We start from the raw sequence: 60,948 nt of genomic DNA, 5'->3' as shown, positions 1-60,948 counted from the left end.
TGACGGAGAGATGGTGTGTCACCTTAAAGAAGCTAAAAAGAAAAAACAGAGAGAGAGTAAACATTTATCTCTGCAGTGAGACCTATGGGCAGACCTGCCGTTGTCTAATCTAAATATTCTGCAAAACCAAATGTGCACTTTGTTAAGGAATACTATACATAGATTTTCACATTGCAGAGAACATGCAACTGCACAACGGAAATACAGTTGTTAAAGTTCATCTGTGGACATAAGTAATCATAAACCTATGGATTCAGGCAATTACTCCTAAATCAAGATATATATGTGATTCCCAGATGGGAATAATGACCTAAAGACATTATGGAAAAATAAATTAATTTTCATATTTAGGTTGGACATTGCAGTCGTCATTATGGAATCTGAGGAGAGTACGACAGCACTGTCCACAGCTGCGTTGGTGGCCATTGCCTGCAACACATTTGTTGCCATTCTTCTCCTTCTCCTCTGTCTAATCCTGTTCCGAGCTTGTCGGATCCCCTCCAGCCCAGAGAGGCTGCCGGTGCTGGCCCCCAGTGAAGGAGAAACCCAGCAGATAAACGAGCACAAGTACCTATTGACCTCCTGACTGTAGATGGATGAGTCAACTGTAGCAATGAGTGATGGCCTTGGTGCTCTCCTCCACAGGAGAGGGGACTGAGGGAGCACTGGGACTGACTGCAAGCAATAATCTGGTTTGTCCTTAGTAGATTTTAGAAGTCTGCTAATGGCAGAAGTGACTGTGCCTCACAAACATGACAAGGATGAACTGCGGTGGAATGAGGACACTCTTTTTAAGCAGTGATCACTTTTCAGATCTTGTCCTTGGGTTGACAAAGAGCATGGAGGAATGCCAATGTGAATGCATATGTTTAATACACAGTGAAGAAAAAGGACACAACCACAAGGATGAATACAGGTCACACTAGACTGAGAGAAAGAAATGTGCAGTACACAAAGAGTGACTGGCCTGTTGTTGGAGGATTCTAAAAATATCCCCTTTTTTCATACTCTCTCCTGAAAAAAAAAAAAAAGAACAGAGAAACAGTCTATTGCTGAAAACAGGGACTTGAGCATGTGTGGAGTGTGTGTGTCATTGTCACTCATAAATACCAGTGATCTGTGTGGCACAGTGCCTTGCTGAGGGCGTTACATAAGAACTAGAGAGGCTTACTTTAGATTTGTGTCCTCTTCAATATGGCCCTCGCATCACCTGACATTTGCTTGTTGCTCTGCACGATGGCACACTTACTCTGGACTGAATCACAGATCACAAACAGAAACTGCCCATGTTCCCCCACATTCCACAAACTGTCATTACTTTAGCATTTAACCTGTATTGCTGGTGCAGTGGTGTGATGTGGTGGTGCTGCTGCATATTAACTGATGCAGAGTAAAGATCGCAAAGAATGAAAATGTGTAGAATTAGAAAGTGTCCTTTGGAATATCATGTTATAGTATGAAAAATTTACTGTGACAGCAGTGAACATTACAACATCCAACCCAACTACCACAAGCATTAACCAGTTTTCAAAAAATGACACACTGCACCATTTTGCATCAGGATCAATTCTACATACAATTGATCAATTCTTCTACATACAAAAATGTTTGTCTCCACAGTTATTTCAAATATGATGTGATTGAGATTAATTTTCTACACATAACGATGAAAGAAATCATCAACTGTCACACAGGATAAACAAAATCTGAACAGTAGAACAAACAGCTCTTTGGCCAACCCTACAGGACGCTTCCTATTACAACTGTAACTGTCACAGCTGTATTCTCATTACTAGCCCATGGTCACAATCATTTCTCTCTATTGTCTCTAAAAATTAGGTGATTGAGCAGTCCTATTCTAACTAAACCTGTGAAAATGAAGTAGTGAATCACACTTATGGGGAGCTAGTGCTGCATATGTTTGTACATAGACGTGAAGGAGGGAAGCACTCTGTAGCAGAGACAGACAAAAAGACAGCTTGGGCCTTTAAAGCGAAATTAAATTCCAGTTCAGCATCTGACCACTGAGTGGTACTTTACCGAGGGAAAAGATCATTAAGGTGGAGATATTAAGAAAAAAGGCAAAAAAGATGGACACTTAATGACTCAAAGCAAAGTTCTCTCATAGATGGGATATTAAAAGGCTCCTTGCTCGTCCCTGGACAGGTTCCCAGGAAGGCGTATGCCGACCAAGATATGTCATCTATTACACTAATGTACCTCCCCGTTCTCTTGCACTAACTCTTTCAGCTCACTTTTTAGCTTAATCAGCTTGTAGAATGTATATGAAGCCAATTCTAATGTTGCCTGCTGAATACGCATCACATATTGCAGTTTAAATAAATGCACTGTTAACTGAATATTACTAATTTATTTACATCTTGGAAGAGATCAGAAAAAAACATGGATAGATATACAGATATACAAAAAGTTTTCTTCTTATGTTGATGTTGTTTACACAGCTTTGAGACTTGTTTGAATGAGAATAAAAGATTGTACCATGTTAAGGAGAGAAACCACTTTGGCATTGTTAGAGTGTGCTTGGCTCTGGTTCTCTCAATAGACTGAGGAGCTTCTCCATCTTGGCTATTTCCACTTCTGGACCCTTAGGCAGCTCCTGACCCTTCTTAGCCTGCACATGCACACACATAGAAAGAGAGAGAGCGAGAGAGAATGACAAATGACTTGACCTAATCATTACCAAACACAGAGGGAGACCACAAACCCAGCAGACAGTTAGTTAGCAAGAGGAGAACACAACACAATCAGACGGAAATTTAAATGGATACGGGGAACAGTAAGACTACGGTTATATTGCTTCAAAAAAATTATTTTCGCCATTTTGTGAAATGTGCTTTGAAGGCATTGGGTCACTGCCCACAGGGAACCATTGCAAAGGGAAAATTCAAAGAGATCTTCCAGGATTTGTGGTCTGAGCATGCTATTATCATTATTGGCACATTAAAAACTCCTGACCGTAGATAAGCACAGCCACTTAAAAATGATATATTAAGACTCATCTTGTGTCCTTTGTTGCTGCAGGAGTTCATTTCGCCATCACTGTGAAACACTTATCAGGGCTCTCTTTATTAAGGCTCCTTAACCTTTGTTAAAATGTTTCATACTGAATCAGACTGTAATTTAAAAAGACAGATCTAATAATCTTAAAAGACGCTGGATGTCCTATAAAATATGATGGACTTTTATTTTCAAGACTATGTTTTACTGTTTTGTTTTCACCCAAGAATCCTAGGAACACTGGCTCAACAATGGAAAAGAAATCAGTTATACATTTGTTCCAAGAACACTGAGGAGAGATTTTGACTTGTTAGAAAAGGAAAGCAGAAGCACTGGTAGAACTACAACCACAATAACATTAATAGAAGCTCATACAGTAACACTGAAGTGTCCCTTTAGATCACGTTAGTGATGCACAATACCAGAACAATGCAATGTACGGTGGGAATACACAGCAGGAAAACACTGACCAGACAATTTAGTGAATGCTATATCTTTGATGACTAAAACACTTTTGTCATGTACTTTAAATGTAAAAAAAAAAAGAGAAATACACTGAAATATAGTAAACTAACAAAAACAGCAGTGTTAACAATAGTAGTATAATAATAAGTAATAAGTATAATAATGTACAAAATATGATGCACTTCTTATAGTATTGAAGTGTAAGTGAAATACTACTAAACATTCACATTTGTCAGCTGTGGGTGACTGGTGTTTTAATTTAGCTTTTTGGAAGTCTGAACACAGTGAGGGGGCTGAACCACACACAGAGCTGTGTTCCTTTAACAACTGAACATCAAATGTAGATATATATAGAGATAACAAAATAACTCATTGGTCTTGAATAGCTTAATAAAGCTTCCTCCACAATGTAGAGGAGACTTACTCAGCAGAAATCAGTACAATTTACACAAACTTCAAAATTCATCAAAATCACAAGTTACTTTCTCTCAAGATGTCAGCCTGTATTCTGGGGTAATTTCTAATTTCCCTGTTGTCCATTGCTGGTTTGTTTACTTACGTGCTATAACTGTAGGACTTTCCTAAATGCAGTACATAAAATTTCTAACCTGGCACTCTACATTAATGTAAATTGAAGAAATTAAAATAGAAATCATATTCAGCGAGGTGATAAACAGACTATCATAGACTATTGCATAATGCTGCTTTTATATTGCCACTTATGATTTGTGTTTAACAAAGAATGGGGCACTAAAAACAGAGCAGATGAAATGAACACATTCACTTTGCACACATTTGAGTGTGGACTTAATATGCATTATATGAATACTGACACTTTCAGGCCAGAACCAACCAAAATGTGGTGACTGCACAAAATACATCTACTGCAGAACACTCTTGTTTCTCAAATCCTCAGACTTTCAAACATATGAAGTACAACACTGATGAACAATAGGGGACTTGGGTACTTGGGCCCACACACAGACCCTCCATAATGACATCAGATACCCACAAGCCTGCACAAGCACATAAAAGCATGTACACCGAACATCATTAGTGACTGTATGCCTTAGGCTTACAACTGGGACGTGAATTTTAGAACAAACAGGTACATCCTGCAGTAAAGTTATGATTTTCAGCATTTATGATCAGAGCATTTTACCTCTCATTTTAGAGTATTAAAGCAATCCATTAAAACTATTTATGAAATACATAACACACACAAAAGAGAGGCCAACTGGAATGGCTTAAGAGATTGTCTGCCTTGCCAGCCTTTCTCATTGTCCTTCAAATAAGTGAGTACAACACACTTTTATTGTTACAGTTGGATTGGTAGAACACTGTGCCGATGTTTGGGGTATATTAATAGACCACCATGCCCATTGTGCTAGTTTTTGTAGGCTGCCAATTATATAAGGCATATTATTGATAGTATTTGCAGTGGGTGTTTGTGCCCAATGATTTTTTGGCATACTGGATTCCAAAATGCTATGAGTGCTGTCAATGGTGCTGAACTGTGCAATTATTTTCCAATTGTAAGCTTTAGGCCTATAGTCTGAGGTCGCTAATGAGGTAGCACTGTGTGTGTATTGTTATGCTGTGTGTCTAAAAACTGTGTTTACTGTGCGGATTGAAGGACAACTGTTTATGTGTCCTCACTCAGGCATGGCAATGTTATGTATAAAGCACAAAAATGTGTATAAATAAATACATATCACTTTGGCTATTAGGATTTCTTCCACTTTACATGCAGCAGCATAAGTGCAGAGGAAAACTGGAGAGCCTGTAGAATTGATGGGGCCCTGATTAAAAGTGTTGCAACTCAGTGTGTCATTTGGTTCCCTCCTGTGTTTAGCAGGGCCACTGTGATTACTCCACATCTCATTAACCACTGTCATTAGTGGCAACAGAGTTTTCAGTGAATCATCACTTGTGAATGGACTTAAGTGGAATTTTGCTTTGCAGTTATAACTTGATTTGAATACCAAATTTAGCTTTTGTTTTTTTAAAGAATATTTTACAGGTTATGTCTTCACATTTATTGCTCATTTAACAGTATTAGTGACAGGCAATATTTAAGATCAAGAAGAAGATGATTTGTGAAAAACATTAAAGCCCCTACCTCAAAGACCTTTAGACACAGGACACCTTGGTTATGTTAAGATGGGCTGACACTGAGCGACATTTATTAATTGTGTGTGATGTGTTGTGATGTTAACGCACATTACATGTTTTATTTAGTTTTACTGCTTGGCCAAAACCTTGACACTGTGGGGGTCAGCGAATTGGCTGCAGTATAGAGGTCATGCAGGACACTGGTATGGTGCCTCTGGACAGATTTGTGCAGTGATAATTCCAACAAAACAAGATGTCTGTATCTTACCTGTGCTAACGTACTATAACCTTAGTGTTGGCAAGAACACAGAATATGTCTTTTACTTTGTTTGTTGCCACAATAAAAGGACAATCAGAATGGGAAAAGAATAACATGGAGCCACAAATGGCTGGAAAATCCAAACATCTATTTTCATTTTAAACTAGCTTACTCTCTTATGATGATTAGGATTGTAGGTCCTTCAGATAATTAATGGTGTAGTGGGAGCCTGCTCACACTGAACATCAAACAACAATCAATTGGGCCAGGTGCAACCAAATCAGGGCTAAACTCATGGTACTAAAGCCTTTGGGCAGAATATTTGTCTACGTTAGTACCTTAAACTACTGATCCACCAGAAGATCTTTCATCTGATTTTGAATAAAAGATCCAATACATAATTTTTGTTCTTCTCTTTCCAGTGTTGTGGATTGAACAAGCTTAATCAATCATGAAGGATACTTGATTTCTTGGAGGCTAATTGTTAACTGACCTTAATGGGCAAGGGAGAAAGAAACACAGGTAATTAATGATGCTGACAATGACTTGCTGAGGAGAGGGGTGAGAGCTGCCTTCATCTAACTGTTATTTAGCAAATTTGCTTGAGGTCAGGACTATGCAAAGAATGAATCATCTGATCTGCTTTCAGTAAGTGGCAGTCATGAATAATGCAAAAGGAAAGACATGCATCCACACTGTTTACAGATTAGATGGTATATACAAACCTTTTGGAATTTCATGGTTTTCTGCATTAATTTGTCATAAAATTATGATCTGATCTTTATATAAGTCAAGAGTATTAAGAAATATTAGCTTAACTTAACTATTAACACAAAAAATACTGATCTTTCATGTTTTTTTTGAGAACAAATAAAAACCTCATAGTGCCAGCGGAAAAAGTATATGAACCCTTGGAATAATAAGCTCCAAAAATCTAATTGGAGTCAGGTGTTAGCATACCTGGAAGAAAATTATTTTGAGGGTGTGGACTAGAGCTACTTTGACAAAAAACACTCAAATGTTTTGAGTTCTCTAGTACTCCGTACAAGAAGAATAGGCTTATGTGAACTATATCACGCCAAAATAAGCCTTAAAGGATCTAAAATCAATAATTGTTGATTGAACTAAAGCTGTAAAGTTTCACAAAGTGATGTCAAAGACTTTAGAAATTCACCAGTCTACAGTTAGGCAAACAATCTACAAATGGAGACACTTTGGGACTCTGACCAAGAAGTGGGTGGCCAGTTAAATTAACCCCAAGAGTACAACAAACACTCATCAATGAGGTAAAGAAACAACCCAGAGTGACAGCCAAAGATTTGAAGGCATCATTTGAACTGGCTGACCTCTGTGTTCACAAGTCTACAGTAGGTAAAACACTGAACAAGCAGGGTGTCTATGGCAGGACACCATGAAGGAAGGTGCTGCTTATTAAAAAGAGCATTTCTGCACATCTGAAGTTTGCCAAAGAGCACATTGACTGGCCAGCTTGCAGTGATTAAGGAGAAAATTCCCAAGTGTATCAAAAAAATCTTCAGGATAATGTGAAAATGTCTGTATGGGGTTTATGGTTGTTCTCAACACAGACATGAGAGATCGGAATTTCTTTTATGTTATTATTTTATGCACATTATATTTATTACCTACTTGTGACTTAGATGCAGCTCAGATCAGATTTTATGAGAAATGTATGCAGAAAACTATACTTTTTCTAGCCACTTTACAGTAAAACAACTATTTCATAAAGCTAAAATTAGTTTGGTTTGGTTTGGTACCTAATTTGTGATGTGGACTAGCTCCACGTGTATGTGGAGAAAATTGAAGTGGCAATGCAGCTTCATCTTTAAAGGCAGATTTATCTTACCACTTACAGGCAGACTGAGTGCAGCTTTGTAGTAAATTAGCTTATAAGATATAATATAATTAGAGTCTCTTACCTTAGGTTTCTTGCGGAGGTTCGGGGAAAGTTTGAAGCTGGTAACATAGCCTCTGTCATTGCCCACTATGATGATAGGATAAATGGGATTAAACTCAATGTGAGTCAGCTTCGTCTTCTTTTTGGACACCACTTGCTGCTCGCAGACTGCCTCATATTTGTTGATGTTTAGGTCAAAAACATGAACCTGGAAGATATTATGGATCAGTTTTAAATATTTAAAACTTTTTTTTTTACATGTTCTGAACCTCTAATTGACATTTCAGCTGTACAGTATTACTGCAGCAACACAGTTTCAGGCTGACCCACCTTACTGAATACCATATTTAGGCAGATTTTGCCCTAAGTATAAATAAGTAAAGCTAAACCTGTTGATACAGACTGCCTTGTCATATCTTGTGTTTTGATAAGAGGACTGGAGGAGCCAAATCCTCTGCAGGGATGCAAGCCTTACCATCTGGTGCAAGGAAGAGTGTTTCCATTAATTCAGTCAGTGTGCACTCCTGTCTCTATGTGTGTTTGTGTGTGTGCTGGCAGTATTAATACAAAACCATAGGTAGTTTTTATCGAGGAGAACCCAGATCACAGATATTCTCCTTTGAGGCTAAGTGCATTTTGGCATTTTGTCTGTCTACAACAATTTATCCAGCTGAAAAGCAGAGCCCACTCCTTTGACCAGAAAGATGACTATGCTTAGGCTGCTAGGGCTGACAGTGTAACAGCACCAGCACCACACAAAGCAATGCAGTCATCACATGCAAACAATCATTGTATTCCACTAGGGTGTAAAGTTTCTAAATGCAACCACTATCGACACTGTGTCTATTGATATATAAGCACTAATGTAACATTTTTTGTGACTGAGTATGCATTGACATAAATATTTTATATAATTATTATATTATATTTATATAATATAAAATAACTCATGGGAATTAAACAAAGGCTTTTGTCACAAAGTCTGATTACAACGTGTCTCAGCTAAGTTACCGTAAGTTGAGTTACAAAGCAAAGGCATTTTTACACTACATCTGAATTACTGACTTTTTACATGTTGTTATTGCTTTAGGTTCATAATGTTTAAATAATCACATCGAAAAAACTCATACATGGATGTAGATACACTAAAGGAAATATGTGGCAATCCATGTGCACATACTGCAAATATAGATTTTGAGACTAATCAGTGGTGGATATGTCTGTGTCTTCCATTATTTCATCTTGACACTTCAACAGTCAGCTCAGATGGAGAGGCAAGAACAGAGAGAACGAAAAGATATTTGTTTGTACTGCACAACTCAGTGTCATTCTTACACCTCAGCCTGCCAGGCGAGTCATTATCCTTATGAACTCACACGCACACACACACAGACACACACACACAGACACACACACACACGCACACGCACACGCAGACACACACACACACACACACACACACAGACACACACACACACACACACACACACACACGTCATTGTGCCTCTGACATTTTGCACTGTGGCAGCGGCAGTAGGCCAGGTTGTCATTGACAGTAAATACATGTCAAGGAGCTCACAGCGCATACTGAGTCACTCAAGCTCTATAAGACACTTGTCACAGAAAACGACAAATGTACTCCAAAGAATCTGCTATCCTGGGGACAATTATGCCAATTAACATCATGCACTGTGAATATACCACCGAATGTAGGAATTCTGACAATATTCTCTCACTCCTCCAAATTTGACAGCAAGCAAACATTAATCAGACATTAGCCTTGCCTTATAGTGAATATAAAAAGAGAAAGAAGTTACAATATTTATGGTATCCAGCTATTTCAGTACAAGTACAATATATACTAGCAAGCTTTAATGATTTAACCACTGTCTCTGTCACCAAAGTTAAAGCTCCTTTCGTCCATGCACATCCTTGTAAAAAATGTACCAGCTACACTGACCTTGATTAACTCCAATTCAATATTTTTGTCCTTCCTGCTTCATAGAAAATAGAAGATATTGTGCTATTAAATATATGCCAACTGATAAGCTTTTAATGACATTTTAATAACTGCTGAAAACTACATTTGATCCAGTTTCTGAAAATAAATTGGAATACATATTAGACTTAATGTGTTTTCCAGAAAATTATTTATTTAGTTTTTCTGTGGTGGTGATTACAGTTAAAATAAACTGCTACTTTTTCTGGGATTAAACTTCAGCCAGTTATTTATTTGCAAGTATAATATAATGAAGGGGACATTCCCTTTCACTCTCTCAAATTGCACAGCTCTTATTTCCTCTGTATCATTCACACTTGACTTCACTTGGCACACTGGACAGGAAATGTGTCAGACACAACACTCTGGACTTTTATAGTGTGGCACAGACTGCTGCGAAAAGAAACAGATGGGTACAGCTTGCAGCCATACTAAGAAAATATGTGGAGATAAGCAACACGGCATCCACTGAAATTATTTTTGGCTGAAATCAATAACCACTGGCATGGCAAGAAGATGCCTTTGTTACAAGAAACTGAGTTTAAACAAACTTAATAGCCTGAAGCTGTTTTGAATTGATCTGAATATAGTTGGTGTTTAGTCTCCTTAAGCTTTAACAATTTTTTAATTAAGAAGATGAAAGGTGCAAGTTAAGCTTGTGTTATTTTATGTACATAAATGTGCAGGACTCGTAATGTGTCCCTTATTCTAATTGTAAATAATGTTCATGTGACAGTTTTGCTATTTAACAGATACTGTATTTGCTCAGCCTTACATTTAGTATCAAATGTTGACAGTGTATTCTTAAAATATAAATGTAGAACAGTTAAATGTACAAGAAAATATTATATTCCTGATAAATCCAAGCATAAATAATACACTGTAGCATGAACCAGGACATTGTGTACTAAAGAAACACAAAAAAGTAAAGAAAAAGTTACAGATAAATAAACTCTCAAGTTGGGTTACAAAATTTAGGTTAAGTTTAAATTAGGATCACTTACTGTTCCATCTGTTGTGATAGCAGCAAACACAGTGGAGGAGTATGGAGACCAGGCAACATCTCCAACTGCTGCATTAAGGTCAAAGGTGAACATTGGGGTGCTGGAAAAGGTGTAGAAATACAAGGTCAAATAATGTTAATTCTCATTATCCTGCATAAAATGTTCTGTAAATTTGAAACACAATGCCATTCAGAACAAACTCTGCCTGCACAATCTGTCTTAATTATTGTCTGTTTCTGAATATAAAACAGTACACCTTATTTGTATGGCCTAGGTATTGATGCATCTGTGATTTCCCCCACATTCCCAGTGGTAGAATACCAGCTTTTGACCAATGCCTCATTGTAGCAAAGGAAATGTGTGCAGATCAAACAGAAGCCCCTGCACACTGTTTCCTCATGTTATTAACTTGTGAAACACCACTGGAAGCGAGATGAAGAAATGAATTATTTCTAAGAGCTGGAACCGGGCACAGACAGGTCTTGATATAATGTTATGGGGGCAGTCTGTGTATGAGCGAGACAGATCTTTCAATAGGTTGTAATTTGCTCTTGCAGTCTGCAGGTATTTGGAAGTTGATTTACTAAAGCAGCAACCAACATCTGAGACAATGTCTCTTCAAGTAAAGCAGAGTTCAAACATTCCTGTGTGTTTTAATTTTTTCTATCCCATCATTTCTTTTAAATGATGGTAAGAATGATGATGACATTTCTTATAATCACAAATCTGGACAAGAGGTGGGGTTTTTGCAGTACAAAATTGACCCTCACAACTTCTTGAACCTCAGAAAACAAACCACAATTATCAAAACATTATTTTGTGTATGACACACTGGAGATCAACACTGCACATGCTGTAAATCTATTGACAGCACTATGACTAGGAGTCATAAATTGTGTTCATCATTAGACCGAGGTGCAACTTTATCAAGCTGATCTTTTGTTTAATTAATGCACTTTAGGCAATACACAATTCTCTTCTGCTGTCACCCCCTTCGGTACATTCAGGACTGTCTAACATCATCTGACAGTTGTACAAGATATACTGTATAAGTCACACCTGTGAAACAAAAGGAGCAATTCTCAACATTGAGGTAAAGAGTTGAGAAAAGTTATTTGATCCAGTCTGACCTTCTCCTACAAACAAAATGTCTTGTGTCTATGGGATGTTACAGATCATTATTAAAAACCCCATCTCTCATAATGGGCAGATGATTACTATCATTATTCAGTCAAGCTGCCTGTGCTGACAAGAAGTGGGAGGCACTGCGGGTTAGTCAAATAAGGCAAGGAAATTATGCAAGGTTCATGGCAGATATAAGAAGGTAATAACGACTAATATGCTGTACTTCAATATTACTGGAAGATTACAGGAATAATGATATTTTGTTCCTGCTTCACTGAAGCACACATAGATTTACCAAAGTTGTTAAGCATAGAGATAATAAATACAATATAATATTGTACTGTATTTGCTATAGTATAACTAACCATACCATTCACTTTCCATTAGCAGTAAAAACAAATGTATCTTCCGTTTTGTTTCATAAAAACATTTATTAACACTCCACTAAATGGAATGATTCAGTAAATTATATATAATATAATATATAAATAATAATATATTATAAATTTTAATTATTATTATATTTTCCCTATTGCTCCTAATTTGATTAATAGTAGCCTCACATCATCCAAATTTTATTGACCATTTCCAATATGTAGCACATTTGCACTTCTTGAGGCCTGGAATAAAACAACGTCCGATCAAATCAATCAAAAATAATAACTAATCTACCCAGAAATTAAAAACAAATTTATTACTGTATATGATGAGCTTCTACTAAAAACTATACAAAATGTAGATAAAACAGATCATGATTATAGCACTGATACATATCAGAGTCCAGTCCGATCCCATGTAAAAAAGCTGCATAAGTTAACTTACTTTATGGTATGATCCCAGATCTTGACAGTCCAGTCTGAACTGCACGAGATGAAAACCTTTGGGTGGAAGTGGTTCCACTTTACAGTATCCACTGCCATGCTGTGGGCATCATAGGTCTCCAGGAACTGGCTTGAATAAGTCTTGGAGCACTAAGGAGCAAAGGGCAATGCTTTATTTGGACCAAGAAGGAAGGTAGAAACATGTTTTATAAAAATTTCATTTTAATAGTTTAGTAATAAATAAAGTGTTTAGTAACAAACCATCTTCATTATTATTGATTAAGTGCTGGTGGCACAAAAAATAAATACATTTAGACAGCCTCTATGGAGTAACTGTTCTGACTAGACTGAAATGGTTTGTTTTAGCGCCTAATTTTAATTTCTTCTATTTTTTTGTATTTATAGGGTATTGTTATATTTAGACTTTTACACGTATTTATCCACTGTCACAATGTCCCTCACATAGCATTTTTAAAATATTTTGTATATAATGGTGGATATAGGTGGAATCTAAGGGTGTAGTGCCTCTTTAAGTGTTATCCCTAGTTTCTATTGGAAATGGTATTTGCACAGTGCAAAATTAAATTAAAGAGTTTCCGGTGATGTGCTATTGCACAATTATAATGTTGAGACAGACCTTCAAGAGACAGGAACTTGACATACATTAATTTCTTGACAATACTCTGAATCTGTGCACATGTACAATAATTCTCCAATAGCAAGTGACAGAAAACTGTGCTGTGACACAGCAGAGACTAGAAGTACAATATTCTTGATAGCTTTAACCCAGAGTGTAATGCAATTCTCTGTGGTTCAGTGTTGAATTACCCTTTCATCGTTTACAGTTTCTTTGCCATTGACAGAATAGTGTTTACATTGGAGTTAGATTGCAGGGATAAATTAACTGGACGATTCAGAATAGAACAGCTTCATGGCTTTGGGGGACAGCTGTTGCATTTCCTTCCACTGACAGTTTGATTGCTGTCCTACAGCTGGAAAAGATTCTTAATCTGTCTTCTCCTGGGGCTTCAGTACCACTGAACCTTAAAGTGACACACAGAGCATATTTCATCACATGTACTGACTGTGTGTCTGCAAGGAGAGCTAGGTAAATAAGGCGATTGTACAGGGTTGCAGCAGCAGTGTGAGTGCTTTCTCTACTTAACTGTGCTTGATTGTGTACAAAGCCTAACAACATACAATCAAAAATTCGTGTCTCATTACAATTATGTGCAATTAGCGTCAGTCAGGGATTTCTTGATTCAAGAGTTCTGTTTCAAGAACACACCCTAGTGTAGGAAACCAGTTGCTGAAGTCTGCTGAAATACTGTTCATGCCTAAGTTTAATGAATTTTTATTATTCAAATGTGTTTAATGAACACATTTGAATAAAATGTTTCCACATCTAGCTACAAACATGTATTAAATATTGTATATGCACAAAAGTTGGTTATTTAGTCTTTTTAAATCTAATAAGATGAAAGTATATGTCACTGTTATGATATTACTGTTTTATATGATTCTAATTGTTTCTAGATTAGGCTATTTTCTTGAGCTCCAGCTGAAGAAAAAGCTGATGGGTACATTAGTGAGCTATTTGTTACTAAATCAATAGAATCAGGACACATTAACTACAAACAAATAGTATTGAATATAAGTATCTTTCAGCCCACAGTAACAATAACACAAGAAAGAGAAGCTTAGAGAAGGTGGGGGGTCAGCCAAAAATTACCAGCTGTCTGATGTGGACACAGAGAGCCTCTGCTTAAGGAGACTCATTAGATGCTTAATGTGAAGCCTGAGGGGTTCCTGATGGGCCACATGGACACGCACAAGTACACATATGGACAAGCACACACATACATATTCACTATTAATGGGCATTTACTAGCTTTTGTGCCCCTTAGAGCAACAGCCCAGCAGGATATCTGTAAGTGCACCACAAACAAAAGGGAGGCAGTTTAAAATCCCAATGTACTGTAATTGCAATCTTATTAAGAGGTGATACACAGTGTTAATTTTGACAGGAATTCTCAGCTAAGTTTTGTCTTCTTAAAAACTGTTTGTTTTGATCACAGTAGAACTAATTTTTTATTTTAATCATGTTTTAGTCATATTTATTTATTTGATATATTTATACAAAAGGTATATTCCCAGACTTTAATAACGTCATAATCTTTAATAAATGGTTAAAGAAATTATTTATTTGTATATGGGTATAGGCACGGGTAAATACCAGTCCATAGTACTTGAAATAAAGATGAGAATAAAACACAAATGTAAAAATAATGGCACTGTTTTCCTTAACGAGGGCTATTTTATCATATCTAATTGTCCTTCCATAATTGAGAATACAGCTGACTGGGCTGATGGTTAGTGCAACATTGATCATCTTTGTGCCACTTTGCATCATTGTTGTTTTGTACATCAGAGTGGGAAAAAAATCTATTCAGACAAGTCATTCTGCAAGTCCTACTTTCTGTATATAGAGGCCTACAGCCTGGGTGAGTTTTAAAGTGAGAATAATTACACCAATTGGTCACAAAAGTAACAGTGTGGGTCTGGTACCAAGCTTTTACTGGCATTTTCAACCAGGGCAAAGAAAAACATCAGATTATAATTCAGATAACAGATTATAACTATATAACAACTCAGAGTTATGTCTAGCGTATCTTATGTTACTACAGTTCACTATTTATACACAGTTCACTCAGCTGTACTGTCCCTTTAAGATATCAGAACTCGGGGGACTGAGTTCCTTACATGAGTGTATAAATGAGATAAAAAACTGGATGGCTCAAAATTTCCTGCAGCTGAATTCTGACAAAACAGAAATAGTTATCAGCCCACAACGTATAGCCAAACACATTCTGCCCTGCACTGATTCTCTCTTAGATAATTCTAAGCCCACTGCAAAAAGTCTTGGTGTTTGGTTTGATAGTAAACTTAACTTCGAACATCATGTCACAAAGCTTGTCCAGGCATGTTTTTATCATATTAGAAATATCTCCAAAATACGTTCAATTCTTTCTTTTCATGACACTGAAGTAATCTTGCATGCATTTATTTCCTCACGCCTTGATTATTGCAACAGTCTGTTCACCTGTCTCAGCCAGAAATCTATTAATCGGCTCCAGATTGTTCAGAATTCAGCTGCAAGACTCTTAACTAGAAAAAGAAAATACGATCACATCACTCCTGTATTAGCTTCCTTACACTGGCTGCCAGTAAGTTTTAGGATTGATTTTAAGATTTTACTAATAACTTTTAAAGCTCTGCATGGCCTTTCCCCCAGCTATTTATCCCAGCTTTTAAAGCCTTATGAGCCTGCACGTAGCCTGAGACCCTCTGGTAGAAATCTTCTATATGTCCCTGATGTCAGAATGACTACTAGAGGTGACAGAGCCTTTCCAGTTAGAGCCCCTAAACTCTGGAACAGCTTACCCGAGGATATAAGATCAGCTGACTCAGTAACATCTTTTAAATCTCTCCTTAAAACATACCTCTACCGGCGAGCCTTTTGCGATCTTCTGTAAGCTAAAACAAATCTGTCCTTGGGAGGACTCTCCATTAGATTACAATGTCTTTACGTTGGAACTGGTCTTCCCAAGGACCGATGTGGTAGTTGTTTGTATTATTGATTGTGTGTGCATAACTGTTTCCTGCTCCCCAACCGGTCAAGGCAGTGGCTGTTTAGCTTGAGCCTGGTTCTGCTGGAGGTTTCTTCCCCTAGGGGGAGTTTTTCCTCTCCACTGTTTGCCTAGTGCTTGCTCAAGTTGATCTTGTTGGGCTACATGTTTTTTTTGGCTGTCTTGTGAAGCACTTTGTAACATATGTTTAGAAAAGTGCTCTATAAATACATTTATTGTTATTATTATTATTTACATTAATATCTGATCTATGTACAGTCTTTATACATCTGTCTCAGCATTGCATTACCTCAGGCAGGTTTCAAGTCTATATTGAAACTATAATAATTTTTAAAGAATGATCTACATCTTTGCATAGAGGCCCATTATCAGCAATTGTCAGTCTTCTGCATCAATCTCCTGGCATGGCTGCTAATTCAAGTTAATCCTTTTATAAGGCTAATTGATTTTGAAAAAAAAAAACCTTTGCAATTCTGTTGTACAGCTGAGTACAGTTAGTACTATTGGAGCAGAGAGCATGACATTCTTTAGGTTGGTTTAGTATCTGAACATAAGCAGTTGTTTGTTTACAGGTTCCAGTAGGTACCAATAGCTAGAGAGAAAGAACTTCATTAGAGTCCTGTCACTCTATTGTTGTCCATAGAAAGGAAGGCTACTCAATGCTCACAGATTGCGAGGAAATTTCGAATGTCTTAACATGCTGTTAACGACTGCCTTCAGAGGACAGAAAAAGGAGTGGGAAGCCCCGATGCACAACTCTGCAAGAAGACAAATATCTGAGAGTGTGCAGTTTTACACAAAGACGCCTCACAGGTCCTCAACTGGCAGCTGCACTAAATAGTAAACATCAAACACCAGTGTCAGTATCAACAGTGAAGAGGAGAGTTCAGGATGCTGGATGCCGTGGCAGAATTGCAAAGAAAAAGCCATATCAGTGCTTAACACCTTGAATCAAGCATGGAAGGTAAGCCTTGAGGAAGGTAAGCTATCAAAATTGACAGCTAGAATGCCTAAGGTCTATCAGACTTAATTGTAATTAATGCAAAAGGTGTTTTTTTTTTTTTTGATAAAGGAAAAGTTGTCAACATGTCTTGTTCTTTTGACCAATTTCATGTGTGTTTCCTTGAAAAACAATACAATTTATTAGTGATCCCAAACTTTTGAGCAGTAGTATAAAACCTAACATTGCCTGTATCTTTGAAAATCTCTATAAAATGAATAGAATAAAAAATTGCACACAGTATGTATTACTATTATAACACATAAAATTGTCCATACATCTCACTGATTTGTCAATGTCACCCTATCAGCACTGAAGTCAATTATCAGCACCTTACTGTATCACAAGTTATGCTGTGATTTCCTTCACTAAGGGACATTTGACTGCCTTAATGAGTGATTATTAGATGGGGCCTGTGTCATTCAGCCAAAAGAGCATATATGATACATACCTTGTATATTTTGCCTTCCTCAGTGCCAACTAGAAAAAGATAGTCAATCTGTTTATGGAAGTCAAACGATGTACCGCAAGCTGTAGAGAAGAGGCATCAAACATCTAAATTAGACATGCCCTGTTGAACACAGATGTACAAGAACAAGGTGAATCTAAACTGATATCAGATAATACACAATACAAGTGTAGTTCCTTGCTTGAGTAATAGTAGTTTGCAAAGTGTATGCATATCCTCTTATTTACATGCACAGTGTCACATGCCAAGCCAATGAAGCCTTACCAGTGCTGGGCTGTTGTGCACCTTCTGGCTCCTCAGAGACAGCACCATTCAGTGACAGTGTTATAATGTCTGTAAAAACCAGCTCATTCTGCAAACATGCAAACACTTGGTGATGCAGTTGTAAATTCTGTATTATTGTAAATGTAGATGTAAATACACACAAACTCAAACAATCATAAACAAATACAAATCTGAACACAGTTCATACACAAAGCAACTGATTAACAAGCAACGCAAGATTTATTCTGATATGTGTATTCTGCTGAATACCCTAACCTTGAGAGTACAAGCCAGTATAGTGGCAGTATACAGTATAGTATATGATCTTTGGCTAACCTTAACAAGTGTCCAAGACACAATTCGTCCATCAGATGACACAGAACAGAAATTATGGTTGTTGTCCATGTCATCATTCTGCCAGTGTACCTGAATAAACAAGGAAATAGTGGGTTGAAAAACTTCTATGTGCTACATCAAAACAGTATCTTATGAATAAGTTATAAAATCACATTAGCTCTATTCTCATGTGCATTACATTTTGTTAGATTAAGTGAATATCAAAATACAATACATGCGCATTATCATGCTAGTGTTATTTGGAATACCTTAAAAACATTTCAGTTGTAGAGTAAAGGATATAACATTGAAGTGGCTGGAACCACACACACACACACACACACACACACAGTGATGGACCATCACTTCTGTCTTATCTCTGACTCTCACCTGCCAGACAGGGTCAGTGTGCTTGCCAGTCTTAGCTGTGCTCTTGTATGCAGGTTCCAGCCCCTCCTCTTTCAAGTTGTAGACTGCTACACAGCCATCGTAGAAGCCTACTGCCACAAGGTAGGAATGCTGCTCATGGATGTCAAGACACAGAACGCCAGAATTTGTGGGGTAGATGTACTCTGGAAATGCTGAGTTCTTCAGTGAATAGAAGACAACCATGCCACGGCCCTGTTTACTGAAGTCATCTGTCCAGAGGGTGGATTGGAGGATTACAACGTAATACAACTTTATAACACTAAATGAAAAACTAACTGAATATGTTTCACAGAAGGTGCCAATTACAAATCTGATTAGTAGGTTAGTGTAATTTCTCACTATGCTGTGTACTTACATGATCCCATTCCCACAGCAAACATGTCCTGGTACTTTTTATTCCTGTTAAGAACAGGCGCATGAATCAGTAACCATACCTTCTTTTGACGGCAAAATGGACATAAAATTACTGAAATAAAACAACTAATTATAGAGGGAAAAAAATCACAATCCTGCTTATCAGCCCACACATACAGTCAATATCTTTCTTTGAGAAATTTGGGAAAGTTGATGGATGAGCCAGCCTACCAGCAGAGGGCAGTGACAGACAGCCTTTTGGCTTTTTCATATTGAAACTTCCACAAAGTGAGAAGGGTGCCCTCCTGGTCCCTGAACTCATCAGAGGCATCCTCAAAGTATTTGAAATCTAAAAGGGCATAAAAAAGGGAAAAGAAGAGAACAGGACTGGGAGATGGGGATGCACACTATTACACTGCAATTTGATATGTTTGGTAGAACATACCTTGTGCTATATCATCAAACGTATTCTGATTGACCATTCGTTCAAAAATCCTGGCTGAGTTGCCCACTTTGGTGATGTCATCAACCTGTTATCAGAAAGAAGCTGACATTAAGGAAAGAAAAATTTCTATATTCATCAGAATAAAATATACGAAAATGCAAACTTGTTGAGCAGTTAATTTACCTGAGTCTCCATCATCATATTCTTTTTCTTGCCTTTGTCATTATCTTTTTTTGATTGTACAGCTTTCTGCTTCTCTTTATTTTTTTCTTGTTTCTGGAGCTCATACACATATGCATCATAGATCTCCCACTGCAAAGAAAATGGAGTTACACCAACAAGAGTTAATACAAGCCTGGCCTAAACATGTTGTTTAAGCAAGTCAGGAAGTCCACTACCTGATTAGCAGTGGCAGAGAAGTTGCTGCGTGGAGGAGGTTCAGTCTGGCAGCTTCTCTCCTACAGTAAAATAGAAATGACTATTAAAAGTCTTGACACACTGGCCTACTTTATTATATACCTCTATACATCAATGTGCTGTTTTTATACACTCTAATATTAAACTGTAACTGTTAGATATCTCAACAATAATGCACATAGCTATACTGTCGCTTCCTACCCTCAGTGGGTTGTTGAGGGTTTGGGAAGCCCTCTCACTAAAGTTGAACTGATTAGTAAGTTTTGGCTCCTTCTTGTCAGTTTTGGAGGTAACACTGTCTGGTCTGTCTTCCACTCCAGCTTCCTCCACTTCACCTCCATCCTCTACAGGTATAGCCTGTGGGAAAATGGGTTAGGTTTTGTTAATGTTTGAAAATATGTAGTATCACTAAATGTGAAACAAACCAGAACTGTGATTACAGTTTAACAAAAGATATTGTTACCGGAGTTTCTGGTTTATCCTCATCAGGTTCTGCTCCAGTGTCAACAGTTGTAGTCTCTGGACATATCAGGAATATCAAATCATAATTTGAATGGGATCTAAGCATTTTGCTGAATTTTTGGCACATATTAAAAGTGACACCTTGTGGCGCCAGACATGCACTACACCAGAGAAAAAATAACTACACTACATATAAATACATACAAACAGAATATACAAAAAACCCAAAGAAAAATATCAGCAATATCCTTGAATATCAGCAAAACGTGATGTGAATATTGTTTTTTTATGCTTCAGTAACTACCTTCAGATAGACTATCTTTGGCCCTTAACCTAAGAGCCTCATCAGAGTCTTGATGCAGGAGACTGCCCTCCAACATGAAGTGAACAGCCATCTGATCTACAACACTGGTAAGCTTATAGGAACGTTCCTGTAAAACAAAATAAGCAAGGATGTGAGAAATAGAGAGCATAGAATCCTGATAGTTTTGTGCGGCTGTGGTTATGAGAAAATAAATGGTTTGTTAATTCAATACTTAAAGAAGATGGTATTAAACAAATATGTATAATATAAATGCACAGGAATTATGCCAACCAATAAGTGGTTTACTGTTGTCTTGTAAATATGAAGAGCAAACAGTGATGCAAGACAATCTAGCTTCTTTAATTAACCACTACTATTTAAATTAGAGATGGCTTCAGTGTTGCAGTGAAGATCATTCGGCAATTATGTGAAGTGATAAGCATTCAAGTTACCTTGAAACTGTAGCGAACAATATTTTGGGGGGCATGTGGGTTGTTTGCAGTCAGGATCCTTGTGATTTCCTCTTTCAGCTCCTAATGATAGAATTACACATAAACAACATAGCAGCACACTTAGCTAATTTGGCAAAGCTATTAATGACAGGCGCAATTACAAAAACTAGCAATGAACAATTTAAGCAACAAAACACAGTCCATCAAAACTGAATTAATCGTCTAAAACAGCCCACTTGATTGTCTTACAGCATCAGTGAGCTCCAGTTGATCTGCTGGCTTCAGAAGTGCTTTGCCATGAGACCACTCATCTAAAACATCACCGGGATCCACACCCTCTTCCTCATCCTGTGGCATAACATTAACACAGATGTATGCGTTATCGAGCCATGTTGCAATAGCACATATGTTTCTTATAGTTCTTTCAAATGCAAAAGAGTTTTTATTTTAGATTTGACCCAAAGGGGACTCACCTTTTTCTTACTTGCAGCTTTGACTGCCTTCAAGCCTGGCAACTTCTGAACATTTGAGCCCTGTGTGAAAAAACACGACGACCAACTAAACAGTCACCCAAGGTAGTTTAGTTAACATTTACTAGCTAGTTAGCTAACTGTGTTATGATGTGTCGTCACTAGCTAATTTGCTAGCTAACGCTAGTTACTGTTAGCTCTACGTTAGTTTGCTAAACTAAGTTGAAATTTAAACTTACCTTTCTAGTAAATGCTCCAACGTTATTATTATGCACAGGCATTGCGATAAGTGTCCGGTTTTAAGTTTACACTTTCAATGTAGCTATTTTAAATAGTTGAAGCAAGATAAGTCCGAGTCTCCAGCAGCTACCTGCTGTATACAGGTTGTCAAGACAACCAGCCGGTTCGCTCGGTCAACCAAAGAGGTCAAAGATCCAATAAACAGTCAAGATAAACATCATCAGATAGAGCTCGCTGGCCCATTTATTATTCTATTACTATTATTATCAATAATAATAAGTGTGTCTTTTTCCCCTTTTCCTAGTCAGCACAGGCATTTTAATTAAATTGGCTCATGGGGACATTATATAAGGCCTGAACGCCTGTAATATTTTATATCACACGTATTGCTGCTTTGTTATATTTGGGATAATGATAGAATTGTTTTAGGATAAAAATAATGATGGTTTCGTCGAGCTATTTAGATGGGAGAAGTAGTGAGAACGAATGAAATGCGAATAAGCATGAACTCGTCTAAACGTATTAAATACTTTAGTTCGTTATTAATTTGCTTCAATGCGCGTTTCAACGTGATCTCCTCTATGATTGGACAGACACCTAATGAATAATGTATAGACCCGGAAGTGGGGCGTTACTGCTGCTTTGCTGTCGAGTCACCTCTGTCAGGATGGAGGAAAACGAAGTGTTATCATGCTGAATACTGCAGGATCGCGATAAGAAGCACAACAAAAACGGGATAGTTGACGAATAGTCGTCGTTTATCATCAAAATCCCGTCTCCTTTTTGCAACGCTTTGCCAAAATGATGGAAGAAATCGACAAGTTCCAAGTGCCCCCAGTCAACGGAGAGACACAGCCTCTGGTAAGAGAGGACAGACAAAAAACACGTCTTATGCAAATCATTCTCGACTGAATGCCGAGGACAGCAGTGTTTATTTCGTATGTGGTTTTACCGTGACAGCTATGACTCGTAATCTGCGCGGTGAGAGCTAGCGGATAGCTGTAGCACAAAGTGGAGCTATGGGATGGGTGTAGCGTTAGATTTATTATGGATGAACGGATAGCGGCTGGATCTCTCCCCACAGAACGATTACATAAGTAACAGGCTACATACAACACAATTAAATAACAGACAACGAGTCATTGTATTATATCATAATAAGAAACCACGCACTTGACTGAAGTCGTGATTTAATTGTATTTTAAAGTCCACCTCAGTATGTGCTCGTATCCAAATCCTGTTGTTTTACCTTTCGTCATTTGGTGACGTGTTATTTGGGTCGGGATGGGTATACGAGCTGTGAGCCCAATTGCTGTGTGAATGGGCTCTGTGTTGAAGCCATACTGCAGACTGCAGCCCTGATGATGATGATGATGATGGTGATGATGATGGTGATGGCTATTCAGTGCAGGCCTACAGTGAATGGTCTCTCCCTAATATGTTTTATTAAATGACAAGTTTTCCACCTGCCAGTTAAATAGAATTGATATACTCCTGAAGTCATCACATTAATGTTTTCTGTGCTTCTCCAATGCAACTTAAAGACATTTTATCTACTTGGATCCTATCACGACAGAGACCCAACAAGCACGCTGTACAAAATCTGAAAAGATATACCCACCAACAACCCCTTATTCTCCACATTACAAATAGAGCTGAGCTTTCATTGCAGCAGTACAGCCTGTTATTACCATAGATAATTCTAATACACCAGCCTTATCCTTTGCACTTCAGACAAAGCGGTCTTAAAGCTGTCTCCTTTTTAAAGCATTTGCCTTTATGGCTTTAGGCAAAAGCAGCCAGCTCCAAGTTTTAGTGTTCATGCTGTGCGTCCTCAGCCCTACTACCCCTGAGGCTAAACTCCAGCTTAAATCATAGAACATACTACTCCACTACAGAAAGTCTCCCTTTTAACGGAGCAGCTATTGCTCTCTCTCCATGAAGATCTGATTAGTCTGCTTTCATGTTTCCCTTAGTGATATTCCTGTAGAACTGAATCTAATCGAGATTCAAGTGACACTTGGAGTGTGGCTGCAGTGTTTCAGTGGTCACCCTTTGCCATAAAACTCTTGAAACCATACAGTTTGTTCTATATAATCTCATATAATTATCATGCCTGAGTCAAACAACTCTGTGGATCTCGTAAGTGTTACTACTTATCTTTTACAGCTTCAGCCACTGACACAATACATTTGCATTTACACCATGTCTGATTGTGCCATGATCACAGTGATTGTGACACAAATGGCTGTGCATTTTAATGCTAATAACGTCATTGTTATTCCTAAATGGCATGAATGCACCTGCCTCGTGACTGAGAATGAATTTCACACAAATAAAACAGCTTTATATGGAATCATGGGTGGTTTGAATTTGTGCGTCATCAATGAAAGGTGTTTCAAGCTTCAAACTGCAAAATGTAAACATGAAATCCCAGTTTAGATAAAGGAAATCTGAGACAGATTACAATAACCTGAATTTAATTATGACAGATTGTCTTGCAACCCACAGCGATTGCATTACAATCAAGTTGCCGCTGTAATAAGCAAAGCATGCAACTGTTTTAATAGTCACCTGATGTCTTAGTCTTCATTGCTATTGGCCAGCGTGGGGCCATGCTGTATAATCCTACCAATAGCTTGGTGTCTGTGCTGTGTCAGCAGCCTTGCGGCTCTTCATCCTCACATGCAGTAAATTGACTTGCTAACAGGAGGACAGGCTGATGATGTGTACATTTTGTGACCATGGAGAAGACATTGGGACAGTTGCCACATTTCACTTTAAGTACACAGAAGTCAGTTGTGCCAGGTGTCTTAGTTAAGGTGTTAATCGTTTGTGAGTTACTATTGGCATGATCTTACAGGGTGCAACAGGATTTGAATTTTTCAAATTATGTAAGTGAGATTTTAGGATGCTACTGGCTGATACCCACTGCTTACCTATTGCTTAGGTACCCAAAAGATAAGGACATGAGTAACAGGTCTATAAGAACTTATCACTTATGGCCATTTCTTCAGGCAAAACGTTAGACTGACTTAATGTAAGCTGTTATATTTAAAAGTAATTCTAACCTGTTTATTATGGGCAACCTGCTTCTCCAGTATAAGTAACTGTGCTGTCTTATGTTCATTAAATGACAGCCAATCCTGTCACTAACAGCTTAATACTGAATCCACATCATCAATCACTGCCAGCTCTGCTGAAAAAAACAAAAACAAAACAATAATCTTATTTGAGAGACAATATGACCCTACTTCATCATGGCACCTTTCTATGGTGAAACAGAAGTCGGGAAAAACACAAATAATAAAATGTAAAATGTCCTCTGGGTAAGCCTAATGATCCAAGAGAAGGGCCTGTCAAAGCACAGAAAGAGCTCCTGTTTGTGCTTGTTACAGTGGAAAAACCTCACCTGTGTGCTATTCTTTCACAGTTCCTGTTTAGATGTGCACTGTATTTACTGCTGTAGCTCTTGTTAGTTGTTTCAACTAAGTGTGCAGTCTGCTTGATTACCAGACAAAGACGATTATATGCACTGAAGCCACATTGGACTACATTAAAAAATATGTTCATGCTGTCATCAATTGCTAGTTCCTATAGAAAAGTGGAGAATGGACAGAGGTGAATGTAGCGATTGCAGTACAATCCAGTTGCCATTGTAATAAGCACGGCTGATGATGATAAAAGGCTTTGGCCTTTTTCTCTAATGTAAAAAAAAAAGTAGGTTTATTCTTGATTATTTTACTTGTACATTAACTAGATGTTACATATTGCTGTGCAATTTTACTCAATTGTGTTGCTGTTGCATCTTGTTTTTAAGTGTGTTAAAAAACAACATGCAAATGTTCTTTACATTAATAAAAGACGTAAGGATCAAACATTATCTTGGTATAAAGTAATGATCTAAGCTTATGTGCACTTAACTTTTTTAACAGCAAGTAGCTCAAGTCATTGAATTGCTTGAAGAATTCTTTAAATATAGATACTTTCACTCTTGGGAGTGATAGCACAGAGTTGTTGAAAGGCGTCTGGTAGAATTTGTCCACGTGGGCTGTGGAGTCCCTCATAGTGCAACAAGGGGAGGCCTGTAGGATCAACATAATGTGGAGCTCTGTCGGCAGAGCAGGCCAAGCATGGCCCAAATCCCCTCACTCAATCTGGGGAGACTGTGGCTCCAACAGCAACCCCCTCTGTTTTCCCACAGCCTCCTCCCCATGCCATCACTGCTCAGACATAAAAGAAACTGAGCCATCGACATGGGCAGAACACTCAAGCCTTCTGATGTTACAAACCAGGCATCTATAGTAGCCCACAGGCCTGGGAAATCTTGCCAGTGCATTGGACACAAGCATGACTTAAAAAGAGCTGATTTCCTGGGCCGTGTGGGCCTGTGCTAGCCTGGTGATGAATCAGAGCTTTTTATTCAGAGTGCCCCCTGATTGTACACTGTGTTCAATTTCAGGTGCCCGAAGGAAATATAGCTCAAGTTGATTGGGATTGTATTATTAGAAAACAGTTTGGGTACAAGTTGAATGTCTATTAGCTACTTAATAAGCAAACTCTGCAGCAGCAACACAACAATGTTCACCAAAGTCGGTGCCTAACATACTGGTGCTATATATCTGAAATCTATAAGATTGTGCACACGTTTGTTATATCACAGCGCTTGGTGTACAATGTGTTTCTCTTTCTAGGATCCGGCAGCGTCGTCCACCTCAGAGGCAGACACTGATACAAAGGGAGAGACCGTGGCCATGAACTACAAGCCCTCACCACTTCAAGTCCAAATAGGTATCGCAACCAACACACTGCAAATGAATACATAGAATGAATACGTGCTCTAAAGGTTGAACAATAAGCAGTGACAGAGAATGAGAAATGTTTTATTCAATGGAAAGCATTCAGCACATCAGTAGAAGTTTAGTGTATGAAATTTGCCATCGACCGCCACAGGATTGTTTTACTGTATGATGCTGGTTCAAAATAAGCACCAACATGCTTTTCTATTTTTATGTCCAGCATCATATAATTGACACTTGAAGAACTGCGTGCACGTGACATTACATATATTCCTCAGTATAATTCGTCCATGCTCTCAGAGGTGTCGGACTACTTCTGAGCTGCCTCTGTTATTGTACTGTACCATCACAGCAGTGTGAAACCCTGTCCTCTGTTTGTTCTTTAATAATATCTTAGACGTTTTCAAATTTCAGACCATTAAACTGTTAATTTTGCTAAACTGTTATTATTTTTTAGAAACTGTGATTTCTTCCAATCCCATATTACATAACAACATATTTTAATAACATAAATACTTTGTTATATACTATCATGCCTGTGCAGGATCGCCACAGACATTACTTATCTCCAATGTCAGACAAGTCTTAATCACTTGTATACCTGATAGTCGCCTGTGCTGGCTATTCAGACTGTTTAGTCTGCATTGTAGCATGTTTATGATTAGATAGCAGCCGATCTCAGTTTTGTACTAATATAACTATCACTTATGGTCATCAAGCTGCTGTTTATTGAAAGCTGTGGCTCACAAGATAGTGTATGTTTTCCTCCGAACCTAGCGTCAGTTTGATCCATATGACCTTCACTGAGCCAGACACTGAACCCCAACTTGCTGCTGCTCTGTGTGTGTTGACCTGTAAGTCACTTTGGATAAAAGCATCTGACAAATGACTAAATGTGAATGCTAACATTGACTAGACAATGATCCTGTGCACAGTTTTATGCTCATCCACCCACCGTGAACCTGAGCTGGAGCATGACATTTTCAAAAAGACAATAATATCACACATTAAAGTATTATTGTATTTTTAATGTCCTCACATCCTGTGGTTTCCCAGAGAAACAGAGGGACCTTGCCAGGAAGGGATCAGTGAAGAATGGCACCGTGGGAAGTCCTGTCAATCAGCAACCCAAGAAGAACGCCAGGACACGGTAACAGCCTCCACTGCCTGTTTGTTTCTCTGTTATGTTGACCAGCTCCACGGAAAATTTGTTAATTAGCATCACAAGCAATATGGTTTTGTATCTTCTGTTCTCCATTCAGCACAAAAAACCCGCCACCAACTAAAATGCAAATCGCAGAGACACAAAAAGCTTTATTTGCTGCGAGCTTTGTCTGAACCCCATCAGACTTTCTACATTTCAACAATTTTTTTGAAAATGGAAAAGAGTAAAAGCACTGAGCATAAACCTTATACAACCCACAGTATTGACAACTGTCTTATATCTAATCCCACTCCCTCGTGGATTAGTGGAAATAAAAGAAAGGCGACTGACTAGTCTGAACCCAGAGTCTCTGGCAGGAAGATAATCTAGGACTGCCTTGTCGTCTGTAGGCTGCAGATTAGCCCAAATGTTTGTGTCTATGTGGCACCAAGTACGCTGTGACGAATGTATAATACTACTTCTATATTTGTAACACAGAATTGTGCATTCCTCTCCTCTCTGCTACAGGTTGGTTGTGCCAAACAAAGGCTACTCCTCTTTAGACCAGAGCCCAGATGAGAAGCCTCTGGTAGCTCTGGACACTGACAGGTATGTGCTTTATTCGGATTTATCACGCAGACTTCTACGTGGCACTCAGCAGAACAAATTGTTCAGGCTGACCTAAAAGGTGATAAAACACAAATTGGCCAACTTGTAGTTTTATGGCTCTCGCTCTGTCACGATGCTACATTAATCCATAGAGAGATCTCGAGAGAGTTGTCAACAGAAGGGATCCTAAAAAGGGGCAAAGCCTCTCCCAGGGCCTCGGGATTAGAGGATAGTGGGGTGAGGATTTGGACAGGGAAAAGCGGCTCAGTGGGAGCACTCCCTTCCAGCCTGCACCAGCAGGTCTGCGTTTGACACAGATGAGTCCCACCCTTTGTGCCCTCTGTTTTCTGCTACACGAGAGACACAGTGTCATGTGACATAAACACTCTGGAAGTCACCCAAGCTTACAGCGTGTATTGCATCATATACACCCTCTGACATGCTTTCTGACTCACTGCGACACAGGACCCCCGTTTGTTTATTGTCCGTATTTTAGATGAATGTGCACACCCTTTACACAATGTGTCTCTGTTTTATTTATTTACAGTGTATGAAACACAGGCTACTTGTCTGGGAGAAAAATGAGCATAACTGCTCAGCAGATAAAGTTTTATATAAAAAGTGTGTTAGTATCAGCCTCCTGAAAGCGGGTGATTTCCATAGATAACAGCACAGATTCTCTCTGTGGGTTGAAAAAGTTTACTCTTTGTTTTCATGTCACGCTTTCTGCCAGTTCATATGTGTGTGTGTACAAATGTAAAGCTCAAAGTCTTACAGATTGAAGTCATAAAGTTTTAAAATACGAAGGCATTTACCAGTGCGATATTAAAGACTGAGTTGAATTATAGGTAACGTAGCACCCAGCATTTCTCTAGGCTTGACCCATGCTGGGATTAGGAATCTTCATATTGCATTCTGTGTATGTAAGCCTGTGTTTCTAACTGCTGATTTGTCCTGTTTTCCAGTGATGATGACTTTGATATGTCCAGATACTCCTCATCAGGATACTCCTCAGCCGAGGTGAGATGTCTGAGGGACCAGGTATCTATACACACATTATATTGCAGTTTACACTGTGTCATCCCACCAATGTCACTGCTTGATCATCCGGTTCCATAATCACACCAGGTATTTTTGCACTCATTGAAAAAAACATATATTGGCTCTGCCAAGAATTCACCAGCATTCCTGTTCATCTGTTCTTGTTGCAGTATCTGTTGTTTGGGTGTTCCACTTTTCCTGTCCCATTACCGAATTGTTATATGTGTTGGCTGCTTTCTGTTCCTGAAAGTTACGGTTAATAATTTAGATCAGCATTAGTTTTAAGACCTATAATCTGCATATTAACTAAATTAATGAGAGCATTCGTAGCCATAAAATTATTCTGAAATACTGCTGCTGTCTTCTTTCTTTGGACTCCACAGCAGATCAACCAGGACCTGAATATCCAACTTCTAAAAGATGGGTACCGGCTCGATGAGATCCCGGATGACGAGGACCTGGATCTGATCCCTCCTAAAGCAGTTAACCCCACTTGTATGTGCTGCCAGGCTGCTCCCTCAACAGCCTGCCAAATCCAGTAGCACCATTTCCTCCATTCATAAAAAAAGGTCTCCTGCTTGCCACCTGCACTGTGGCCAATTACTGACTGAGTGGCAGCGAGGAAGAAAAACTGGTGAAGGCACAAAGGGAAAACAAGGGTTTATAAACGCAACAATAAGAAAAGGAAAACTGTCAAGTCTTTAGTCAAATGTACAGTATCTGTGCACATTCCTCCTATGGTAGGTCTGCGCATCTTACTTTTGTGTTGTTTGTTCTGTGTGGATTTGACTGGTGGCAAAAACTTTACCTCTTAGGAAACGTGTTACTTTTTCTTCTCCCTCACTTGACTTCTCCATCCTGTGCTTGTGGATATTTTGCTTCACATGGACCATGAAGGATTCTGTGACATTGTAGAAGAACAGATACAAAACAAAAATGGGAAAAATGGCCCGTAACGATGATGAGGTGTCACTACTGTGCACCATCCACGGGACGGGCTTCTTCTGCATGCATGCGTCATTTGATGGTCAGATTCAACGAACAAGAAGAGACCGGAGGTTTTGTAGTGTTTTCTTTTTCTCATTGCTGTTCATTTCAGCCAGCCTGTTTCGTCCAACTGTGTATATACAGTATGTGTGAGACATGAAAATGACACACGTGTCTGATTGCATCCAGGAAAGTAATGCTAAGACATTAAAGTGCTGATAAAACACTAATGCTTGCAGTCACAACATTAGGATAGTAAGTCCAGAAGTTTGTCTGTTACACCAGGGTTGTGCTGCTTCATGGTTTCATATTCAGTTAAAAAGGAGGTAAAAACAACTAATTTTGCATGTTGCCTGTTAACACTGTGTCCAATGAACCGCCTTCGCAGATCAATTATCAGTTTTTATTGACCCCTAAACACATCCTTGTGCAGATGAGACTGTTTTCACAAGCATAGTAATAATTCGGTCTACCTACTGTAACGTAAATAGTAGATTTAGACACAAACGACGGCAGCACAGCTCATGTATTACAAGTAAGTGTGTATTTCCTTTGTGTTTGTTCGTGTTAGCCCCGACATGAGTGGATGTTTAAGACGCTCACAGAAGCAGTCACCATTACTGAATGTGGTTATAAACGGATTAATACATTTATGAAATACTTACAATACTGTATGTGCAGATGCTTGGAAAGTTGTGCAATTTTTGGTTGTACTTAAGAATGCCTGGGATGTAATTCCACATTACCCAGATAGGAATACTTTTTCCTTTTTTTAATTGCATTTTTAAGAGAACGACTGTATAAAATGCTTTCCCTTCTTTCCTTTCCTTTAGGTTTTCCTTTAAGCATATTTGTTTTGTACAATTGTATATTTACGCACAGCCCCTTTGAGTTTCAGTAAAAACACATTTTTCAGATTTGGGGACAAAAGCTGTAAGTGTAGCGTACACAGCTATTCATAGTCAGTGCTTTATGCCAATAGGTGTTTTCCACAATGCGGAAAATGAAGTAGTCAAGTCAGCAAGTATACTTGCTGTGTAGAAGTACTAAATGCGTACTGTTATATATATTTATTTTCATGTTTTTGTCACTCTAAAGATATCTCTAGAGCTCTGCAGATATCAGCAATTCCCTGGTAGGTGGTAACAGTCACTTGCATGTAAATCTACTCTGTGGAAGATCAAGCCGAGGTTTCTAACCAACTACTATGGTATACTGTTAGTCGTCTACTACTACTACTACTACTGATCATGCATTCTGTGACGACATCTAAAACATTTTCTCTTCAAAACGGCACTATACACTGTAGTGTATATTATGTTGACTCATTTGAAATGCTGTGTGCATCTACAGCACCGGTGTCATTTTGAGTGGCTTTTTATCTATGTGGCAGTACTTTGATTCACCATAACTGACGATCTGTTGATTTTCTTTAAACATTTCAGTGAATGGAGATGCAGTGAGTAATGTTTGACTTCCAAATAACTCTGTTCCGCTTTCTTTGTTGGTTGCCAGATCTGCAAGCATATGTGTGGTGAACAAATGTACACGTGTATTGCAGACTAAACTGAAGCCAACTGAAGGAGTAAAAAAAAACTAAATTAATTTCTAACTTTATTCAAACCTTGGATGAGTGTTACTGTTAGACAAAAACTATCTAGACCACATTTCTTTCAAATAAAGTGCCATGTACCTAGATACTACATTTAGTTAAAAAAAAAAAAGGACACAAACAATAGAGTAGGTTAGGTAATATGTTACCAATGCAGCTAATAGCAGAGGTGAACGTCAGACCAGTAGCTGTGTACAGTTAATGTTAACAATGAGGGACAGACTGAGTGATTGCATATGGTGCTTTTTTTTTCCCATCATTAATATCACACTGATAGATTCACACATGGGTCAAAGAGTCATCTTTACCGAGTGCACTATTTCTGGCCAATGTTGTGTAAATTGAAGAGTAGCTTCACTAACTTCTTGATTTTGGAGTCAAAGGCAATGCATCGTAACAGAAGTTATTTATTTTAAGTTGTGTGTGTTTTAATTTATTTCTATGTATGGGAAATAATTCATATACAAACAGAAACTTTTTATTTGTCAGATGCTTATTATGATGATTGTTAAGTGGTTCCATTTAGGTTTTAACGGTGTTAAAAGTTCTGTGTATAATGCAACATATACAAAAAAATAAATAAATATTAGATATCTAGAGTATCTGCTGGTGATGTGTTATTGTCCATTGAAGTGAGTGATTGTGACCAATACAGGATGGTAGATCGTAGGAGGAATGGATAGACAGAGAAGTATGGGGGGGTTGGGCATTTGAGATTAGCCTGAGTTTGATCCCTTGGGAGCAGATGGTGAATGGTGGCTTACCTAGATGCCTTGAATCCCAGGAGCCAGTGTGTGTCCACGTTGGAAAGAGTCGTACTGAAGTTGAAGAAGACGTAGTAGGAAGGCTCATGAGACGGACCTGCTTGGCGACAGGTGAGGAAGTTTCCAATAACTATGTCTGACTGTTAGTCGAACAAAATTGACTTCAGAGTTATAGATGGAAAATTAACAGAGCTTCTGGTTGTTTGACACTATGAGATAATAGCTCTCTTTCAGCTAATGACACTTAATGACACTTAGAAGGATATCTGAAATAGGGTCTTCCAAAATGAGTCCATCTTTTTTGTGTTATTATATATTAATGTTACTCTTCCTTCATAGACTGGCACTGTAACAAGACGTGACATCATGTTGCTGAAACACCTGAGTGCAGCTGCTGTTCTGTTGCTGCTCTGTGTTCAGTCTCTGCATGGTTCTGCTCTCCCTGCTGTCTCCTCCTATGAGTTTACTGCCTATAGGATGCAACACTACAATTTGGCACAACAGCGGCGTGGTAAATTCAAAGAGTCACTCTTCACATCCACTGGTGGAAATATCTTTAGTGTTTTTACTTTGTGAAGGCTACAACTAATAATTACTTTTGAACATATGGTAATCTTTAGAAAATATACTGCAATCTTAAATATGAAAGTCAGGTTTCTTTACAGAAGTACTCCTACATTTGGTAATTAATCAGTACATCAAGAAGAGGCAAAAAGAGGCTTTTAATGACCCTAAAAATACTAAAACAAGTAATTAAAAATATTTTATACACTTACACAGTATAGCTGAAGTACAAAAAGTAATATAAAAAGGCTTCTTGGAGAATTCTGCTTTAAAAATACAGCATGTATTATTGGATTATTGATGCACTAATATGTAAGCAACATTTTAATACTGTTGCTGACAGAGGTGGAGCCAATTTCAACTACTTATTTGTCTCATCTACCACTACTTATGTGTCTATGGCAAAGTAGTATAGTGTGTGTATAGCAATGTGTCTGTAGCAGTATTACAATATGCTACAAAGTAAGTTTGTAAGCTGTCAAATAGTAGTAATGCAGTAAACTTTCCTGCTGAACTGTATTGGAGTAGAGCTATACACCAACTAAACAAAACAAGCAAAATAAGAACAAATTGATATTCATATTCCCTTTTTTAAATTTTTTGTGTGTGCTGAGGTTGTCGTGGAGCCATTGTTGTGGCGGAGGCGCGGTCAGCCGACGAGCCGGTGTTGACCCGCCGCTGTGTCATCATGAAGGTGCAGGACTTCACCACAGAAAATTACCTTGAAGCTCAGGGACAAGGCGCAGCTGCCATTCTCATCTTGCTACCCAAAAATATCTCCAGTATCTCCCATGAAACTGTACAGGTAAAGACTGGTGAAGCTGCAAAAAAAGCAGAATCTGAATATGATAATTTCTCCAAGGTATTAGGTGACTGCTTGCTGAAGTATTATTTTACATATCATACAATTGCTAAGGCAATAGAAAGCAAACAGGATAGAAAGCAAGCTTGAAACCTGCTCAGCAACAGTCTTAGTAGCCAGCCTAGTTGTATTAACATGACCTTTTTCTCTTCTAGTCCTTTATGGTGAGTGAGAGCGAGGCCTTACTGAAGGAGACCCTCATGCCCGTGTATGTGGTGCCTGAAGATGAACAGCTGCTTTACATGTACGAAGAGGTCAAGCAGGCTGCAGCCACCCGGAACCTATCGATATTCATCAGAGGTAGGATGAGGAAGACAAGTTCAATAAATGTACTGTACAGAGCATGGAAAAGTGAAAAAGAAAATGCTGCAGCATGTGTATTTTATTTAACTGTGTGTGTTTTTATTGTTGCCAGTCCTTCGAAGTATGGTCACAGCTACAGCCTTCCAGATGTTAGTAAGCAATAAAGCCCCAATCAAGGCGATCACTGATAACTCTATTGTCACACTGGAGGTGAGAGTAGGACCTGATTGATTTATGATCGCTTCTCTGTTCTGCACTGTTTAATTGGTGATGTGTGTTTCAGGGAGTGCTTCCTGGAGCAGGTGAGGATGTACCCACCATTGTCATCACTGCCCACTATGACTCTCATGGACTGGCCCCGGTGTGTGAACACTTCATCAAGATGCATCCCCGAATGTTTCTAAAGCTCTGCCATGTTGAATTGTATGTGTTTGTATTTGTGTGTAATACAGTGGTTGTCCTATGGAGCTGACTCTAACGGCAGTGGTGTGACCATCCTGTTAGAGCTGGCACGCCTCTTCCAGAAGCTTTATAGCAGCTCAAGAACCAGACCACCGTGAGTTATAGAGCCTGCTTTGACAGAAAGTGATGCACTGACTGATATGGATTGTCTGACCATTCTCTAATTTCCGTGCTTTAGATATCATTTAATGTTCTCCTTAACTGGAGGGGGAAAGTACAACTTCCTTGGCACTAAGAGATGGATTGAAGAGAACCTGGACCATGCTGGTGTGTTTTTGCCTTTGTGACACACTGAACTTTTTACTGTATGTGAATTCAAACATAAACTGACCAGTTAGTCAAAGTCAACTCAAACATTTTTTTTAACTAGAGTCCAGCCTGCTCCACGACAATGTGGCGTTTGTTCTATGTTTGGATACTCTGGCCAATGGAGACGAACTCTACATGCATGTGTCCCGGCCTCCTAAACCTGAAACTCCAATGCACTCTTTCATTCAACACTTGGAGGAGGTAACAAGTTTTACTGTTAGTGGCAAAATATTGAGGCTCTGTGTCAGTCCTAATAGCCTTCTGCACATACTTTTTTTGGCACCCCCAGGTGGTCTCCTCTAGATTTCCATGGCTGAAGATGGGATTGGTCCATAAGAAGATCAATCTTGTGGAGTCAACAGTAGCCTGGGAGCATGAACGCTACAGTCTACGCAGGATCCCTGGCTTTACTCTGTCTCATCTGGAAGATCCCAAATCTGGGCTCAGAGGCTCCATACTGGACACAGTGTAATTCTAAATTATGTTTACTTGAATGGTAAAATAGCTGATTTAAAGAGACACATAATATATTGTCTGTTTTTTGAATATCTTCTCATAGGTCACAAATAGATTTCAGGAGACTCAAGAGAAATGGCATCATAGTTGCTGAAGCACTGGCACGGTATATGTACAATCTCTCCGACAAGGTGCCTGCATACTAAAATGAGTACTGACACTTAGTTAACCATTTGGTTTATTTCATGTGAATAATCTTTATCTCTCTGCAAGGGTTCGCCGAAAGATGTGCAGGTTTTCAAGGGCCAAATGGTAAGTTCCTGATTATTTTAGGCAGCATGCAAAGACAAGTGCTGACCTCTAGTGTTAATATTTAGCCATTGCAGAGTGTGTGTTAATTTGATTTGATTTGATTTTAAGATTGAAATAAAGTCAAATAGATAATATTGAATAGATATAGACATTGATTGGGAAATAAAAATATATTTCTACAATCATAAAATACCCATTTTTATAGATATAAATGAGAAATCCTGACTTACACTAACTGGTATTACTACCTTTACCTAAAAATCTTCTTCTGTGAATCTAAATCGTTGATGCAGGACTTTCAGGACAGTCGTATGTCCAGTATGATGTACTTCTTGACTTCAGTTCCTCGGGCAACCCAGCTACTGGATAAGGAGCCTGGTCACATCCTGCTGGTCAATTCACTGGAGCACGAATTCAAACGTTACCTCCAGCAAGTCCACAGACACACTTTTCGACAGGACAAGAGGTACCAGAGAGTAGTGGAAGAAAACACATACTTCACGATGTCAAAGAAATACATCAGTATAACATGTGATTAATTGTGTTACACAGGGACCCTGATATTACCTTTTTTGATCAAATGGACCAGCCGATAGTTATGTACAGGTAAATATATGCATTTGTATGCCCTTTGTGCTAATTTCAATGAGACACTTAGACACTGATGTACTTCTTCTTCCAGAGTGAAACCTGCAGCATTTGATCTCTTCCTCGGTGGTTGCATTGCTGCCTATTTGGGGATAGTTTACTATGCAATCCAGGTTTGTGAAAGGACTTTTTTATATTAGTAATTTCAACTGATTATAGGTAGTTTTCTTTTTCTAACAACGTCGGTCTGTTCTCTCTTGCAGAATTTTGGTTATCTCTACACAAAACTGAAAGCAGCAGTGAAATCCAAGCACCAGTAAATAGTGTAAGACTTCAACTACTGAGACTATGACAAGGGCTTTGAAGTCTGCATTGCCTTGTGCTTTACTGGCTGCACAGAACAAGCAAGAAATACAAGGGTCTTCTGAGGCTGATCATATGCATAAGCTATAACGTGTGCTTTTACTTTGAAATGTATATTGTTTTAAAGATGGATGCACCTTTAATTATACATGATTCCACTGTACTGTGAACAATTTCTTATGAGAACTGACTGAGTTCTGTTGTTTGTGGAGATGTAAAGTAAACAATAAATTAAGAAAGACTACAGTTTTGAAGTATATTGAAGACAGGAACACAAATCACATCTAGTATTTGATCCTCCGTCAAGGCTGCCCCGGCTACTTGATTACTATGATTGCCCTTGTCCTCTGCTCTGCATCTGTTGACAAGAATTTGACTGGGCTTTACATGGCTGTCAAACAAGGCCCAGCCACTGCAGCGAGATGAACAGCCAGTTCCTGTCACAGATAATTCAGTGAGAGCAGTACAGACACAAAGGCTCCCTACAGTGCTTGGTGAATTATTGATGCTTATGTGGCTGGCATACTGTCAGTGAAAAGAGGTAACTCAGGATGGAGATTCTTAAAGATTTCATCCCTTAGCTGATTTGCTCCAGTTTGGTTCAGCCCAGTGTATAACTGTAACGCAGTTAAACAGCTGGACAATGAGCCATAGTGTTTAAGATCAGTGCTGGCTAGTTCATTAGGGTTCCTAGGAGGGAAGTAGGTCAGGGACAGTGACCCAAAGCAAAGTGTGTCTCTGCAGGGGGTCTGGGGCTCAGGGGGATTAGTAATCAAGTGCTCAGGTAGCAGAAAGAGTTGTTCTGGTTCAGCAAGGGTGTATCTACCCCGTCTCCAACAACCTTTACATAGTAGATTGGTCACAATAGCTACAGATTAAACCAAAAGTGTTTTTATCATCTACAGTAAGTGCTACATCTATAGTTAATGATGGATGCACAAGAAAAATACTAGATGTCTAAATAAATAGTCTAAATCCAGAAACAGCAATACAGTATACATATATATACATATATATACATATATATATATATATATATATATATATATATATATATATATACATATATATACATATATATATATATCAGCGAAATAGGTGACATGCAAAGCCCAGCATCACTTACAACCAGGCAAAATATACATACTTGGACATTTTGAGAAAAAAAGTAAAAATAAGAGATATACAGGTGGGGGGCAAAGGGAGGAGCCACCAGGTGACAAGGGAGGAGGAGGGCTTCATAACATTCAGGCAGACTGAGCAGCAGACTGCGCAGACAGTTAGTGAAGATGACTCCCCAGCTCTACATCACTGTGTACAAACAGCACTTCACCTCACCCGGGAGAGTGAAACGAACCCAACTTCGACCTACCTCAGCCCACCGCAGGAACAACCCTCAGCCTCGGCCGGTAACACACACACACACACACACACACACACACACACCTGCACAGGTTTAAAAAGACAAAAGTATTTCTGATTGTGCAAAGGGATTTAGAATTTCTCCTGCAGTGTTTTAGTGTAACTGCAGTGTAATTTGATGTCAGACTGGTCTAATTGGTTCACTTATTATTGGCGTGAGGTGTCTTAGACTAATCGGTGGCTGATTGTTTACATTTCCCCATGCTTGGTGAAAGTGGTATCCCATCTATTATTCAGTACTTCCTCCATGCCTGTGTATTTATCAAGGTGTGGAGTAAACAGTGGTAAGAGGAGAGCATGGTCACTCCACTGTAAAGCTAAAATACCTAGAGACCCAGCACACTCAGTCTCACAGCTTTCAGTGTATCATGTCATATTATAAAGGTAATGACAGATGACTAGACTAAAGACATGTGGGGAGGAATTTGTATTATAAAAGAGACTACACTGACCTCAGAATTAGGTGTATACTAGATGTGGTACATGTATCAAATGATATAGTATGATATAGATGAAAATTGTACCCACAGCAGCTTGGATGGAGTTTTCTCTATTTATGGATAATTCTGACTGGGATAGAAGAAACCCAATTAAAAAATTTAAGAAGTAAAAAAAAGTATTTAGTTTGAAAAATAGCATTAACTTCAACTAAAGTTTCTGTTAACTATTTGTTAGCTCTGCACAACAGCCTGGAGGAGTTTTAAGACTTTGCCGTGTCCATTCCCAAACATTCATTCTCCTTTACTCACATTTTGGTAGAATGACTTGTGTGTTCAGGGTCATTGTCTTGCTGAGTCATCCACACTCAGTGGCGATGAATGTTCTTTATTTGTAAATAATCTGGTGGAGTCCAAACTCTTTAGTGAGTGTCAGCAACTCTTCTTCCAGGGTCTTCAGAAGTCACACTTCTATAAACCTGTGTAGTCAAGGTCAGACTCTGTTTGTGAAGACCCCGATTTCTCTATTTGAAAATCTGATTATGTTTAGCCTCACATTTATGCAGATATAGAGGAAATTCTAAACGACTGAGAAACTTTCATGCAGCACTGGTTATGCAGGCCTACGTGTAGAAAATAACATAAATTGAATCCAGCAGACAGTGTATATGAGAGGTTTGTAACTGTCATGTTCCTTTCTTTGCCTTTCCAGGACTTTCTGTTTCCCTGGAGCCTTCAGCCCAACTACAGGTCAACCAAGACTCACCCACGCCCCTCACCCCCCGTGGGCAGTAGTCGCCCTCTCTTCCCTCCTGTCAGACATCTGTCATTTCACAGTCCAGTTACAGCGAGTCCTAACAACTGTCTAAGCACTGCAGCAGAACAAGCTCTGCCCTCTGCTGACAGGCTGAAAAACCTACATTTCACTGAGCCTAACGCTGCACAGCTCGATACAGCTTTAAAGAACCCACAGAGGTAGCGATCAATCAGTTCAATCCATAGGCCAGAGATAACACTAAAGAAATACTGATTCGGATTGATTTTCTTTGCAGGAGAATGGATTATCAGATGAATGTCCATCCACTCTCAGCACGGTGAGAGAATGACCTCTGACCTTGTGGCCTTTAGCCCTGGACAATGCTAGTTAAACTGATGAACCCTCAGTAAGAACTGAATGTTATAAAATACTACAAATACTGACTAATACTGTATTATTTTTCCAGGCAACGTGCCGGTGTTCACCTTCAGACAAGACCCCAGACTGGCAACTCTCCTGCAGTTTCACACCACTTTCCATGCATACAAAACTGCAGGTCTCGGTGTAACAGCGCTCTGGATCATAGGTGCATATTTGCTTGCTTTTAACAACATAAAAACGTAATTGTCTGAAAAAGAATATCTCTTTCTTGTGTATCTAAATTAAATAATTCCCACTGTGGGCTAATCTTTGCTTTGATGGTCTATCCACAGCAGTTGCTACAGCTGCTTCCATGTGGTGAAGCCCTACCAGGCTGGACACTACATCATACACCCAGAGTTCGTGTCTGAAAGCCTTTCTTAGGACTATTTAAACACTAAATTCCTCAGCGGGGACTGGGGTCCTGCACAGGTCCTCGAGGGGGTCTCCGTGGGCCCTTCAGAACAATGAGGAATCGTTAACTTCACTATTGTTTAATTCTCTGCTAATTAACCCTGTGTGACAATGAATAATGTAACTGTAGGCTGCACTCTCAGCACTATTACTTTCCTGCATGCAGCTTGGAACAATTCACCCCATAATATGTGGGAAAGAGCTTCCCATTAGGAGTTTGTGGTGAATGAATGAATGTGTGGTGAATAAGACACTATGGCCCAAATGTGTATCTGTACATGACATTTACTATCTATAAAAATGTACCCCATGATTAGAGAGATAGTTCATACTTTTATTTATATAAGTTGTTCTTATGGCTCGAAAAGTTAAAACAGAAATAGTCCTTAAAACAATGAAACCTACTCTTGTTGTGATTATTTTGCAGTAAAATCAAACAGTGGACTTAAAATAAAGTCATTGTAAACAAACCCCAAACTCTGGCAGCATTATGCTCCACACATGTTTTTGGTATATTGGTATATTTGCATTTCACTATACAAACAGAATATCATGTAAAGATGTAAAGTGTGATCAGCTCAACCTGTAGAATAATGAACTACAGAGCGCTGCTCCCACCTTGTGGACTACATTTCCCTTGCTGTAATGTGCGTAGACACGTCGGTTACGCAACGTCGTGCCTGTACGTCTGTCTCGGACCTTTTTGTTTTTTTCCTGCGGACTGTGGAAAACAAGTTTGTGTTGGAGCTGCTGAGCGGGCTGCTGCTGATCGGTAGGCAACAATTCTTTGAACGAGCGACTGAAACGCGGTGAACAATGCTCACACACATTTACAGGAGATACGCGTTGTTTTTCCTCCCGTTAACTTTCTCGCACCACCCACCGAGACGCACGACACGTCGGGACACGCACTGTTCATAGCTGCGGGCATGTTAGAAAACTTTATTCTCCTTTGTGATTATCGCGTGTGTGTAAGCACTGTGCGTTAATGTTAAGTGGACAAATCACGAATTATAGAAACTTTATCTCTAAATTGTAGAAACCTCCACGTTCAAATTGGGGCTCGTCACTGCTGATTAATGCTTTGGGTCCTCTGCACGGTTCTGCTGTCACAGTCAAAGACATAAAGACATAAGCACAACACAGCGAGGTGCAACACACTCACACAGTAACTGAGATGAGACCTGCTCAGGCTCCTGTTCTTACTGCATAAGCACATCTGTGTTTATGTGAGTACAGATAAGGAATCTGCTGAAATGAGCCATCTCACCTTAAACACAGCCACGTCCTTATTTATTTCTAGAATATTTCTAGCTTCTTCACCCTCTTTTTGTTAGGAAAAAAAAAACAAAAAACATGACCTGAAAGCTGTGTTTTGATATTTTGATTTAATCATTAGCTTTTCTTTTTAGTACTGTTGGATCTTTTTTTTTTTTTTTTTTAATAAATTTTGTAAATAAGAGAAACAATTAACTAGTAGTAAGTAATTTTAAGTCATCTTCATAGCAGAACATTTTAGATTTGGATTAATGAACTAAACAAGCAAATTTAAGATATCACCATGGACACAAGTTCTGGACCTTATTGATCTGTTAATTAAGAAAACTAACCATTTAAAGGAACTGTTAGTTGCAAATCAGAGATTGTTCTATGTTTCTTAATTTAACAGAAAAAGCTGTCAGACACAGTCTTTATACAGTATGCCTCACAGACATTAACATCTGACTTAACTGGTAAATTTCACTAGTTCAGCAACCAGCAGAGCGGATCTTCAAGGAACCAACAGTTAGTTCTCAGCTAATAAATGATGGGCTTATGTTATCACTGGTGTTGTTTGGGGAAATCTATACAATGGGGGGTTGAACACAGAATTAATCAGAATGATTAGATTATTATCAGGACACAATAACTAACATCAACTAATTAATTACCCTTAAGAGTTTCTCATGTCCCTGCTAAACGGGGCCAGTAAGCCATGCAGGAGAAACAGATACTGTTTGTGGCTTTTCTCTTTGTATTTTTTTCTAGCACGAACCAGGTAACTTACTTTTATCATTAGTATGGCCTATTGGAGCACCAAGTGTATTTAGTATGCTTTGCTCCCCTTCCCAGCATTGGCAGAACTCAGAGGCCAAAATCCCCTTTCAGCTACTCTACTTCCTTACATACAAATGAGTCCTCTTTCAGTTGAACTCATATGTTAGAATTACTGCTGGGGACAACCACTTTATCCTCTTATGGGTAATTGGCAGTGGATTTGTTTTGTTAAATCTCTAACACATCTTTAAAGTTTACATCCTGACAGTGTAATACCTCTAAGTGCTGTGAAATCACTTTGTGTAGCAATGAAGTGCATGTACGACAATGCTAGAAACGTAATGGAGGCTTTGAACTGCCAGAAAAAACAAGATTGAGGCTGGGAAACAGGATGATATCTTGATTTGGCTGGTTTAGTTATCTGGAGTCAAGTCAATGTATGCTGACTGTTCACAACTATGAGTGATACTGTATTTCATAGAACAGTACCAAGGCAGTATTTCTGTAGTGATCAGTTTTACACCAAAAACCAGTGTTGATATGAGAAAACCAAATATTAGACTAACACTAACTCTTTAAGGTCTGTTATCTTTCACATGACAGGTGGGCAAACAGACATAACAACAGGGCCAAAGTCCTACAAAAGAGATTTCCCGGAAAAGTCTCCATGATCTGTAGAAAATCTACTATTGGATTTACCCACTGAAGAGCAAAAGTCATGTACCAAGTGGTACCAGGAGGAGCTGGGGGCACAATTACAGATGTTATCCTCAAGCAGAAACACAACAAGGACACTCGACCCTTAGTCGGAGCTGGAGTAATTGGCCTGGTGCTGGTGATTGCAGCAGTGACTGCGTGGTGTTATTACATAGCCTCTCTTCGCAAAGCTGAGCTGCTTAAGACTCAGCTGCTGGATCTGAATAAAGATGGCTACATTATCCGCAACCAGGGAGGGTCTATTGTTTTCAGAATGGATTTCAGGTTGGTAATTTAAACAGTCTTTGAAATTTAAATAATGTGGAATGATAAATATTTCATATTTCAGTACATCATGAAATGAAGGTATTTGTACAAATTTGTACAAATGTCTTGAACTTCCTCATTAAACTGTTCTCTCGGGAGAAATGTAATTATTTTAAAATCTCGGCAGGTCAGGGACATTGGATTTGGATTCCTGCTCCAAGGAAGGTGAGATTCTGAGCTGTGGACGCACCACTGATAGAAAACTTAACTTCTTCATTAAGACAGTGCGCCCTAAGGACACAGTGCAATGCTACCGTGTGCGCTGGGAAGAACTGGTTCCTGACATTCCTGTTGAACATGCCATGACGTACAAGTTTGCTCATTGGTATGGGGGTGCAGTGTCAGCAATTCAGCACTGGCCTATTTCTATTTCTGGCCAACAAGCTCCCAAACCATTTGTTACCAGTGACATCTACTCAAATCGCAATGAATTTGGTGGAATTTTGGAGAGTTATTGGCTTTCATCCAATGCTACGGCCATCAAGATTAACAATTCTGTGCCCTTCCATCTGGGCTGGAACGACACAGAGAAGACCATGTACTTCCAGGCGCGATACAACGATAGTCCCTTCAAACCAAACACAGGGGAGGCTCCATGTGCCGAGCTTAGTTACAGAGTGTGTGTGGGCTTAGACGTGACATCCATACACAAGTACATGGTCCGCAGATACTTCAACAAACCAAACAAGGTGCCAGCCAAAGTCATGTTTCGGCATCCTATTTGGTCCACTTGGGCACTACATAAGACTGACATCGATCAAGAGAAACTCCTGACGTATGCTGCCAACATCCGCAAATATAACTTCAACTGCAGCCAACTGGAACTTGATGACCGCTACACCACACGATACGGGGATTTTGAATTTGACCCAATAAAGTTCTCCGATCCCTTGGCCATGTTCCAAAAGCTGAAATCAGATGGATTTTCGGTGTCTCTGTGGATTCACCCTTTTGTTAACTATGACTCTGACAACTTTCATACTGGTGTAGAGAGGGAACTGTTTGTCAGGGAGCCTACAGGCCGGCTACCCGCCTTGGTACAGTGGTGGAATGGCATTGGTGCCATTGTGGACTTTACAAATCCAGAAGCCCGTGATTGGTTTTCCTCCCAGTTGCGTTCACTGCGCTCTAGGTATGGGTTGTCGTCTTTCAAATTTGATGCAGGGGAGACCAACTATTTACCATGGAAATTTAGCACCCGAACTCCCATTCGAGACCCAAGCTTTTTCACAAGACGTTACACTGAAATGGCTGTTCCTTACAATGATAGAGCTGAGCTGCGTAGTGGCTACCAGTCCCAGAACATATCATGCTTCTTCAGACCTATTGACAGGGACTCTGTGTGGGGCTACGAGTTGGGTCTCAAATCTCTTATCCCCACAGTGCTTACCATCAGCATTCTCGGCTATCAGTTCATTTTACCAGACATGATTGGAGGGAATGCCTATCTGAACCGCACAGATGGAAGTCGTGCATTACCTGATCGAGAACTTTATATCCGATGGCTGGAGCTGGCAGCTTTCATGCCCTCCATGCAGTTTTCAATTCCGCCATGGGAATACGACAATGAGGTGGTTGAAATTGCTCGAAAATACACAGCTCTTCATGAGAGTATTGTGGCGCCACGGGTCCTGGAGCTGGCTAGCGAGGTGCTACAGACAGGGGACCCAATCATACGGCCCTTGTGGTGGATTGCTACAGGTGATGAGACAGCTTATAAAATCGATTCTCAGTTCCTGATTGGAGATGACCTCATGGTAGCCCCAGTTTTAGAGCCTGGAAAGCAGGAGCGTGACATCTACCTCCCTGCTGGCCGTTGGAAGAGCTACAAGGGGGAGAGATTTGATATTAAGAAGCCGCTGCATCTCACAGACTATCCTGTAGACCTGGATGAAATTGCTTACTTTCTTTGGGTGTAGTAACAAATAATGCAAAGCTTAACAGACTTGATTTGCCCATGCTCCAATTTACTTATGAGTTAACCTTTGATTTGATTCAAATTAAATGTTTATGCTCGAGACATTGGACATCATTGGAAAATCTTTTCTTTACACTTGAAGAAATGGAAATTTTTTACATATAATATCACAAATGTGAAATGCCATCACCTCCTCTCATTTTATGCCATTTAGGTTAAACTAATGAATGTGACATTGTCTTTTTTTTTTTTTTTTGTTTATTAGAATTATACCAAAGTAGGGTCCTTTAAAACCAGATAATGCAACTTTTGATGACTGACATAAGTAGCAATTACAGGTTAATTATAAATGGTGAAATATACAGTAGCAGAAGAAGAACAAATTCAAAAAAATAAAAAAAATTGTGTTCTTATGCTACAAAACTTCAATCACGAATATATTTTTGTGGTGAACATAATTACAATCGAATTCCATTTTATAATAACATAATGACCATATGTCGCATAATCGACTATGGTTAGAAAAAGAGCCTAAACTCTACCTCACACAGGACTCTGGACTTAAATTTGTGTCTGCAGTTTGTCAGTCCTGCCTGTTAAATGTAAAGTTACACATCAGTATCTATATGTTTGCTAAGATATTTACTGGCTAACATTTTTACCACAGGCTACAGTAAGTTAGGCAGCAGCAGCTAAATCTTATAACGTATTAAAGTGAGTAACAATATACAATGATGTTTATGGGTTCAAGAAAATGTTAATTCAGCTTTTAATGGTTACATAGTCTTGTTTTAAAGACCCTACAGGTCATTGGAAATATACAATATACAAAAAGGGAATATGCAAACTGTGAATTGAGTTATAATTGTCATTGTATATCATAGGGATGGTAGATTTTTGAGTGTCACAGTACTTTAAAGTAAATACAAGTCAAACAAATCATATAATGGGAGGGCGATAGAAGGGGTGCCATTATTATCGTAAGGCAGATAGTAGGCTACATAAAACCTTTTAAAGCTGGAAAGGTTCAATTCAGTTTGACTGAGATATCCTACTTTCCCTTTGACACTAATGACTCCTTTATGCCTGTGCTCTGAGATACTTCTCAGCAGGTCAGGTTTTATGCGTCACTTATCAGGATGAATGCTTGAAGTTTAATCATTACGAGCTGCATTCGCCTTCATTTGTGTAACAAAGTGTCATGTGACTACTCCTCTTCCAGTAGAAGATGCATTTTATTAGGTACTAAATATTTCAGGTTCTTCAGGTAACAGCTTTCTCAGGCTCCAGCATGTTGGAGTGATCTTGTAACTATCTTTTAAGTGTTTATCTGACACTCAGTGTGGCTCGTGGTACTATCACGTCTATAGCATTGATTAACACAGCTGAGATAATGAGAGTTAATAGGAAAATGAGAATTTTTGGAAGTTTGAAAAGTATAAGCTAAATAACAATAATAAATATGGATTTGTTGTACCCACATGGTATGGGGTGGGGTTTAGTAACATTAAATGGTACCTATCACATTAAATAGTACAGTGTATTTGAATTTTGTTCAAATGAATGTTTTGCAACATCAGTGTTATCAGTATGATTTGTTATGCTAAAGCTTTATTATTCCTACATTGTTTTATGTTGTTCTTAGATTTAACCTTTATGTTAATTTACAAGTTCAAAAGCCATAGAGCCCAGTCCACTAACCTCTTCATTCTCCACTATGTATAGCTGAAGCATTTTTTCATGCACGTACTGTGGCCTTAGTTCAGAGTGTGTTGGTAATGTTGTGTATCTTAACATCTTGAGAAAAACCTCAAATTGATCTTTTTATCAAACTCAGGGGAAGGCAGCAAAACATATTGCTTTGAGTGACATCCCACAAAGTAAATCTGATAAAGACTAATATTGGCAACATGGTGAAGGGATAGTTAGGTTGCACGATTCTCTGTTTTTATTCATGACTGAATAAAAGCACAGACCTGATATCTAACGTGAAAACTGTTGTTTTGTGTTTCATGATTTTTGAAATCCTGTGGTGCAATTTCCCATTTGGCAGAATCAGTTTGATTTATTTCTACTGCTGTCTGTTTTTCTAATGCTGCCCTTCACTTCTTGGTGTACTTTGACATGTGGCCTCCATGCTGTCCTTTGTGGATTTTGCTTGTGCCTTCTGACATAGTTTGGTTGTAACAACCCTACCTATTTATAGCACTTCTCACTTACCATCTGGGCCAGACCAGTCTCTAACGCTATTTCTGTCCCAGAAGGTCTTGCATTGTGGCATGACTGAGACATGGCTGTTTATTTGCTTGTGGCTTTTTGTGTTTGCCTCAAATTAACAACAAACTGAAGACTCTGAGCATTAGCGTGTGACTAAAGGGCAGCATTAATTCCAGCAAAAGTTCATATTCAAAGTAATTTTGTGTGGATTACATTTGACTTTTACATTGAATTGTTTTCAGCTTATTTTGCATGGAAAACACAATAATCGTTTCAAACATTGCATGGTGTACAAAGCACATTTGCTACATTATACCTTGACTGCCATTAACAGCGATCAATGTATGCCTGGCTTTTACTTTCTACACACACTGATAAAATAGTAGAGGAAAAAACACACAGGCCTGAAATTAGGGTCAGTAAGCTGACCATGCAATCATTGAGCCAGTAACAACCTGTAACCTCTTATGATTTGGCAATACATAAAACCTAATGTGCCTATCAATTTGATATTGAAAGAGGCACCTTAGAGAGACTTTTCCAACTTTTTGATGCCTAACTCATCATGGGGCAATAATGACAAGTTGATGAAAAAACTGTGCAGGTTGTTTGGAGGCGATGTTCAGATCAATAAATCATCTGGTGGTTCATGATGTGAGGCCAGAGTGCAACTGATGTAAAAGTATATGAGTGCACACACCAAGAATATGAAAGGTAAACTTACTGAAGTGGGTGATAACAGCAACAACATTCATTAGAATTACAGCATTAAATGCGATGGTTCTTTCTGAGTTCAAACAGTGTGGTTGCACCGTTTCTCACAGCCATATTCGATCTCTCATATGTTTGGGGAATTTATTCCATTTCACAACAGCGGGATATGCTTCAGAACAACTTCACTTTATTTGCCAATGCCTCATCTTTCTTCATAATTGATCTCGACTTGCAGCCTGTGCGGGGAGGACATACATTCATTGATTAGCTGTCTCTGTGTTGTTGGGATCGATATTATTTGTCGGTTTGCTTTCTGCAATCATATTGTTTGGTTCTGCCCATCTTTTCATGGACTGGGAAAAATAATTTATGTAGGAGCTTTAGGAAGAACTCAAAGGGCTAAATATTTCTACGAAGGCTAAAAATGAGGAAAGGCTAAACAGTAAATAGTAAATAGTAAATGATTGGAGATGAAACTATGAGACTTCTCTCTAAATAAAAATAAAAGTAAACAATTATAAATAATGAAAAAAGAAGACAAGAAATCTCACAGGTTAATTTGTCAAATAGTTGACATTAATTTAAAATGACACTAAACTAAATGGGTTCATGTGGTACTGCAGACACCCAGAAGGGTGCAGTGTAGCTTCACTATTGAGCTCCTTCCCCAACATGTCAATGGACTACGGTCCAGATGTTATGTGCACACACATCCGTAGACACACACACACACACCAAGCAGGACACAAAATTGGCAGAGTACTTCGCCCCATCCTTCCCCACCTGTGTGCCCACCTGTGTGTCCATCTGCAGAGGAGAAACACCAGTTGTTCTGGTTTGGAGCCAGTGTGTCTCAAGTACCTTCCCATATTCTCCGTCCATGAGGGTGTCTGCTGTCTGTCCTATCCACTAAGGCGTACATATTATAAAGAGAGAGGTGGTGCTCTGACCAGCGTGCAATCAAACATATGTTAAAAAATAGATTCGTTTTGGGAAATGTCCAAGCTGACCAGTGGCTTTGTTTTTGTAAATATGTGACGAATATATGCAACAATGATTAATTTATAAACACTGTTGTCATAAAATGTGATTTCATCTAAATTACAAGTACAGGCAAACAGTATGCTTAAGTTAATATCACACAAACATTTATCATATTTCTATGTAATGTTTTTTGATATGTTAAATGAGAAACTAGATCAGCACAACTTTAAAGAGGAATTTTTCCTCAAACAATTTCCTGCTTCAGCTCAGCCATTTTCTCAGGATGTCGGGTTTAAGCGGCTCTCTTGAGGTTCTTACACAGCATCTCTATTGGGTTAAGATCTAGGATCTGACTGGGCAACTTCAAAAGGTGGATTTTCTTTGTTAGTAGTCTATAGTGAATTTATTTAGATGTTTTGAGTGGTCCTGCTGCATTGCCCAACTTTCATTTCCCTTCATCTGGCAGACAACCATCTTGACATATCCTGTAGTATACCTTGAAAACCTTGGGAATTCATTTCTATTCAAGTCCACAGGCAGCAAATCAGTCCCATGTCATGATAATTCCTCTAATGTATTTCACCTCTGGGATGATGTTGTCATTTTTATATGCGGTGCCTTTTTTATGCCATATGCTACTTGAAGTGTTGCTCATGCTATAGTCAACAAAATATTTTCCCAGTAGCATTGGCATAGTTTAATTATTTATTTTAGAGTAGCAGCTTCCTCTGGTTTCCTGAAATTCAACCATGCACCATGATTTGTGTGGGGCTGACTCATGGACAGAGACGTTAAACAGCTCCAATTATTCCTTTAAGCCCTTTAAGGTTCTTTTTCACATCATTAAACATTCTGGGTTGTGCTTTTGGAGTCATCTTAGCTGGGCGCCCACTTCTAGGGAGAGTAGCTGAAGTAGTAAACCATCTCCATTTATAGGCAGTTTATCTAACTGTGGACTGACAAATATCTAAACTCTTTAAGATTTATAACTTTATGCAAATCAACAATTCTCGATCTTCAGTCTCCTGAGATCTCATTTTTGCAAGGCAGCATTTACAGCAGCAGATTCCTTGTATGAACTGATTGATGATTATTTTTTTTTATAAGTCAAAGTAGCTCTAACCCACATCCTCAGTCTGATTCCATTAGCTGAGGGGTTCACATAATTTTTCCAGTCCTAACTGTAAACTTTAATATGCTGTCATTATGGACAATACAAGAACAATACAGTGCCTAATGTATTTCAAGGGGTACACTGCTACTGTATTAGTTGCAGCTTATTGCTGACACAAATAAGCTAATTAGGAAAATTATACTTTACAAATGACTTGTGATTGTTTTACATGCATTAGCACAATCACTCGTTCACTAAAATAATTGTAGCTAGTAAACATTAAAGCTAGCAAATATATCTGCAGAATGGTTTTGCAAATAGAAACCAGGCTGAACAGGAGACAAACAATGATGAATAAGCTTTTTTAAAAAATGCTTTCCAGCCTTTTGGAACTAAATGTGCATTGAGCATTTATTGTAGGTGACCACAGGGGAAATAAAACCCCATGGCCATCTCTTGTGTGAAGTGAGAATCTTTGTCCTTAACCCAAGATTTTCATTCTGTAACTAGAATGACCTCGCATCTGGTGCTGCCACGGCTTGTCTGACAGGAATATGTCTGTCCTCGCTAGGTAACAAATGAACCCAACACCCCAGAGACCGGTCTCGCACCTGTTTATCTTTTTCACCTGTCTGCTCGCTGCACTGCATCAGGCTGACACTCCTCTGCAGCCTTTGTGGATTTCAGAGCATGCCTCTGGCATTCCAGGGACAGAGATAGTCAGTGTTGGCTGGTTTGTTAACTTTGGCAGTGACTGTGATAATATAGTACAGTGTGCAAGTCTAGTTGCGTATTTATTGCTTTAGAACTTGTGTGTAATACATTTTGCTATTTAAAAAGCTTTCACCTAGGGAATAATCAAGAAAATAATTCTAAAAGTTTTTGATAATGAAAATACTTATTATAATGTAGATCTAGTCTTAGCCGAATTTTCACCTAAACGCAACAGTAACTTTATTATCAGATGATAACAATAAAACTCGGTTGAAGTTTTCCAGCAGAGACACTTCATATAATAAATAATGATAAACTTTTGTATTATAATATACATACACACTCAAATGGTAAATTGAAGGACTTAGGTGAAGACAACAGGCAGGGCACTTCCTCTGTGCCTTGTGGGGGTAAGAGGTACAAAATGTCAGTCACTGGGGAACAAATACATAATTGAAACATTGCATTGCCTCTGCAGCTGTGCACAAGGTTGTTTGATTGATACCATTTTAGAACACTCCTGTCCCCACATGCTCATGGGGTTTACCTGGGGAGAAACCAGGGGAGGAGGAAAGGTGCTTAGGTGCCTCATCTGGGTTTTAGAGGAAAATTGGTGCCATCCATCAAACACTGCGTTTAACAAACGCTAAAGCCTGCCTGGCCAACAAAGAATTCGTATACAAGGCAGTGAACCGGGAAACATGTGAGGTGCAGGGACTGTCGAGGGTCTATCAATCAGCCAGTCGGCTCCTTTATTTAACAAGCGAGGGCCACAGACCCCAAGGGCCACACTCCATATTCTGGCTGGTTGGGCTCGCAGTCTGTAAAAGGAAGAAAAAAAGGGAAGAGAGGGATGAGGGGAGGAAGGAAAGAGGGACATGAACGGATTGGGGTTGGGGGGTGACAGAGGTGCAGAAGGGTTTGGCCCATGTCCCCTGGCGTGCCGGTGCGCTTCATCTTCTCAGTGCAAGGACCTGGAACTGCTGCTTGATGGGATTTTCAGCCCTGTGGCCTCCGCTGTCCCAGCATCCATCTGGAGGGCTGCCGTGTGCACAGCGGAGAGCCAGCCACTCAGCGACACAGCCATAAAGAACAACCCGTAGGCCAGCCAATGCCACTGATCTGAGGCTCGCAGCTCTGTTCAGTGGACAGGCCAACACTCAGTGGCACAAATTCCTGTCAGGGACACAGGCTGATCCCTAAGCCACTGTGTGCTCAGTGGAACAGAAGATACGCTCTGTGAGGCAGCCCACATCCAACCACTGACTCCTTCAAAGCTTAGAAAATTGGAATGGAACAAGGACTTCACTATTCAGCATCCTTAATGGTGTGGAGAGTACCATCTCACTCTCTCTCTGTTTTTTCTATGTGTGTCACTGTAATAGGACATACAAAGAATATTTATCTTTATTTTTACATCGAGAGACTTTTTTTGACCTTGTAGGTGATGCAAATTAGTAGTTTAGCAAGCTTGTTGCAAGGCTAATGAAATCTTGCCTGAAAACAGTGCTTCCTTTGTGTGTTCAATAAGACACTGAGTCTATTTCCACAGAGAAGTTCAATTTAATACCACAACACACAGCATTCAGAGCAATAATATCAATGTTACATAATTGAAAATCAAGACCAAATATGCTAAGACAATCATTACCGCCTCTTATTATTGGCTTCAATTTATGTATGCCCCAGGGGACAGAGTAACAAATAACTGATTGGTACTGTATGTGTCTTATTGGTGTTGAATGTGTACACACACGTGATAGGGGTAATATGACTGGAAAAAGTTAGAATTGAAAATGTTTTTGTTTCTCCTCAGGGCTATGTAGCATCATTAGCGTATTTTTTTTTTTCTTGCCTGGTGACTGTAAATTTAGTGAATGTAGTCCTGTGGTGGGTAAGGTGGGCAGACGGCAGACTGTATAAATAAACAGAGTCTGTCTGAGGGCAGCACTCTGGCCCCCACCTGCCCACCATCAATCAATATTACAGCAGCCACTGGCAGCCCAATCGCCCTTTTATAGGCCTATGAAATGATCAAACATCTGCTCATAACCATGCTTCATATATAGATGGATCATACAATGCAAACCATACAACACCAAATCCAGCATGATATCATTTAGCACAGCGGTATGTAAAAATGACAACGCAGCGCATTCATTCAGCGTGTACGGTGGCAGATCACGGGGTATAAGTAGCCTTGAGCCAGATCTCATCAATAAGTTTTTCAAGGCTTCATCATCTTATTTTACCATAATTTTTCCAATAATCACATTTACACAGAGACTTCAGAGAGAAACACTCTGTGTCTTGGTGTCAACCATTTTCTTGTTTACTGTTAAAAGTCAGCCATGCTGATGAAAGCTCAGTGAACATGATAAAAGTTGAGCCCAGAAACTAGTTTGGCAGCTGTAGTAGACAAAGGTTGCGGGGGCCTGGTCCGTGGAAAGGGGGAATGAATCCAAGTGGTCCAAGGTTAATGGTGGCTTGGAACAAAATGGATTCAGTGCCAGGGGCGTGCTGACAGGTGATTTGACATGAGTGAAGGTGGGCCATCAATCTCCCATTGGTCCCTCTGACTCTCCCCCGCCCGGCCGTAGCAACTAGGGGGCGCCAGGTGTCATGGTGCCCTGACCTGTACAGGTCTCTAGATAGCCCACCTGCTGTCTGCCTGAAGCTCCCCCTATGGCTAGAAGAGACTCCCATCACTTCATGCTTGGCTGGCATAATGAAACTGTGATTGGAAGATAGTGAACTGTGACAGGCAGTAGTAGACTCAAAGTCTTCTAGCCAAAATTCAAACCTTTCGCTCCAGGTTTCCATTTACAGCCCGCTCCTCTCTTGAATCGGTCTGACAATTTAATGGTGCAAAAATGATAATCTGCCAGCCTATCTTTAATATGCTTTCATACACTGTGTCGCTATTGTCTCGCGCACTGCAGAATAAAGCGATTTTGTAACTTTTCCAACCTGAGAAGAAATATCAGGTAAAGTAAGCTCGGGCAAAAACTACTTTGCGAGTAGTACAAGCATCTTCTTTGTCCGTGTGTGCTCTCCCCCAAGCAACATACCCCCCAGGGAGGCTCAGCTTCACGTTTAAACCTGACATAAATTCCCTGTCACAAATCCCCAGGGCAGCCAGGCTTGTAGGCACAAAAGCAAATATTTCCGTTCCTGATCATGGCCAATCCCTTTAAACATCCCCACCCACTGACCACCCTCCTCCCCACCCGCCTCTGAACCTACCCTAGCACCTCAAGCCAGCCATTTGTCACAAAGTAATTATAGAATTATCGATTGGCAAGCAATTAACACCTTTCTTCTCTTTTTCCACCCTCCTCCTTGCCCCACCCAACCCCTCCATCCTATTCTTTAATTTGAACTCAGAGAGAGAAAGCATAAGAAGGGGGGAGGGGGGTGCAGCTGTGGGAGTAACACATTTAATCCTGCTGGCATTTTCTAGTTCTCCTGAAATTAATAGGGTGACAGGGACAAAACGGCTTTTCTCTTTCTCTCTCTGTTTCCTCTGTTATTTCTCCCCTTGTCTTGCCTGCTGATCTATCTTGAACAGACAGGAAGCTGCTTAGACTACAGCCAAACACCGTATTCTAGCTGGAGTGAATGAGTGTGGCATTAAAGCTGATTTCAGAGAGAACACATTACATCCTTCGAAACAATCACACAGCTCCTAATATGACAGCAATATCTCAGCTATTGAACTCTCGGTGGAAAGACACCTATACAACCAATACAGACTATTACTGTCATATTTGGCAGACTTTGTTTCTACCCCTTCTCTTCGTCCTGTTTTCCAGCTGTCACTAGTAGTAGTGGTCCAGATGGACGTGCAGGGGAAAAGTGCTAGAACCTCCGGCTGGCAGGTGTCTGAGTCAGGATGGATGTCATGGAACATCACCTTACTAACATATGGATAGGGACAGGGGAGTCGATTCCCCTTCTGGCAAGTTTGATAACACATCTTCTCTTCCTGTTTATCAGTTGCTGTCTCCTTGCATCTCAAACTCTGACTTTCACATTTTGCTTGTTGTGTCCAAAAAAAGAAATGAAACGTTATAGAGATGCTTTCATTTTTACTGTTTATATCTTATATTGACTACTGCTATATTTTGACCCATATTAAATGGAGCCCAATATATATTCTTTAACTAAGGATCACACCCAAAGTGGGTCACAACTCTTTTAGTGTGTTCTCACAAAGTAAAAGTACCAATAAATATTAATGAGTCTGTATCTTAAGACGAGAGACTAATTTGTAATTTGGGTTCTGCGCAGAAAAGAAGCCCTGAGTTACAAGATTTAATTTTTTCCTCCTTTCTTACGTTGGGAGGGGTTGAGGTGGAGTGGAGGCGAAGCTACTTCTAAATTGCAATGTGTCTTCACGCCAGCACTGGTTGTGCAGTTATTTTGTTTCCTGTAGGGTGCAGATGAGATAGAGCTGCTAGCGTCACCGATCACATTAATGAAGATAAAATGAGTCATACTGATCAAAAAATGACGGTAAGGGAGCTAATTTTCTCAGCAACATGACTATAATGGACTACATTTTATTGAATACATTCATAATCTGAACACTGGTGTTTCTGTGTTCGATGAAATGGCTACAAATAATTATTTGGAAATGCAAGATGTTCAAATTCACCCAAGGCTCTCTCTTTCTCCCCAAAAATGCTGCTCACCTAAAGTGAGTGGCATTCATTTGACTGCAATTTAGGAACAATTTGAAGCCATTGAGGGACCTTTTTCTATCGTGCTGTAGTGTTAATCAATAATTCTTGTCAGGATGTTATTCAAACACATATACAGCAATATTCCTTCCCGACAAACACTGTGATATTGACCTGTTTTTCCTACCCTGCAGCCCTTCTTATTTTCTCAAAGAAGTGGTAACCCAGGAGATCGACGGTGTTGTGGCCCTCTGCTCAGTGCGGGTTTTTTGGGCTATTCTGGTTCTAACACCATGGCTCACAGTCACTGTTTCTTGAAAGCTTTCTCATACTTGTATGATACAAGGTGCAGTTGACATTTAAGAGGTTTTGAAGAAAACATAGGATAATCCATTTGGGATGTTTTAGCTGGACGTTTAGCTGGGTTCACTTGCACTTACTTTTAAATGCACTTTTGGGATTTACAGATTTATTATGTTTATCATCACCATCTCATCCAATGTATTGCATTCACCATATGTATATAATCTAGAGATTTTGAATCAATACACTCAACAATAGACTTCTGTGCTTTTCTGTCCCTTTGCCAACTTTTTTGTGTCCACACTATAAGACTTAAGTTAATGCAGAGTCCTCAGCTGATGCTGGTGAGAATAAAAGTAAAAGGAGAATGAATATTAGACGTATATGAATCAGGTTGCCTTAAACACAGCAGCAAATAAAACATTTTTTGTCCACCACAAAGACTTGTCATAGCAGGAACTAAGCTGTAACGAATACCGTAACATTTATTTTACCTCATATTTTGGACCCCACCCCCTGAATGTAAAGAAAGGTCAATATTCACTTGACCTTTAGCTCTGATTTGATTCACCAGCTATCTGACCCTCTTCTGTGCAAATGTAAGGAATAGTACCTCTATGTGAAGAATCTCTTTGTTTACTTTGGCTCCCACCATTTTAAGAAGAGCAGGACATACGCAGCTTGGGAGTGATACAGGTCGTGATGGACAGATCAATATCAAATGTATTGATCCTGAAATAGCTTTTGTTGATTTTCAGATTTGCAGGATAGAATGATAAATATAATACTGCACTCTCCTTTATCTATTCTGCACAAGACTACGTATCTTTTTTCATTTACTGTTAAATTGTTTTGGAAACTCTGTGTCTCAATCACATAGGGTCAAAGATATTGGCGAGTATAGTGCCTTTTAACCTTACCCATGATGCTCTGCTTACCAGAATTACCTTCCACTCTGTGAATCAACGCAGGTTGTGATGTGTTAGTGGTAATATCAAAATGTTGTTGAACATATCAGAATTAATGTGGAAAAAAAAAGCATACAAACTACCTGTCTGCAATAACGTTAAAGCAAGAAGGAAGAAGCCTCAGAAAGTCAAACAAATTTCAGGCTCTCTACAGGTTTTCTGAAACCCTCTCACAGGGCATTTTCACACATGCCATCAACATAGAGTATGTGAAACAGCGGCTTGGGGGACACAGGTGAACTTACAGGACAGCAATGAGTTTGCCTTTGGAAAGCATCTGTGTAACACTGTGTGTTAAGGTGACTTATTTATTCCTGAGCTGGATCCTTAGAGTTAGAGTTTTGACCATTTTTCTCACTTTTCTCAACTTCACATAAAGAGCAACATTGATTTTGGGTGGAAGATGAAATGCCTTCACTTCTTCAACGTGTATTCTGTTGAAGTACATTTGAAGTTCTTATTAATTCAGAGGAGAATTACCAATACCGACAACACGCTGTACAGCAGTAAAATGGTACTTGGTGTGATATTTGTTTTGCTTTCCAAGGAGTCAAAACATTAAGAAATATGTCTTTATCTACCTGTAAATCACAACAGTCACAGACTTCATTGTCATGCACAGCTATGCATTGTTGTTATCAAGTTTAAAGTGAGACTAACTTCTAAAGCAGAAAAAGGAGCTCATTGTTTCAATTCAATACACACAGCGATTTTGCTGAAAGAGGTCGACCTGTTAATATTACCTAATGCTAATAAACTTCAGGTAACTATTGCTGAACAAATTAACCTACTTACTTACTGGCTAAGCTGAGAAGTAATCAGCATAAAGTGAATAATTTGCACTTTTCTACTAAGTGGCTAAACAAAAGTTACATTAGTTAACTTCACTGCTGACACACAATGTCTATATTCGACAGTGACAAAGCTCTAACGAAAACAGTATAACAGCAATTAGCTGCACTTGGTTAAACTTTGATGCTGATCAGTCATTGTGTAGTGTGTGGGTTTTGTGTAATGACTTGTTAACTTGTTGTATACAGTATAATGTATGAAGGGAGAATGTTGTATTTATACATTGACCTGAAAGGTTTGTTATCATTCGTCTTCTTTGCTTTAGTATAATGACTTACTTAGTTAGTGTCTTGTGAAGGGTAGACTGGTGGAGCAACAGGTCGGCCTTCAGGAGGCCTTGTAAGAAACACCGGATGGATAATTGAGTTGTGGGAATGTCGGGTGGAAAGGGGGCTAGCTGGCAGACAGAATGGAGGACCGCAGCTCTGGTTATGTTCCCAGTTGGGCCGGGACCTGTGAGCACAAGGTGGACACCCCTCATCAGCCCCCACCCCTACCCCTACACTTGCCTTCCAGGCTCTCATTTTCCACATGATTAGCTTGCCACCTGTCCTTCGGCTGGCCCTTGGCCTCCGGGCCGTCTGCGTCACGGCACCATTTAGCACTGGCAAGGTTTTTACTGAGACATGCTTCATCACTGTGGACCTGATGGAAATGGGGTCTCAAAAATTATGCAGTTACCAAAAAAAAAAAAATGCTTAATTAGGTACCTGAAGATCAGATGTAAAAAGTTATGGTGAAACTTCAAAACGTCTAATTTAAATATCTGATCAGTTTGTATTCCAATTTCTTTTTTTATTGATAAGCTCATTTTAGTAGAGTCATGATTCTCTAAGTTTAGATTCACTAAGTTACCAAGTTTAACAGAAATCCTCTGGAAAAAAATACAGGACTAGTCAGCACATTGAAGGTGTCGGTGTCACTTACCTGAAGTCGCCTCAGTTGAGGATGACAGTCATGTCAGTGTAGTTCTTTTATAAATCAGTGGAAGGCACTGTTTACTACAGAATACCTGCTCTAAATCTCCACAGCTGAGCTGACTGCTGATCAGTCATAGCTGTTAATGCTTCTGCTCAGATGACAAATGCTGATCGTTTTTTTTGGGGATAAGAGAGATAAGATTTTAAGAATACAACATTCCTTTATATAACCCAAAAACAATCTTATTTTAGACCTTACTGCATGAATTGTCTGCTAAATCAACATACTTGGTTAAAATGGGAAATCAATCAGGTTTCTAATATTAAAAATGACTAATCAAGCTTTTCTCAGTACGATATGCAGCTCACTCTAGATTATGTTTAAAGGCGTGTTTCTTGTGCAAACTGGCAGCGGCTGATTTTATTCCTTTTTCCTTTCCCCTGAATACATTTTCCACCTGTTTGAACCTGTTGTGTGATGCACTGTGGCACAGCGCAACACACTTGGTTATCCCTTGGTAATTCATCCCGCTGGTAATATATTTATACTCCGTCAGAGCAAGCGATTGGCCCTGACCCATGTTGGCCTCGCCTCTGATGTCGGTGGCTTTTGACAGCAGGGACAAAGAGAGGGTTACTAAAGAGGGATAGAGGTCATGGTGTGAAAAGACAGACCTCCTCCACTTAAAATTATGACAAGCTGGTACATTAATAAACCCTGGATCTTCTGTTCATTTTCAGGCCTGCGTGATCACACATAATAAGTCACTAAAATTTCATTACCACAGTTTGGGTTAACAGAGTGGTCTTCATGAATATTTGAAGAGGTTATTTGTAGTATCTATGCTGCAAAACAGGCACCTACCATTTCAAATGATTCATAGTGTAAAATGAAACTAATTGTGGAATGTTTGAGAGGATAGCTCCATCCACACAGTAAAACTATATAAAGTGAGAAGCATTAAAATGCATTTATACATGTTTATATACTGATTATACAGCTGGTTGAGACGGCAGTCTGAGAAGGGTTTAAAGTCATGCTGCTGAGTTTGTAGTTGTCATGCATTTTGCCAATTAGGCTCTCTATACTTGAAAGCACGACACAAATCCTCACATCACGCCATTCAATACAGATCCAGGCTTGATTGAACACAGGTGGGAGTTTAGCAGCAGGGAGAAAGAGAATGAAAGAAAGGAAGAGAGGGAGGAGGAGGAGGAGGAGGAGGAGGGCATCAGACAGAGTAAAGTTTTTCAAGTCTTTGTCCCTCCTCAATTTGCATGCCTAATGAAGCTGAGCAGGAGTTAATAGCGGGTGTAATGACTTCTGACTGGCTGGGCTGTTGGCTGCTAGGACAGGAAAGGGCTTCGAATGGCTAACTGTGGAGCAAAGGGGGCACAGGTATGTAGAGCACTCTGGAGTGACAGAGCAGAGGAAACCGGAGATCACTATGTATGCTAACTCACAGGAACCTTACCCAGTAAGTCACATCTGTATTGAAGCACGTGTGTTTTTGTCTTTTTTTTTTTACATTTCTTTTTTATAGATTTTAATATGGTCCTTGTCTCATGAGAGTATATGAGCTGGCACGTTATTTCAGGAAAGAGAGGGGAGTGACGTTTACTGTCACGAAATGCTCCACAGTAACAGACATAAAATACAAACACAAAAAGGCAGCTAAAATATGCCAAGGAGTTTTATAATATAAAACCCTTTCAGTCACCAGGCAGGCATAAAACTCACTCATTAAGTCAAAGCAGAAGATTTATTATCTTCATCTCATTCAGATTTTGCTGTGTCTCATTGAGTGTAACTACTGTAAGCCATAGTTCGTGTTAATGTTTAGGTTTTTTACCACATCTC

General features: G+C 39.2%; 5 protein-coding genes across 7 annotated transcripts; 4 read left to right on the top strand and 1 right to left on the bottom strand.

The window, feature by feature from the left end:
* Positions 1–885: 885 nt before the first annotated feature.
* On the bottom strand, positions 886–22,154 carry dnai1.2 (dynein, axonemal, intermediate chain 1, paralog 2). Of its 2 annotated transcripts, XM_026349501.1 has the most exons (21): positions 22,013–22,154; positions 21,777–21,836; positions 21,553–21,651; positions 21,304–21,384; positions 20,852–20,978; positions 20,549–20,604; positions 20,287–20,442; positions 20,067–20,126; positions 19,852–19,980; positions 19,669–19,753; positions 19,455–19,572; positions 19,225–19,268; positions 18,831–19,078; positions 18,441–18,530; positions 18,105–18,192; positions 17,823–17,902; positions 12,723–12,871; positions 10,776–10,875; positions 7,795–7,980; positions 2,500–2,632; positions 886–1,014 (listed from the first exon to the last, which is right to left on the bottom strand). In XM_026349501.1, the coding sequence occupies exons 1-20, from the start codon at positions 22,052–22,054 to the stop codon at positions 2,531–2,533; spliced, it is 2,100 nt and encodes a 699-aa protein (XP_026205286.1). In that variant the 5' UTR covers positions 22,055–22,154; the 3' UTR covers positions 886–1,014; positions 2,500–2,530. The 2 variants fall into 2 exon arrangements, with proteins under 2 accessions (XP_026205286.1, XP_026205285.1); XM_026349500.1 differs by lacking the exon at positions 886–1,014 and having other exon boundaries at positions 2,424–2,632.
* A 502-nt stretch (positions 22,155–22,656) lies between these two features.
* fam219aa (family with sequence similarity 219 member Aa) lies at positions 22,657–32,318 on the top strand. 2 transcript variants are annotated; one of them, XM_026349503.1, is made up of 6 exons: positions 22,657–22,874; positions 26,708–26,804; positions 27,869–27,962; positions 28,485–28,565; positions 29,531–29,585; positions 29,990–32,318. In XM_026349503.1, the coding sequence occupies exons 1-6, from the start codon at positions 22,815–22,817 to the stop codon at positions 30,146–30,148; spliced, it is 546 nt and encodes a 181-aa protein (XP_026205288.1). In that variant the 5' UTR covers positions 22,657–22,814; the 3' UTR covers positions 30,149–32,318. The 2 variants fall into 2 exon arrangements, with proteins under 2 accessions (XP_026205288.1, XP_026205287.1); XM_026349502.1 differs by having other exon boundaries at positions 29,531–29,606.
* A 1,017-nt stretch (positions 32,319–33,335) lies between these two features.
* On the top strand, positions 33,336–37,145 carry zgc:109965 (M28_nicalin_like domain-containing protein). The gene is made up of 15 exons (XM_026349302.1): positions 33,336–33,480; positions 34,148–34,338; positions 34,551–34,695; positions 34,811–34,908; positions 34,982–35,059; positions 35,151–35,254; positions 35,339–35,427; positions 35,531–35,670; positions 35,759–35,937; positions 36,029–36,116; positions 36,199–36,237; positions 36,531–36,703; positions 36,790–36,843; positions 36,920–36,998; positions 37,089–37,145. Exons 1-15 carry the CDS (start codon positions 33,336–33,338, stop codon positions 37,143–37,145), a joined length of 1,659 nt encoding a protein of 552 aa, XP_026205087.1.
* Positions 37,146–38,477: 1,332 nt separating this feature from the next.
* LOC113153379 lies at positions 38,478–40,608 on the top strand. Its single transcript, XM_026346976.1, has 5 exons — positions 38,478–38,597; positions 39,760–40,022; positions 40,100–40,141; positions 40,271–40,390; positions 40,518–40,608. The coding sequence occupies exons 1-5, from the start codon at positions 38,478–38,480 to the stop codon at positions 40,606–40,608; spliced, it is 636 nt and encodes a 211-aa protein (XP_026202761.1).
* A 736-nt stretch (positions 40,609–41,344) lies between these two features.
* myorg (myogenesis regulating glycosidase (putative)) lies at positions 41,345–47,611 on the top strand. The gene is made up of 3 exons (XM_026349559.1): positions 41,345–41,410; positions 43,279–43,656; positions 43,826–47,611. Exons 2-3 carry the CDS (start codon positions 43,394–43,396, stop codon positions 45,615–45,617), a joined length of 2,055 nt encoding a protein of 684 aa, XP_026205344.1. The 5' UTR covers positions 41,345–41,410; positions 43,279–43,393; the 3' UTR covers positions 45,618–47,611.
* Positions 47,612–60,948: the final 13,337 nt, after the last annotated feature.

This window comes from Anabas testudineus, chromosome 5 (genome assembly GCF_900324465.2).
Source record: "Anabas testudineus chromosome 5, fAnaTes1.2, whole genome shotgun sequence".
In the NCBI taxonomy this organism is placed as follows: domain Eukaryota; kingdom Metazoa; phylum Chordata; class Actinopteri; order Anabantiformes; family Anabantidae; genus Anabas; species Anabas testudineus.
Note: the sequence above shows the minus strand (reverse complement) of the source record. Positions and strands in the feature narration are given on the sequence as shown.

Bases quoted from the DNA above. Each gene is read 5' to 3' on its own strand.
- LOC113153379 (XM_026346976.1), top strand. From the start codon at position 38,478: ATGACTCCCCAGCTCTACATCACTGTGTACAAACAGCACTTCACCTCA. The intron at 40,023-40,099 runs GTAGCGATCAAT...TTTTCTTTGCAG, and splicing joins GCTTTAAAGAACCCACAGAG to GAGAATGGATTATCAGATGA. The intron at 40,142-40,270 runs GTGAGAGAATGA...TTATTTTTCCAG, and splicing joins GTCCATCCACTCTCAGCACG to GCAACGTGCCGGTGTTCACC.
- fam219aa (XM_026349502.1), top strand. From the start codon at position 22,815: ATGATGGAAGAAATCGACAAGTTCCAAGTGCCCCCAGTCAACGGAGAG. The intron at 26,805-27,868 runs GTATCGCAACCA...GTGGTTTCCCAG, and splicing joins ACCACTTCAAGTCCAAATAG to AGAAACAGAGGGACCTTGCC. The intron at 28,566-29,530 runs GTATGTGCTTTA...CCTGTTTTCCAG, and splicing joins GTAGCTCTGGACACTGACAG to TGATGATGACTTTGATATGT.
- zgc:109965 (XM_026349302.1), top strand. From the start codon at position 33,336: ATGTTGCTGAAACACCTGAGTGCAGCTGCTGTTCTGTTGCTGCTCTGT. The intron at 35,255-35,338 runs GTGAGTTATAGA...TCCGTGCTTTAG, and splicing joins AGCTCAAGAACCAGACCACC to ATATCATTTAATGTTCTCCT. The intron at 36,238-36,530 runs GTAAGTTCCTGA...TCGTTGATGCAG, and splicing joins AGGTTTTCAAGGGCCAAATG to GACTTTCAGGACAGTCGTAT.
- dnai1.2 (XM_026349501.1), bottom strand. From the start codon at position 22,054: ATGCCTGTGCATAATAATAACGTTGGAGCATTTACTAGAAAG. The intron at 21,652-21,776 runs GTGAGTCCCCTT...GTTATGCCACAG, and splicing joins AAGCTGCAAGTAAGAAAAAG to GATGAGGAAGAGGGTGTGGA. The intron at 20,979-21,303 runs GTAACTTGAATG...TTTGTTTTACAG, and splicing joins TTGTTCGCTACAGTTTCAAG to GAACGTTCCTATAAGCTTAC.
- myorg (XM_026349559.1), top strand. From the start codon at position 43,394: ATGTACCAAGTGGTACCAGGAGGAGCTGGGGGCACAATTACAGATGTT. The intron at 43,657-43,825 runs GTTGGTAATTTA...AAATCTCGGCAG, and splicing joins GTTTTCAGAATGGATTTCAG to GTCAGGGACATTGGATTTGG.